Source organism: Cynocephalus volans, chromosome 11, assembly GCF_027409185.1.
Source record: "Cynocephalus volans isolate mCynVol1 chromosome 11, mCynVol1.pri, whole genome shotgun sequence".
Classification (NCBI taxonomy): Eukaryota; Metazoa; Chordata; class Mammalia; order Dermoptera; family Cynocephalidae; genus Cynocephalus; species Cynocephalus volans.
The window spans coordinates 103,237,633-103,295,662 of record NC_084470.1 but is presented as its reverse complement, the minus strand read 5'-3'; the positions used below and the strand labels follow the sequence as shown (position 1 = coordinate 103,295,662).

At 44.8% G+C, this 58,030-nt stretch overlaps 1 protein-coding gene and 3 pseudogenes across 1 annotated transcript; 2 read left to right on the top strand and 2 right to left on the bottom strand.

The window, feature by feature from the left end:
- Positions 1–25,291: 25,291 nt before the first annotated feature.
- On the bottom strand, positions 25,292–25,609 carry LOC134390534 (large ribosomal subunit protein eL36-like; annotated as a pseudogene).
- A 7,199-nt stretch (positions 25,610–32,808) lies between these two features.
- Positions 32,809–40,716, top strand: LOC134390529 (alpha-1,4-N-acetylglucosaminyltransferase-like; annotated as a pseudogene).
- On the bottom strand, positions 37,743–38,234 carry LOC134390874 (placenta growth factor-like). Its single transcript, XM_063114643.1, has one exon. It carries the CDS (start codon positions 38,232–38,234, stop codon positions 37,743–37,745), a length of 492 nt encoding a protein of 163 aa, XP_062970713.1.
- An 8,482-nt stretch (positions 40,717–49,198) lies between the features above and the next one.
- Positions 49,199–52,983, top strand: LOC134390193 (ski oncogene-like; annotated as a pseudogene).
- Positions 52,984–58,030: the final 5,047 nt, after the last annotated feature.

The following is a 58,030-nucleotide window of genomic DNA, read 5'->3' as shown; positions in this document are numbered from 1 at the left end:
GGCAGCAGCCTGGATTTGGCCTGTGGGCCATAGTTCACTGACATCACATTTAGAACAAAACTTGGCACATAATAAGTAATATATAATTATTGACAAATAGAACTAACTAAATAAACTATGTGAAATGGCGGTTTATTTATTTTTTCCTATTTTATTTCTCTTTTTAAAATTTTTATTATTTATTATTATCATATTCATTATTACAAATGAAAGGCCTACTTTTTAAGGTGACAATCACACAAACTTGTACCACAGGTTTGTATCTGAGGCAAACACATGAGATAGACATGCACAGGTGCACACACAGACATGCACATGCTCACACAGCCTCATACACGCCACACCACACATGTTCACGCTCTGCACACATGGCTTCTTCATGTCATGCTTCAGTGGCACTACTCTATTCACTTCTCACTGACTGTCCCTTGCGACCCAGAACACGCTGAAGGGTACTCCCCCGTGATCTGGCTTGGTGTGTGAGGGAAAGGCAAGCTAATTTTAGTGGTACCTGAGCACATATCAAATCACTGCAATAAAAATCATATAATATTCTTAAGGTAAATACTGATGGCATCTTGGTTAAGTACTGCTTTGGTTTAACTACTTTATTCTTTTTTTTACTAATGAGGATAATTGAGATTTGCTTATATATTCATGATCTGTAATTTGTTTAAATGTATAATTAACAAAATGTCTCAAAGTATCTTTCAATGAATGATCACTTTGGTGCTTTATATTGGATGGTACACTTTGGTTTGGTTCCACTTGCCAGCGTGTTTGGGACCCTGCTTTGGACTGGGCAGGTTAGTGCAGCCAGCAAGCAAGAAGGAATAAGTCACAGTATCTCCAGTGCAGGGACTTATGGACTACAGAAGCACATGCTTACACAGTCTTGCACCGTTAATTCCAACACAGGGTGGAAAACTAGACCCAGAAAGGAGCACAGTGGGGACCTGGAGAGGGAGAGATTGCTTCTGTGGTGTTTGTTCTGCACCAGGTCCTGTTCTGTATGCAGGTGGGGGTTTGATTAATTCCTGTGTGTGATGATCATGACCTTAATGATGCTGATGGCACTGATGAATTAGGTTTCCCAGGTGGCAGAATCTCAAACACAGAGAATAGGTTGATTTGGGCCACATGATGAGTTTGGGCCACCTAGGCACCTGAACTTCTGAGTTTCCTGAGCTGCTGGCTGATTCTAGAAGTCCCACCTGCCTAAGGAATATCTTTGCTTTCCAGATTGCAATTCCAGACAGGCCCTGACACAGCTGGAACATTAGCTGATGGTAACCAGTGAGTCAACCAGCTGTTCTTACAGCGAGTCAACTGTTTTTGTGCCCTACTGGTCAAGTCAGACCCGATGTTGAAGAATAAGTAGCTTATTCTTTAATAGCCGAGCTGCCTTTTTTTCCAAATCCAAAGGAGAAATTTAAAAAGTACAACATTTTTGCCAGTTACATTGTGTTTTGAAAAGATGAATCATCCTCATGTTTGAACTCAAAGACATCTAGTTAGGTGGAAGATGATTTGCAGACTAATTTTCTACAGGAATCACCTCTTGACAACAGATCAATATCAGAATTAGTGTGTCCTCTGGTGAGGAGAAAAAAGGCACACATTTTGCTGGTTAGGAGAAAAGTCGAGTTAGTACCTTTCAAATATATTACCATAATGTTTTTACATATGCCAAAGCTCATAAATGAATAAAATTACATTTAAAACACTAGCAAACAAAATCTCTGTTAATGGTTCGAGTAAGTCTCAGAAATATCCTAAAGCAGCTGCTTACTCTCTCTTTAATAAGTTTCAGATTGGGTGAGATTGTAGTTTTAAGGGCATTTAAAACTCCTTACCTCCTGGATTTCTCCTATTCTTTCTTGTACTGGGCAAAGAAGTCTGGAGGCTGGCAAAGCACATGGCAGGGAGCCCAGAAGAATCAGGGCATTGTCAAGGACACACAGCCTTTGAGAAACCTAAGTCATTCACTGATCTATTTAGCTTTGATTGCAAGGGGAGGGTGCTTGACAGAAATTTCTGTACCCAAGAATCATCAATAGCAGCATTTTCAGTGCAAGCTACAGAAAGGGCAGATTGAAGGTAAATTTCATTGAACTTTAGCTAAAAATGGAAGTGAGTAAAATTATTTCTATCCATTTTTATTATGAAGGAGTAAACATTGTTGCCAATTAAAACACTGGATACTTTTTTAGTGAGGGGCCAGAGGTAAAAATGACGACTCAAATTCAAAGAGAATTAATTATGCCCAAGTGTTCTCAACTCTCTCGCCCCTTTGCTTTAGAGCCTTTCTCTGTAAGAAAAGGACCACGTTTTCTCTCAGGCTTCCTCTCATTTGTTAGCCATTCCCACAGATCTGCACGTTCTGTGAACTGGTCTTTTTTATTATACATGTAAAAACATGCTGTCTTATTGTTATTGTTGTCCTCATTATTTTAACCCATCATTCCTGCTTTTATCACTGGTGCCTTGCATCTCTCCCAGTTACCTTTTTGAGTACCACTTTTTTATACGTGGGGAGCTTTTGGAAGCTACTAAGCACTGTGACCTGACTACAGCTGTGTCTAACTAGCGTTAAGCCTATGTTTTTAACTTCAGCCTAAGTGTGTCCTCTGAAGAGCATGAAAAGCCACAGCATTTTCTAAGCTGTCATAAAATGTGACTCAGCCATCCTGAATGCAACCTTACAGGGGTTGAGAATGAACACTGACCCTCAAAAATGATTAGAAATAGAACCAGCAGCAAAGTAAGACCTGTCCCTAGGAGACTTGTGGGTTTTTTTTCTTCTCTTATGCCCTTAGAGCTGTACCTATTTCCAGTGCCTACAATTTGGGGGCTTGTATTTATGATGTCCAACTTGGCATCTCCCAGAGAATATGGGGTATGGGGTCAGTAGCTGATACTTATTCTGAAGGTGAAGCTTACTCAATGCAACAGTCCTTTCCAAGCTCTATTTTATAATTCCATATAGGCCTTACCTATATCCTGAAGACTCCAGAAACTTTCCATGAGGATCGATCAGTTGGCATTTGCCCTGATGCTGAAGCAAAGTTTTCTATCCCTTTTGCCATTTTTTCTTATGAGATCAGTTGGCCCAAGTGGTTGAGTGGATGAGGCTCTGGAAGTCATTTAGATTACATAATGCCCCCCACACAAATGGCACATGCAGGTCCACCACCTCGCCTGACGGAGTTTTGCAGGCTCCAGCTGGAGACTGCTCTGCATTCTCCAAATCACTTCTCTTCTTCCTTAGCAGAGGTAATGGGATTTGGGTGGAGAGCCGTACATGACTGCTTTCCTAGCCTCTTGACCACCTGACTCCTTCCATCATCAAATTAATCATAGTTCACATGCAATTGTTCAAATGGCAGGGAACATTTAGAATCTTGAGCAGAATGCCTGGGAGAAAGGTTGAAATGTGGAGAGAGAATTAAAGATTTCGGATAGCTGGGTCTTCCCAGGTCAGAGTCATTGCATGACTCTTAAGAGACAAGTACTGCTGGACCTGGCCAAAGGGTGCTGAGTGAATGCCAGGTGAAGGCAGAGTCCTCAAGGGCAGTTCCAGGACCAGAAGCAGGTCAGAGCTGCAGCAGCCCCAGAGATATGAATGCAGATGTTTAATCAGTGGTGTCAATTATTTTAAATTGTAAGTTGAATTTATTGTTTTTTTGTTGTTAATGTTGTTTGGCTTTGGTGGTGGCTGTGAGGGTGTGGAGGGCTGGGATTATAAAGACCTAAAGCAACGTTTTTCAAAATTCCTTTCACAGAAAACTAATTCAGTGTGAAATTAATAGGTATTATGAGAGAAAAAAGAGATTGGTTAGTCAAATAATTTCAGGAAACTCTGGCTTAGACAAAGTTAAACACCCAAGTGCTCCTCAAACGTTTAATACTGTATATATTTATGCAATATGAATCCATGAGATTGGTGTATAAAACACAGGGTTTTTCCAATTTATCAGAGCATAAAACTCTTTATATTGGTAATCTCATGCAACTAGTCTTTTGGGGAACCCATTTTGGGGAATGTGTGTCTAGGCATGTCCAATACTGTCTTGAAAGTCAGGCTGGAGAAAGGCATCCAGTTCTGATTTCTAGATATTTTAGCCAGTGCAGAAAGAAGGGCACAAAAATGGGAGTTTATCAACATCAGAATTTTTTCCAAATCTTGGCTCAGCACTGGTACTTAAAAGAAAATACAATAGCCACCAAAACCATAAAATACTTAGGAATTGAGTTAACCAAGGAGCTGAAAAATCTCTATAATGAGAACTACAAACCACTGCTGAGAGAAATTAGAGAGGATACAAGAAGATGGAAAGATATCCCATGCTCTTGGATTGGAAGAATCAACATTGTGAAAATGTCCATACTACCGAAAGTGATATACAAATTCAATGCAATTCCCATCAAAATTCCAATGACATTTTTCTCAGAAATGGAAAGAAATATCCAGACATTTATATGGAATAACAAAAGACCACACATAGCCAAAGCAATGCAGAGCAAATAAATAAATAAATAAATAAAGCTGGAGGCATAACACTACCTGACTTTAAACTATACTACAAAGCTATAATAACCAAAACAGAACAGTACTGGCATAAAAACAGAAACACTGATCAATGGAATAGAATAGGGAATCCAGAAATCCACCCACACACCTACAGCTGTCTAGTCTTTGAAAAAGGCACCAAGACTATACACTGGGGAAGAGACTGCCTGTTCAGCAAATGGTGTTGGGAGAACTGGATATCCATATGCAGAAGAATGAAACTAGACCCATACCTTTCACCATATACTAAAGTCAACTCAAAATGTGTTAAAGAATTAAATATGCACCCGGAAACAATAAATCTTCTTAAAGAAAACATAGGAGAAATACTTCAGGAAGTAGGATTGGACACAGACTTCATGAATATGACCCCAAAAGCACAGGCAACCAAAGGAAAAATAAACAAATGGGATTATATCAAATTAAAAAGCTTCTGCACAGCAAAAGAAACAATTGTAAGAGTTAAAAGACAACCAACACAGTGGGAGAAAATATTTGCAAAATATATATCTGACAAAGGAGTAATATCCAGAATATACAAGGAACTCAAGCAATTTTACAAGAAATAAACAAGCAACCCAATTATAAAATGGGCAAAATAGCTCAATAGGCATTTCTCAAAGCAAGATATATGAATGGCCAACAGACATATGAAGAAATGCTTAACGTTACTCAGCATTCGGGAAATGCAAATCAAAACCACACTTCGATACCATCTCACCCTGGTTAGGATGGCTAAAATCCAAAAGACTCTGACTGATAAATGCTGGTGAGGTTGCGGAGGAAAAGGAAACCTCATACATTGTTGGTGGGCCTGGAAAATAACACAGCCTCTATGGAAAATGGTATGGAGGTTCCTCAAACAATTGCAGATAGATCTACCATATGACCCAGCTATCTCACTGCTGGGAATATCCCCAGAGGAATGGAAATCATCAAGTCGATGAACATTCCCCAATTTTCATCGCAGCACTCTTTACAATAGCCAAGAGTTGGAACCAGCCGAAATGTCCATCATCAAATGAATGGATATGGAAAATGTTGTATATTTACACAATGGAATACTACTCAGCTATAAAAAGGTATGAAATACTGCCATTTGCAACAACATAGATGGACCCATAGAGAATTATATTAAGTGAAACAAGTCAGGCACAGAAAGAGAAATATCACATGTTTTCACTTATTTGTGGGAGCTAAAAATAAATAAATAAACACACACACACAAAATAATGGGGGGGGAGGAAGAGATAAAAATTGCAATTCCTTGAAATTGATATGACAGACAAACAGAAAGGACATTGTTGGGAGGGCGGGGGGAGAGGGAGGAGGGAGGGAGGTTATGGAAATTGGCCACAATTATCAACCACATTGTATATTGAGAAAATAAAATAAAACAAAATATTTTTTTTAAAAAACCACTAAAATTACAAAGAAGAACTTACTGATGCAATATATGAGGGCAGTGGCTGACAGTTCTCTGTGGTCAAGAGAGATTGAATTTTAACTCCAGCATTTAGGAATTCTGGGAGGGTTAGGATTTTGGTCCCCTCGTTTGAAGATTATCTCTTGATTGGTCTCTAGGAGATATTTAGTGGAGGTTATGAGAACTGGATGCATTAGGGTGGAGAGAAGGAGATAGGAAACCTCCGTGTAGGTGCCCTAAGTCTTGAGGGCTCTTCATTTAGCTGAAAATATTATTGGTCCAAGGATTACTTGAGTGAAAGCTGAGGGGTCCCAGTGTGGTGTTTTGAACAGTTTTGATCAGTTTCCTTATATTAGGAGAATATAATTGGCTAGAATAAATGAAAAAATAGGAGAAATTATGGTCAACTGTGTTCACATCTTGAGTTTTGGAAATGCTTACCTATTTTTTTGCGATTTCTACATTTCTCCAGGACTTGGTACTTTTACTAATTGGAACTTTACTGAATTTGTGGAGGGATATTGGATGGTATAGTGAAAAAAACCCAATTTTGGAATGTTAGGGCCAATCTCACTTTTCCCACTGCTTAGGGCTTTGGGGTACCTCAATCTGTTTGAAACTTTGTTTCCTTATTTAATATGGACACAATGACTTTACCTGTTCTATGTCTCTCTTATAGTTAATTCATTAATTCATTCAACAAATAATTTTGGAATCCCTTCTTTGTGCTAGGCACTCTTCTAGGCATGGGGGCAGGAGTGCACCAACTGGACAAAAAAGAATTTAATATTCTTGTAAAGGAGGCAAATGGCAAAGAAATAAACCTATAATATAATGTCAGATAGTGATAAGCATTATGAATAAAAATGAAGCAGCATAATAGATTAGAAAGACAGGAAGGCAGGGGTGGTACTTCTGAGGATGTCACATTTGAGTATAGACCTAAATGAAGTGAGGGATGGAGCCAGTGAATATCTTGGAGAAGAAGTAGCAGGTACAAAGTGGGAGGTGTGAACGTGCTTAGCAAGATAAGGTAACTGCTGTAACAATAATGACAATGGGAAGAACATAACAACAAAACAGAACAAAATAACAACAAAATGCACCATATCCCAATGGCTAAATTCAATTAAAGTTTGTCTTTCATTTATTTATAGCAGAATCTAGTAGGCATCAGTAGCAATGGGAATTCTGCTCCACTTAGTCATTCAAGGATCCAGGTTGGGCATGGGGTGGGGGTTCTTCTACTTTTAATAATGGCTCTCAGAGTTGCTGGGGATCATCTTTTGTCCAGTCTGAAGAGGGTGCAGAGAGTGAGTGCATGTGTTGCAGGAGTGGTTTTGGAGACCAGGTGTGGAGTTGGCGAACATCACTCCCATCAATGACCCAAACTCGCACACGTGGTCTCACTTAATTACAAAGCGCTGGGATTTGTAATCCGTCCGTGTGCCCTGGAATAAGAGGAGCAACAGGGATGTTAGTGGGCACAAGCATTCTCTGCCACAGCCTGTTTGAGTCACTTTAGGAAGGTCAGTTTGGTTGGAACGTGGAACTATTTGTAAGAAATTGTTGTTGAAGGGATCAAGTAAAATGATAGAACCTGGAAAAATGGGAAATACTGCTGTATTTCATCAAACTCAAAATGCTGTTGGCTGTAAGCTACTATATTTCATGTACTGCTAATAAAGAAAATTTTCTTCAAAGCAAAGTTACACTGATTTTTATTATTTAGAATTTTTATTTTAAGCTTATTGAAAGAATTTTTTTAGACATATATAGACATTTAAAAAATATCACTGTCAGGTTACACTAATTGCTACATGACTATGCTAATTCTATGGCTAGGCAATTCATAACTAAAGCCAAAACATTTCATTATTTTAGTTATACTAAGTTTCCATTTGTATTGTCAGGGCCAGGGCTCCGACCCTTCAAACCCATTGTACGACTGGGTCATAGACCCCTCACATGCAGGTCCATCCTAGGTAATAGGGAAAGATCCCAGGAGCCATTGGCAGATGCCATGAGCTCAGTCCTCAGCAGAAGTACCAGTAGCAGCTTACAGTGATCAGAAAAAATTCCACCGAACCCATCTGCAATTGGAATCTAAATAAAGAGAAGGGCGTAAAGTTTTTCTTTTTTATTTTTTGGATATTCTTTTCAGTTTGATATAATTCAGTACTGGAGTGAGGAAAATGAATTATAGACAAATTTCCACAGATGTTAAAAAATGCCAGTCCCCTGGGGCTGGCCTAGCTTGCCCAGGTACAGCTCAGAGGGTGGAGGGGCCAGAGGGGCCTTGCCGCCCAGGGTGTAAGACCCAGTGGTGTCGCTCTGGCCCTGAACTCCCGGGCTCCGCCAGGCCAGCCCCTCTCCCTCTCCCTCTCCCTCCCACATGCCCCACGCCCAGGCTATTGACTTTTGCATATTATATTTTAGCTTTAATTATTAGCAGGAATCAAGTTACACAAATGCTGCCCCTCACGCTGTATGACAGATTATTAGTGTTAAAGCATTTCTGAAGATCCATGTGGAAAAACCTCCATACTGTCTCTGGTTAAAATGCCTGGGACACCTGAGGAGATTGTCACCCTGCACTTTGTATCAGGAGTCATGGAATCTGAAGATTGTTCCAGGATCTCATCAACCCATTACAGTCCAAATCCGGGAGCCAATATAGTAGAATAATGTAGCAGTTGGCTTACATCTTGGCAGGATCTAAGGTTGATAAAGGTCTAGGATTTTGAGGTTTTTATCTTTATTTCCTTCCATTTATGTTTACTCTCTTTTTTGAGTTGAATTTTTAATTCACTTATTTTGATTATCATTATTGACAGAAACTATTTAAAGCTATGAATTTCTCCCTGACTGCTAATTTAATTGAATTCCATAAATTCTGACATTTTTTCCCCCAGAAATTTTTAATAAAGAAAAAGAAAGTGATTAGGTATAAAACAAATATTAGGGTTAATAAATGGTAGTTCTCAAAAGAAAAAAGAAAAGAAACAATTTTCTAGCTTACCTTTCAAGAAAGAAAGGGACAAATAGCCACCAAAACAAGATATTTAAACAAACAAACATAAGATTACTCTCCATAACTTGGTACAAATAAATTTGATAAATGGATGATTAAATTCCTAGGAAAATAGAATTTACTGAAATTCACCCTAGTGAATAGAAAATTAAATTTTCATACAAGAAATAGAGAAATTTACTAAAGAATCACCCATCACAAAAAAAGCATGTGGTCCAGATGGTTTCAGGAGAAAACTATCAAATCTTTTAAATGCCAGATAATGTCTAATGTTGAGTACACTGTTGTAGAATATAGAAAATGAAAGAAAGTTTAGTTTCTTTTTATGAAGCAAGTATAACATCGATGAGTAAATCTGAAAAAGATTTATACAAAGAAGAAAACAAATCCATTGCACATACGAATATTGATGCAGAAGTCCTAAATAAAATATTAGTAAATGATCTATAGTGCCTTTTAAGATGATATGGCATGAGTGATAAAAAGATGGTTCAATATTAGGAAGTCTGTTCATATAATTTACTAATGACAAACATAGCTCCATGGATGATGAAAAGGCTTTTGACAAAATTCACCCAGAAGATTTTTTTTAAAAAATAGCAAAATCTAGCATCTTGCTTAATGAGAAAACACTCAGCATTACCCATCAAAGCCAAGGAACAAGACAATGACACCCACTACCTCCATTACTTTGTAACATTGTATTGGAAAGATCAAAACAGTCAGACAAAAGAACACGATGAGGAGAATCATAACTACAAAGGAAAAGGCATCAATAAACAGGTGACTGATAGTTTAGGTGGAAAACACAAAAGAGCCAAAACTAAAACTAATACAAACACTACCATACCTCAGTAAGGTAGTAAGATATGAAATGAATGCACAGATCGACAGTTTTCACACACACGATTACTAGTGACATGATGTAAGTACCACCAACGAAAAGAAATACTTAGCAAGAAATGTGCAAAACCTATAGTGAGGAAAACCTTAAAATACATCTGAAAAATATAAAAGTAGACTTTATGGAAATACATCTTTTATTCCTGGATAGATAGACAATGTTTTAAAGAATGTCAATTCTTCCCAAGTAAATATATAACATCCTACTCAGAGTACCAATATGTGTGTGTTGGTTTTTTTGTTTTGTTTTTCTAGAGTTACACAAGTTGATTTGAAGGTTCACGTGGAGAAATAAGAACAGACAGGAAGAATGCCAAAAGAGAATAGTGGAGGTATACTAGTCATATCAGATATTAAAACATACTATAAAGCCTCTATAATTAGAACAATGTAGTATTGGTGAATGAATGGGCAAATCAGTGGAACAGAAAAACCAGAAATAGGCCCAATCATATATAAAATTTTAGTGTGTGATTTAAGTGGCATCTCAAATTACTGAGGAAAGAAGACACGTTAAATGAATAGGGTTGGAAAATAAAAAATAGGGTTGGATATCTGGATATCTACTTGGAAAGAAAGAAACTTGGGTTTATACTTTATATACCATAATAAACTCCAAATAGATCAGAGATCTAAATGTGAAGAATGAAACCATATAAATACCAGATGAAAACATGGGTAAATTTCCTTAAAACCTGGAGCTGAGGAAAACCTTTCTAACATACCTCAAAACGCAACCATAGTAAACAAACAAATAAACAAACAAACAAAAAACCCAACATTTCACTATACATAAAAAGAGAAACTTTTGTATGACAAACAAAACAAAACACTTCAAAAAGTTAAAAGATAAATGTCAAACTGGAAGAAAATATTAATATTTTTGCTATATCATGGAAAAAGGGCTCATCTTAACAAAATAGAAACTCTTTATATAGACCTAGTAATTCCACTCCTAGGAATAGATCCTGAAGATACATCTCCACAAATAAGGCATAAGCACAAGATTTTTCTTTGTAATATTATTAGTAATAAGAAAAGATTGGAAATAATCTGTGTTCATTGGGAGAGGACTGGTTGAACAAAAACCCAATGAAGTAATATGATGCCATAAAAAAAAATGTGGGACACAAAAATTTATACATAAATGTTCATAACATTATTCATGATAGCCTCAAACTAGAAATAACCCAAATGTCCATCAATTAATGAATGGGTAAATACAGTGTGGTATATTGATACAATGGAATATTACCCCGCAATAAAAAAGAATGAAGGACTGATACATGCTCCATGGATGAATCATGAAAACATTCTGCTAACTGAAAGAAGCCAGACACAGAAAAGCTACATGTTGTATGATTTCATTTATATGAAATGTTCAAAACAGACAAATCCATTGAGAAAGAAAGTAGATTATTGGTTGCCTAGGGCTGGGGGAAGGGTTCGGGCGATGATGAAGAATGTTTGCTAACGGATACAGTTTTCTTTCTGGGGTGATGAAAATGTTCTAAAATTAGATTATGGTGATGGTTCTACAACTCTGCGAATATATTAAAAACCACTGAACTGTACATTAAAAAAATTTAAAAAAAGAATGTGGGAGATTCCCATGAACTGATAAGGAATGAGTTCTAGGTTATAAGTGAAAAAAGCAAGGTACAGGGCAGTGTATATTTTCTGTATAAGAAAGAAAAGTTTTCCTCCTTGTCTTGGCTATTTTTCTTTTAGTTCTGAATTTGTAAAACATTTACATGTTTTAAAAATCAAAGCTATATAAAAAAGATCTAGTCAGGATGTCTTGCTCCCATTTCAAACCCCTTCATCCTGTTACCCCTTCCCCAGCTTTTTTTGTTTCTTTCTAGTTTATCCTGGTATTTGAAGTGGTCATATCTCACTCAGGTGAACCTTTAAAATAGTGGAAACCCAAAACTTTTCAGTTGTGGTCATTGATTTTTTGGCCTGCAAACCTGCATTCCTCTTTCTGGTAGTAACACCACACAGTATTATTTTTTAACTCACCTCTTCTGCACTGGTGTCCAGCACTCACCTGTCCATGGGCAGTCATGTGACTCAAGTTGTACTAACTGGATGCTCCTTCCTTGGAATATGAATCTTGATCAGGGAACTGAAAAGAATAAAATGGTGGGTGCTCATCAGTTCCAGCCGCAGCACCCTGGCAAAACCATTGAGTAGTTTCTATTATCTATTCTATACCCTCAGAATTGCTCTTAGCCTAGTTTTCCAACTATTCTTTCATCTTCGCATCCCCAACCCTCCATCTCCACATCTCTGTCCACTAAATTTCCCTCTTGTTTAATTTAGCCAGAATGAGTTTTGGTGCTTGCAACCCAAATACACTAACTGATACTTATACTCCTGCATGTTAATGAGCTTGTAGTTGGAGTGGGGGTGGGGGAGAGAACGAAGATGAGAAAAATAAAGCCCTCACCTATTATAATTTCCTTCTTTATCACTGTAGGCCACTCATTTACTCTTCTGAAAAGTATTTATTGAGATAGATAAATATTTATTGAGATAAATATTTCCTAGGAACTAGACCAGGGATACAATGATGAGTAAAAACAGGCATAACTCCTGCCTTCATGGAGATTATATTACAATGAGGGAAATTAATATTATAAAATAATTACACCAACAATTGCAAAATTCCTACTATAGTGTTGTGACAAATGAGAGAAATATAATAGTATAAGAGCAAATCAAAGGGACATTTGATTTACAGGTATTCTTTAATATGATACTTATTGGAGGTCTTGGTCAAAGCTATAAAATAAGAAAAGGAAATAAGAAAACGGTTGAAAACGAAACACCATTATTTGCAGACCATCTTTATGTAGATCATCTATATAGAAAGGACAAGAGCACCATAAGGATTCCTGAAAATAAGCAAGGTCAACAAGGGTTTTAGTCCTTTTAGGCTGCATATAACAAAACACCTGAAACTGGGTGATTTATAAAGAAAAATGACATTTATTGCTTGCAGTTTCTGAGGCTGGGAAGTTTAAAGTCCATCTGGTGCTGGCGACAGTGACCTAGATAGTGGTGGAAGCAGAGAGAACACGAGAGATGTACTTTCTCCTTTTAAAGCCCTCAGAAACACGCCCTGACCACCATTATTAATCCATTCACTAGGGCATGGTCCTACAATCTAATCACCTCTTCAAGGCTCCACCTTTCAATTACCATAATGGGATTTCCCACCCTCTTAACAGTCACAGTGGTGGCTAAGTTTCTAATACATAAAAACTTGGGGGACACAATTCAAGCTTCAGTGAGTTTTGGGGGGATGTAATTTAACCCACTACAACAAGTTTGCCAGTTACAAAAAGAACTTTAAAAATCAGTAGCATTTTCCAACAACAGCAATAATCAGAAAGAAAAAATACATAACAACAACACAGCAACAACAAAAATAATATTTCTGGAACTTAACCGATCAAAAATGTGCAAGACTTAAATAAGGAAAAATTTTAAAGTGTATTAAAGGAAATAATTTAATATTTACATAAATAAGGAGATAGTCCATGATTCTGGATGTAACAGCTTAACACTGTAAAGATGTCAATTCCTGACAAATCAGTGACTACCAATTACCCCAAACCACCTGGGAGAAAGTGTTTACTCTATTTGGGTAATTTAACAAATCTGGAAAGTTAAATTTTAATATAAATTATAGGAGTGGAATAACAAAGAAGATTCAAAATTAGTTCCTGAAAGCATAGAAAAGTATTGGTACAAGAAAGAATACTGCAAAATATTGATATGACCACTACCTTTATTATTGTGGAGAGGAAAGGCTAGGGGAGATTATCAAAGGATTCCAATACATCTCAGTTGCCTTCCTTTGTCCATTTTGGGCTTCTCTACCTATTGAGTTACTGAATTCAAAGTTCTGAAATCTCATCATAAGTCTGCGTTCATCAGTCATTGTTGAGATACTCAATTTTTCTTTAAATTTTATGTTTTTGAATTGCTTATACATTCACAAAATTCAGAGTTCCAATAGTACAATAAAGATATGTACAATAAAAGCCTCTCATCTCTGTCTCCAAGTCACTCAGTTCCTCTCCCAAGAGTCAACCAACATTATCAGTTGAATTTCTTTTTTTCTACTCCCTTTTGAGGAAGATTGCAGCAATCCATACATTCTCTTCTTTTCCTTGCTTTTTCCCACTTAATTATCTTGGAGATGATTTCATGTTCATACATGAAAGTCCCTCTTGTTTTTTTTAATGGATGTGTATTCCATTGTATGCAATTCCTGCAGCCACAACGTTGTGAAACAGCAGTTAAAGCTGCAGGCGGCCACCACGTCGGTTCGGTGTTTAGGATTTACTGCTGGCAGGGCCAACACAGGTCTTCTCTGAGTCTTCAGTTGGTTAACGGGCCGTAGGCCTTTTCCCACTTGCAGCAAAGATACTTCCATGAAAATAACCCATCTGTGGGGGAATCCAAGCAGAAATGACTTGGGGGGAGGTGCGCTGGGCCGGGGCTGGAAAGTTCCAAGAGTGAAATGAGGACAGGTCAGGGCCGAGCACACCAACGGCCCCCCTCAGAGGGACAGGCCCCGGCGGCTGACCAGCCCCTGACAGTCCCCACCTGGCGCCTTCCGCCCAGTTCTAAACACAAGCACCGAAGAGTGGATCTTCCTGGAGGAGAAATACAGCCAGACGGCCAGTTTCACCTTCTTCCAGCCCCGGCCCGGCAGTCATCCAGCCCCGAGACACCGGGTCCTGCCAGGGAGGCCTCTCCCGGCTTGCCTCGTGTCCGCAGCTTCGTCCCCACTCGGCGGCAGAGGCAGAGACAACCAAAGCAAAGGCGCAGTCAGGCGACCACGGCGAGCGCTGCGCGGGGCAGACAAAGCGCAGGGAGAGAAGCGGCCGGACCCACGTGCCCGGCGCCGGCCCGCCCACCGCGGGGCCCTGTGCGCTAGCCCCCGGCCGCCGCCTCTGCAGGCTCCGGGGACCGGCAGAACTGAGCTCTGCGGGAGCCTCCGTGTGCACACGCGTGCTGCTAATAGTCAGGCTTCGGAGGAAGGGTGCAGACGCCTCACAAAGACGAGGGGCTCGTCTCTCGTCTGCAGGGTCCGGATGAGTCGGGGTCCCGCTCGCAGGACAGGACAGCCTCCGGTTCTGGAATTAGTCACCTTGGAAACGAAGGAGGGAGGAGGGTTCGGTGCTCCCAGCTGGTTTTCCTGGGGACACGTGATCAGAAGATGCTAAGGCACTCAGGGAGCCTCCTGCGAGCCCAGCTCGCTGCCGCCGCCCGCCGCCCCGCGGCACCTTCAGGACGCGGCGGGAGCACACCTGGTCCCAGGACGTGGGACGTCTGGTTTCCCACCGTCTGGACTGTGTTCTTGGTGCAGTTCAACACGTTTCTCCGTCCTCTGTATTTCCTGCAAATCGGCTGCTGGAGCCAGAGGCTTTCTTAGACTTAGGTGTCATCTCTTTGAAAAGACCAAAGGCGCGTGGTGTTCTCCCGTCAGGAGGCACTTAATGTCTGGTTTTCTCTTGCTTTGTGATATTAGCAGCTGTTGATGCCCCATGTCTAGATCCATTAATTTATTGGGAGTTACAAGGTACTAATATCCCAATTCAATCATTACTTCTTGTTAGTTGGAATATTTTTACATCCATTTATAAGTTTAAATATTTTTCTAACAATACTTTTTATAGCCAAAAATCAATAGTGCAATTTTAAATAGGAGATATAAGATTAAATTCTTGGTTCTTTCTCTTACCAGTTTTCAAGATAGTGATTTGGATCCCTATCATAATCCAAAATTGGTCGGTTAGTTTAAAAAAAAAATCATTTGAGTCTATGACTTTAAAAATATTCAGAGTTTTGATCAATTGCAATTATTATGTCTTTTAAAGCCAAGCATGCCCTATTTTTTGTTCAGTAGATGCCCTCTCAAGTTAGTTTCTGAATCATGTGACATGACCCTAGTGGCTTTGTTGTTATATGTTGTGAAAATATATTCCAGATTCATCTGTACTTTTCCTGGCTGAGGCCTGGAATAAACCATTTTCCCCACAAAGCTTTTGTTTCTCTTAGACATGGTGTTTCAAGACTGCAATCTGTTTGGGTACAGGAACGGCTAATTGCTACTGGATTGGGCATTGTTTCTAGGCTTCTTCAGTGGATAGAGCTAGGAAATGTGTACACACACACATGACAAAATATTTCAAGTTCATACTGATTCTTCCAACTTCCAATTCGAATTCAGGACTAGGGGATGTTGTACGTAATCTCTCCTATATTACGTTAATATTCTTATATTCCACACTGGAAATCCTGATTTTCAAGGACCTATGATAGAATTAGAATATCCTGTAATCACTGTAATCCTGTTGTGATAGAATTAGAATATCCTGTAATCACTCATTTACTTTAACACACATTCTTCACACAAAAGTCTCAGAATAATACAGTTGCTGAGAACAGTAATTTTTTGCCTGTGAACTCTCATCAGAGTTCACTCTTGGTGTATGTTCTGTGAGTTTGGACAAATATATAATGACATGTATCCATCATTATAGTATCATATAGAGTAGTTTCACCGCCTTAAACATCCTCTGTGCTCTGCCTATATATTTCCTCCTTCTCCCCAACTCCTGTCAACCATTGATCTTTTTACTGTCTCCATAATTTTACCTTTTCTGGAACAGCTGGAATCATAAAGTATGTAGCCTTTTCAGACTGGACACTTTCACTTAATAATATGCATTTAAATCTCTCACACATCTTTTCACTGCTTGAGAGCTCATTTCTTTTTCGTGCTGAATAATATGCCATTGTCTGGATGTACCATGGTTTATTACCCATTCACCTATTGAAGGACAACGCGGCTGCTTCCAAGCTTTGGCATTTATAAATAAAGCTGCTATAAACATCTGTGTTCAGGTTTCTGTGTGGACAGAAGCAATCGGCTCCTTTGGGTAAATACCTAGGGCTGTGATCACTGAATCATATGTTAAGAGTATGTTTAGTTTTGTAAAAAATTGCCAAATTGTCTTCCAAAGTAGCTGTACCGTTTTGCATTCCTACCAGCAAGGAATGAGGGTTTCTGTTGCTCCACATCCTTGTCGATATTTGGTATTGTCCATGTTCTAAAATTTGGCTATTCTATTGGTGTGTGGTATCATCTCACTATTGTTTAACTTTGCACTTCCTTGATGACACATGAGATGTACATTTTTTCATTTGCTTTTTTGCCATCTTCCTGTCTTCTTTGGTGACGTGTCTATTAAGGGCTTGTTTGGCCCGTGTTTTAATTGAGTTGTTTGTGTTCTTATTGTTGAGTTTGAACAGTTCTTTGTAAATTTTGGATAGCAATCCTTTATCACATATGTCTTTTGCAAATATTTTCTTTCAGTCTGTGGCTTCTCTTTTAATTCTCTTGACAGTATCTTTCACAGAGCAGGAATATTTCATGTTAATGAAATCTAGCTTATTAATTCTTTCTTTTTTGGATTTTCCTTTGGTGTTATATCTAAAAAGTCATTGCCAAATGCTAGGTCATCTAGGTTTTCTCCTGTTATTTTCTAGGTGTTTCACCGTTTTGTGTTTTACATTTAACTCTGTTATCCAGTTTGGGTTCATTTCTGTGAAGGGTGTTAATGTCTGTGTCTAAGTTAATTTTTTTTTTTTTTTTGCATGTGGATGTCCAGTTCTAGCACCATTTGTTGAAAAAAGTATGTTTTCTCCATCGTGTTGCCTTTGTTCCTTTGTCAAAAATCAGTTGACCCTATTTATGTGAGTCTATTTCTGGGCTCTCTCTGTTGTCTCATTGATCTATTTGTCTGTTCTTTTGCCAGTACCACACCGTTTTGACTGCTGTGGCTTTGTAGTAAGGCATGAAGTCAGTCTTCTTCCCCTTCAATATTGTGCTGGCTGTTGTAGGTCTTTTGCCTCTCCATGTGATCATTAGGATCAGTTTGCCAATATCTATTAAAAAATTGCCAGGATTTTGATTGATGTTGCACTGAATCTATAGATCAAGTTGGGAGAACTGCTGTCCTGACAATATTCAGTTTTCCTACCCATGAACATGGAATATCTTTCCATTTATTTAATTCTTTGATTTCTTTCATCAGAGTTTTGTAGTTTTCCTCATATAGATCTTGTACATATTCTGTTGGATTTATACCTAAGTATTTAATTTTTTTGGGGGGTGCTAATGTAAATGGTCTTGTATTTTTAATTAAAATTTCACTTGTGTTTATTGCTGGTATCTCTGACTACTCTTAATATTTTTTCTTTACCCCGGATTTGAGCAATTTGATTACAATGTGCCTTAGTATAGTTTAATTCATGTTTTTGGGCTTGGGGTTAATTGAGCTTTTGGATCTGTGGTTTTATAATTTCCATCAAACTTGAAAACATTTTGGGCATTATTTTTTCAACTATTTTTCTCTACTTTCGCTCACTTTCCTCTTCTCTGGGGATGCTAATTACGCATATATGAGTATTAGATGGCTTGACATCCCACAATTCACAGATACTTATTCATTTAAAAAAATTCTCTGTGAAACTAGATCCATACCTCTCACCGTGTACTAAAATCAACTCAAAATGGATTAAGGATTTAAATATACACCCTGAGTCAATAAAACTTCTTAAAGAAAACATAGGAGAAACACTTCAGGAAATAGGACTGGGCACAGACTTCATGAATATGACCCCAAAAGCACAGGCAACCAAAGGAAAAATAAACAAATGGGATTATATCAAACTAAAAAGCTTCTGCACAGCAAAAGAAACAATTAAAAGAGTTAAAAGACAACCAACAGAGTGGGAGAAAATATTTGCAAAATATACATCTGACAAAGGATTAATATCCAGAATATATAAGGAACTCAAACAACTTTACAAGAAGAAAACAAGCAACCCGATTAAAAAATGGGCAAAAGAGCTAAGTAGGCATTTCTCTAAGGAAGATATACAAATGGCCAACAGACATATGAAAAAATGCTCAACATCACTCAGCATCCGGGAAATGCAAATCAAAACCACATTGAGATACCATCTAACCCCAGTTAGGATGGCTAAAATCCAAAAGACTATGAACGATAAATGCTGGCGAGGCTGCGGAGAAAAAGGAACTCTCATACATTGTTGGTGGGACTGCAAAATGGTGCAGCCTCTATGGAAAATGGTATGGAGGTTCCTTAAACAATTGCAAATAGATCTACCATACGACCCAGCCATCCCACTGTTGGGAATCTACCCAGAGGAATGGAAATCATCAAGTCGAAGGTATACCTGTTCCCCAATGTTCATCGCAGCACTCTTTACAATAGCCAAGAGTTGGAACCAGCACAAATGCCCATCATCAGATGAGTGGATACGGAAAATGTGGTACATCTACACAATGGAATACTACTCAGCTATAAAAACGAATGAAATACTGCCATTTGCAACAACATGGATGGACCTTGAGAGAATTATATTAAGTGAAACAAGTCAGGCACAGAAAGAGAAATACCACATGTTCTCACTTATTGGAGGGAGCTAAAAATTAATATATAAATTCACACACACACATACACACACACACACACACAAACCGGGGGGGGGAAGAAGATATAACAACCACAATTATTTGAAGTTGATACGACAAGCAAACAGAAAGGACATTGTTGGGGGGGAGGGGGGGAGGGAGAAGGGAGGGAGGTTTTGGTGATGGGGAGCAATAATCAGCTACAATGTATATCGACAAAATAAAATAAAAAAAATTCTCTGTGTTTTATTTTTGGATAGTTTCTATTATTATGCTTCGAGTTCACTATTCTTTTCTTCTGCAATGTGAGATCTGCCTTCAATCCCATCCAGAGTATTTTTCATCTCTAGAAGTTTGATTTGGGTCTTTTTTATATCTTCCATGTCTCTCAACTTTTTTGAACAAATAGAATACTTTCATAATAACTGTTTTAATGTCTTTGACAATTCTACTGTATGTGTCAGTTCTAGGTTGGTTTCAATTGATTGAGTTTTCTCTTCATTATGTGTTTTCCTACTTCTTTGCATGCTTGGCAATTTTTGATTAAATGTGAAGTATCAAAATTTTTACTTTGTTCTGTGCTACATGTATTTGTTTTCCTATAAATGTGCTTGAGGTTTATTCTGGGACCCAGTTGAGTTATTTGATCCTTTGGGGTCTTGCTTAAATTTCTTAGGCAGTGTCAGAGGTGTTTGTAGTGTAAGGCTAATTTTTCCCAAGTACAGAGACAAGAGCCTTCTGAGGTCTTTACCCAATACGCCATGAATTATGAAGTTTTCCAGCCTGACTGGTGGGAACAGGCACTATTCCCAGCCCTGTGTGAGTGTCAGATGCTCTTCTCTCTCATCCCTTCTGGTTCTTTCCTCATGCTGATTACTACTCTGCTGAATTTTAAGAGTGACTCTCTGTATATCTCCCAGGTTTTTACTGTGTGAAGCTCTCTCCTCTCTGCTACTCTGCTGCCTCAATCTTCTTGGATGCTCAGCTCTGTCTTTTAATGCAAGGAGTCCATGGGCTCTGCCTGGGTTCCTCTTCCCTGCACTGTAACCTGGAACTTCTCTTGAGGCAGTAACCTGGGACAATCATAGGACTCACCTTGTTTGTTTCTCATATTTCAGGGATTACTGCCCTTCATTGCCTGATGTTCAGCATCTTAAAAACCATTTCTTTGTACATTTTGTCTATTTTTAGTTTGTTTCAGGTGAAAGAGTAAACCTAGTCCCTGTACTCCATCTTTCTGCAAGTGGAATCCCCTATCTTGCACGGTTCTGATTCCTGTCGGTTTCTCCTCAGTGTGGGGGTCTGTGCTGGAAGGAGGACTGGCTGTTCAGTTTTCAGAGTTCACAGACGTTCAGGCTATTCTGTCCCTTCAGGGTTTACTGTGGGCTCCTTGTCCTCCTCCACTACTATGCTGAACAAAACCTCTCCCAGTTTCAGAGTTGTTCTCACGTTATCTTGCCACACTTTCTAATGAATACCTGTTGGATACTTTGAATTTCTCCTGCTTTCAGGTCTGATTGTCTCTCTCTGCTTTTTCCAGCACAGAGCTGATAGAAAATGGGATTCTTGGGGCTGTTGGTGGTTTGTCATTTTGCACTTGTTTTGGGTATTTATGGGGATACCTTGTCACCTAGTTTTGTTGTAAATGTTGCCTGTGGGATTCTGGTTTTACAGTTTGGTTGTTCTGCCTGTTTTTATATGGGGATTTGGAGAGATTTAAAAATTATGCTGCTGATGTTGTCATTTTTCCCAAATCCCGATGAGAGCTCTTGGGATAAAATTTATGCTCATATCACATCATGCATTTATTTTGGACTGTCATTTTACTAAAAGTTTGTGGTTTTTCCTCCTAAATAATTCCAAAATTTTCAAATTCTTCACCTCCAAAAGCTGTCATTGCTGCTGACGCTTGTCTCTTTTTCTCTTTCTCTTCCTCCTCCCCCTCCTCTTCTTCCTTTTTCTTTTTCTTGGTTTCCTCCAAGAATGTGTTCCATCCAGTCACAATTTTTATTTATTTATTTTTACCTGTTTCTTAATGCTTTATTCATTTCTATCAATTTGTTCTGCCTTCTGCAGCCATTTCATCCTGCTGATGCAGCTGCTTTGAGGGTATGTGGAGAAACCAGAAAAGGATGCAGTCCCTCAATATTTGCCATGGATTAAGACATACTAAAAAATCCACTGGGATTTAAAAAGTACAGGTGTAGGAACAGAACAATAGATCACTGGAACAAAAGAAAAAACTCAGAGACAACTGGACCTATGGGGACATACACATGGAGACTTGCTATGTGATAGCATTGGCATCACAACCCAGTGGAGAAAGCATGAACTGTTTTGTAGATGATGTTGGGAAACTGGTTCTCCATAGGGAGAAAAAGAAAAATCAATCTTAATGTATTATCATGTGCAAAAATGGACTCCAGATGGATAAATGTACTACAAAATTATGAAGAAAAAAATGAAAAAATGTAGGTCAATATTTTTGTGACTTAGGAATGAGGAAGGTCTTCTTCAAAAAGATCCCCAAAGCACAAATTAATCAACGAAATAACTCCTGTATTTATCACATCAAAATAAGAATATCTGTTAAATAGAGGACACCAAATACAAATTAAACCAGATGACATACTGGGAAAAGATAGTTGCGATGTTTAAAACCAACACCAGACTAATATCTCGATTCTATAAGGAAGTTGTAGATTTACAATAAAAAGGGAGAGAACCCAAAAGAAAGATGACCAAAGCATATGAAATGGCAATTTATAGAAGAAGAAACCAAACAGCTACATTTCATGTTAAGAGATGCTTAAACTCATGAGTTATCAGAGAAATGTAAATTAAAACTACAGTGAGACACCTCACAGGAGCACTGGGGTACTGTTGACGATCTAGCAGTGGTTACCACTTCAGAACTTGCACGATGGGCACATGAATGGAATGGCTGTCAAGGCAGAGATGGAGGCCATGTATTGGCCCAGCAGCATAGTCTCCCACTTACCAAGACTGATCTAACTACTTCTGCCTCTGAATGTCCAACTTATCAGCAACGGAGATCAAGACTAAGTCTTCAATATGGCATGATTTCTTGAGGAGACCAATTGGCCACTTGGTGCCAAGTTGATTGACTACATCAGCTCCTTTCCATTTATGTATTAGTCAGCATTCTCCAGAGAAACAGAACCAATGGGATATATATATATGTGGATATATATATATATATGGATACATATATGGATATATATATATGGAGATATATATATGGATATATATATATAAATATATGAGAATATTTATCATGGGAATTGGCTCACACAATTATGGAAGCCAAGAAGTCCCATGATCTGCCATCTGCAAGTTGAAGAGCCAGAAAAAACAGTGGTGTAATTCAGTCCAAGTCCTAAGACATGAGAACTGTGGCTGGGGAGTTGGTGGGAGCTGGAGTAAGTCCTGTAATCTGAAGGCTCAAGAACTAGGTGCTCTGATGTCCAGAGGCAGGAGAAGATGGATTTCCCAGCTCATGAAGACATATAGATGATAGATAGATAGATAGATAGGTAGATAGATAGATAGATAGATAGATAGATAGATAGATAGATAGATAGATAGATAGATAGATAGATAGATAGATAGAGATACAGATGAGAGAGAGAGAGAGAGAATTCACTCTTCTTCAGCCTTTTTGTTCTATCCAGGCCTTTAACAAATTGAATGGTGCCCACCCAGTTTGGTAAGGGCACAAAACTTTTTTCTGTACTCAGTCTACTGATTTAAATGCTAATTTCTTTCAGAAGTGCTTTCACAGATACACCCAGAAATAATGTTTTACCAGCTATCTGGGCATCCCTTAGCCCAGTCAAGTTGCCACATAAATTTAAACATCATACATTAGAAGAGATAATGGCTTATCCCCACAGGAATGAAAATTCCAGGTATGAGGTTTTATTTTCTGCCTATGAAGCCTCAGGGATAGCATATTTGGGGGTTATGGAATGCCTGACCCACAGGCACGGAATTTCATGTAGCACAACATTCAAGCACTACTTTACAGTGATGGAGGTGCAGGAGTGGACCCATGCCCATGGGATTTACTGGTTGTGTCATATATCACACCATTCAGAGGCAGCTTTCTGGAATGGCTTTAGAAAGGTGCAGCTGAAGTGCTAGCTTGGAAGAAACATTCTAGAAGAGTGTGGTGCCATCCTTTAGGACACAATATGTGTATGTCAATTTTAGAGACCTGTATGTGATGCTCTGTTCCCAATAGGAAGGATTCATGGATCCAGGAATCAAGGGGGTGTAAACAGGAGTGGCCCCACTGACCATCACTTCTTAATGACCTAATAGGGGATTTTGTGCTTCTTATCCCTGCAACTCTGAGCTCTTCAGCATTGGAGGTTCTGGTCCCAAATGAAGAAGATTCTTGCCAGGGGGCACTGCAAGGGACCCACTGAATTACAAACTACTGCAGGATGTGTTGAACTCATTGTGCTCCGGACCAGCAAGGAAAAAGACCAGTTACACTGGTAGAAGTTATTAACCCTGATCAGCAGGAGCAGGTAAGGCTGCTTTCACACAATAGCAGCAGGGAAGAATATGTACAGAACCTGGGAGAGCGCTCTGGTACCTCCTGGTACTCACTTCCCATTGTGACTGTGAACAGACATGTGCAGCAACCCTGAACTGAGACGGGTGTAAGTATCAAGCATTCGGGCAGTCTAGGGAGGCAAGTTGCACAACCTGCTAAGCTGCCAACACCCGATGATGTTACCTCTGAAGGTGAAGGTACTTTTCAATGGATATTGGAGGAAGGATGGGATGAGTTGCATCCCTGAGATCAACTCAAGTGACAAGCTGTAGTTCATCTTACTAACCTATTCTTTCTATTTTTCCGTCAGGAAGGAAGGCCTTTGGGAACCAACCTCTGTGGAGAGGTAGATCTGCGCAGCTCAAGGGGTGCACTGTGGTGGTTATGAGGTAGGCCCCCATGAAAGGGGCATAACTGATAAGGGCCCCAGCTGCTGCACTATGAAATACATCCCTGAGTTTCTGCCCAGACCACTCATCCCACAGGTTGCTTCCAGCCAATGACTGCATGTAGCAAGAATACTGAGATATAACAATACTGTATTGTGCACTAACGAAGAAAAAGAGAAATAAAAGAATACTGAGGAAGACCCATTGCTGGGAGACACAGGACTCCTATAATAACTGACTTTGGCTTGAGGACTCCCTGATGACTTTGCTGAACCTTCCTTACATAAGGACAGCCTTAGACAGGGCAGCCTAGGACGCTTTCCCTCAAGCTTCTCTCGGACTTGCACTGTGATCTGATAGATGTCCTGGTCTTACACAGCTCCCTTCCAATTTTTTTCTCACAAAGGCATTTCTCCTCAAAAATCCTGGTCATCTTGGTGTCTGCTTCTTGGAGGACCTGAACTTACATAGTTTTTATGCAAGGGGTAAGGAGACAGAAGACTGAGGAATGACTATCTGGTTTCTGACTTGGGTAACTGGGTGCACGGTGACTATCAGGCACTGAGATAAGGGAGATCAGGTATCTTCATTTAAAGAGAAGACATAACCAGAGGATGTGTGTGTGTGTGTGTGTGTGTGTGTGTGTGTGTGTGTGTGTGTGTGTGTGTGTGTGTGTGTGTGTGTAACAAATAAAGGAAGGGAAGGCAGCGTCCAGGTAAGGAAGACAGTTCTACCTGTTGTGGATTTCTGTTGCAGATGAAGTTGCCCCTTCCCCACTGAGGTCTAGCTTCAATTCTCCAAATCTTTTGTTTTTCTATAACAGTTTTTCTGCACAGAGGGAAGGAGGGCTCAGTCCTTCTTGGCAGCTGCTTTCCTCATGGTGGCCAGGATGTTGCTCAGTTCCTCTCGTTTACTCTTGCCATGGAAGTATGTCCCCACCCTTTTCTTGTTGAACTTGAGGGCCCGTTTGTCCTTGGAGACCTTGAGCAGCTCCATGGTGTGGCGCTCCCATGGGGCAAAGCCACATGCCTCTCGGATCAGGTCCTACAGGAACTTTGTGTGCTTGGCGAGGTGCCCACAGCAGTGGCTGAGCCTCAGCTTACTCAAGATCTTGGTCACCTTATGGCCCTTGTTGGAGCCCATGGACATAGAGTAGCACAGAGCCATGGCTGCTGCTCCTCAGTGGCTGCTGTGGACCAATTCTCCAAATCCTAAGAGCCCCTCACCCATGGCTCAAGAACAGAGTCCCATGAAAACATGTGTAAGGGTATCAGAGAGAAGCTGCTTATCGTGGGGTTTCTGACTTAGTTATCTTAGGCTGCTATAACAAAATACCACAGATTGATTTTCTTAAACAACAGACATTTATTTCTCACAGTTTTGGAGGCTGGAAGTCCAAGGTCAAGGCCCCGGCAGGTTTGGGCTTTGGTGAGGGCTCTCTTCCTGCCTTGTAGACAGCCACCTTCTCACTGTGTGCTCACATAGCCTTTCTTTGGTTTGGACATGTGGACACAGAAAAATCTCTGTGTCTTCCTCTTCTTATAATAGATCTAATCTAAACTTAATTATCTCCAAAGTCCCCTCCTTTGAATCCATCACATTGGGGGTTAGGGCTTCAACATATGAATTTGGGGGAAACACAAACATTTTGCTCATTACAGTTTCTTCCAGCCATATTGGGAAGCACTTATTCCAACAGACACACAGTCTTTATAAACATCTTGTGCTATGTGGACACTTAGCATAGGTGTCCCTAAGATGTTCCCAATTCCTTACAGGGAGAACGAACTACACCCTGGCTCATAGAACTTAACAGCAAAATTCCTTCAAACGGCTCTTCACTCTCAGAAAGATGTCACTGTTTTCTGTAGGTTTCTTATAGACCCTGCTTTTCAGCCTTAGAAAGTGGTCTCTGAGACACAACTGGTTCCCTGAGAACAGTATTTCTCCTACCTGCCTGCCCTTATCCCTACCTCCTCTTTTATCTGCAAGTAAATTTTTTTTAAAAAGGGGGAGAGGGAATGACGAGTGTGAATACAGTAATTTCCAGAACAAACCCAGAAGCATATTCTTGATAGTTGTATAAGGTTTTGTGCACAGGGGCATGTTTGACTGGCATGGCTGAGTGGATAGCAGAAGCATTATTGCTAGAAACTCAAGGCTAGATCATTTTCTAGGAAACGCAGAACTATTAAAATATTGCTATAGGACAAGGGATTTTACTCTGGCACTAGCTCACTGATTTTTAGTAAAAAAATATTTTTTTCAGGATTTAATATTGATAATGTCACTCTTCAATGTTTATCAGTTCTTTTATTATTCCTCCATGGGTTCCCATTTTATGCTATGGGCTTTTTCTCACTCTGCAGTGAAATGCCTCTGTCCAGTTATCTCCTTCCCATTCATGGAAACCCAACACTCCAGTCTTTGTTCCAGCTTCAGAGCAGTGGTGAAAAGAATTTGCAATGTTGGTAAGACATTGCTCTGTGTATTGGTTTTGCCCTGTTAATAGCTGAATTCTTTAACAAGATTATCAATCCCACTTGCTTAACAAATATGTTAAAAACTGGAACTGTGGTTCCAAAGGCTCCAAAGTAAATAGGACAAGTATTGCTGGCTTGAACATTTCCTTTTGCAACAGATCTGAGTTCAAAGAATCTACAGGATTAAGAGGTGTGCTTTTCACGTGCAATTCAATTTAACAAACATTTATTGTTAAAAATTCCTTTAACTTCCCCTTCTTGATACAGCGGGTCCTTTATAAGAGCGGGAGTTTAGCCCCAAACATTGAACTATTTCCAATTGAGGTTATCAGAGGTTATCCATAGGGCTGAAGAGTTGGTGAAATCTCTGCTCCAGTTCCGTGGTTTTTCTCCTTGGCCTGTCTTTTCTTTACACTAGCTCCAAACATCCAAAGAGCAGCACTGTAAAATAGAAAGAACACTGGACTCAGAGGTTTTTTTCTATCCTGTTCATTTGTTTGGGGCTAAACCAGTCCACATTTTCTAAGGTCTCATCAGTCTGTAGCAGTTACGCAGGCTCCACAGTCTGTTGGATTGACCAGGTCTGGCTTAGGTTATAGTGGAGGAAGTAAGAAGTCTCACATGAGGTAGAAATTCCTGGGAAAGTAGCCAGCACTTGGATGCATAGGGATTGTCACCAGTGTATTCAGAGACATCCATTGCTCAAAGACCAGTAGATGGGTCTTTATACATCTCCACTTGTACATCTACATTAGGGCTCTTAGGGGTTGCTTGGTTGGTTGGAGAAGGCCTGAGTGTGTAGTGAAGAAATCTTGTGAAATTTTGAGCAGAGTTAATGTCATGGAGGGTCAAAGAGCAGTGACATTCCTCAGGGAAGGTGTTATGTAGGAGGGGCTGTGGGTAATTGGCATCCAGGGTTAAGGTACTGACACAGGTGTGGCCCCAGGTTTCAGGGTTTCCTTGCAACCTCTAGGGATCTGTGGAGTCCAGATTAAGAGCTGGAGCAGTGTCATCTGCCTGAACAGAGGAAAGTGAGCGTGGTACAGCCAGGCAAGGCAGAACGGAGAGCAGAAGGAGAGCTCTTCACACCAAAGCAAAGGCTGAAGGATGGATTTGGCAGCCCTGGGAATTTCTGGGTAGAGTGGCTCAGATGACAGCAGGCCTTCTCAGAAAGAGGCCCCAAGTACCAGTGACCTGGCTTCTGCACTCATCTCATCACCTCTCACAGAGAGTTGACGATTTCCTTCTTAAAGGTAATAGAAGTAGATTTCATTCATCTGAAAAAACAAAACAGTTTAATGTTTGTTATCAGGAAGTCCAAATAACATCTACGTTATTCGTATTCTATTACTTTTCTCCTCTTTTCCTTGGGGGAAGGTGAGAGTTGCTTCTTTGGTTTACAGAGCCCTTTCTCCTCACAATGAGCCTGAAGTCAGTTATTTTCTGCACTTTACAAGGGAACTGAGGTTCTGGACAGTTTAAGGACTTGTCTGGTGTCCTCAGCTGTGGTGGCTAGAGGTGCAACTCCAAGCTCAGTGCTGTTTCCATCAGACCCTCACTTGGTCCTTGTTCAGACAGATCCTGCTTTTTGTGCTTAGGATTTCACCACATCACTGATGCCCACATCTCTCCCTTGCCTGACAAAGACCATTAACTACTTCACTGCTCTTTGCGTTGATTGCTTGGTCAATGGTTTTGGCCACTGGGCAAGCATTTGGAAGGCTCTGAGAGGTGTGGCCTACCTGAGACTCAGGCACTAGGAATGCCTCATTCCCAGGAATGGAGCCCTCTAGTTACCCAAGAGTGGGGAGCAGGAGCACTAATCTCCTCCCACTCCACTTTGTGGGAAGGACAACCAATCTATCCAGTGCCAGAGAACTTTGGAAAGATGCCAAGGCACCTCTGAGTCCAGAATTGATGAAGTCCAGAGAAGAAATTCAGCTCCAAATGGAAGAGGTGTGTGTAGACCCAAGAGCTATTTCTGGGGATCCTCAGGCACATAGAAAGCCAGAAGCCATCAACAAGTATGACAGTTTTAACTCCCTTGATGCAGGACCTGCTACGTCAGGATCCAAAGTGTGCAAGAGGGGATTTCCCTGTTCACATCAGAGCACCTAGGGGAAACTGGATACCTGTTTGTAGCCAAGGGGAGGCTCTAGGCTGAAGACAGGTGACCCTCTGAGCAGATGATAGCTTTGAAAAGGATTGCTAAGTGCTCATTTCAGGGGCGATGGGAAATAGACCACAGGAGAGTGCAAATATTTTGGGAGATGTAGAACTTGCCATATCAGTGAAAGGCGATGAAGTTCATGAGACCAGGGGGAGTCTCATACCCCATAAGGGGGACCTCAGGGCAAAAGGATCCCTCCAATAGCCACTGTAACTGACACTGGGGAATTAATTCTCATTCCAGATCACTGGGACTTTGGACTACTGGGGTTTGTCCATTGTTTATTTATGGCGATGGGATTTCTTTACTTTTAATCACGATTTGTGTTTCCAAAGGGTGCGTTTGGACCAACTTACAGGATTGTCTGGTGAAAAAGCTTTCCTGAGTCTCTGTCCATGATTTTGATTCAAGATAAGCTGATCATATGCAGGATCTGTTGGCCCCAGGGCTATGCTACAATATAATTTTCTCCAGGTGAAATGGTCCCCCAATAGCCCTGGTGATAGGTCCATGAACAGGCAGGATTAGTGCGTGAGTCACCTGAAAAATCTTGTTAACCTCCTATTGTCCCCAAATGTCTATGTTTGGGGGAACTTAGGAATGGGAGGAGTTTCCTGGGAACTTCTTGTAATCTTCTGCCAATGATTTACTTACCCTGCGGTGTTGAATTGGAAGATTGGGTGGTGATTTATCAGGAAGTATATAGCAGGAAAAACTTGTCATTTCTAAGACCTCATATACTAGCTAATTGCAAGTTTCTGGCTAGAAGGTAAGCTCTGGTTTATTGGTTTTGTATTTTCTAAAAGAGTTTTATGGAATGCAAAAACAGACCTCCAAAGAATTGAGATCTCAGCTCTCCTGGAGTTAGCTAGAGTTAGAGCTAACATTTATGGGGAGGGAAGCACTGCAGGTAACGGTTCAGAGCCTGGGCTTTCATAGCATGTAGACCCAAGTTAGAGTCAGGGCTCTGCTACTTGCTAACTGTGTGATCATGGTAACTGATTTAACTCTTTAACCTTCAGTTTGCTTCCTTGGTTAATTTTCTTCTTAGTTCCATTAGTCTTTCAGTAAACTGTCTTGGATTTTCTAGGTAGGCAATAGTATTTTCTGAAACTAGTGATATTTTTGCCTGTTTTAATACTTTTTAAATTGAATCATAATTGATTATACAAATTTTGGAGGTTCAATATTGATGTATGTTGATCAAATCAATATTATTAGCATATGCATTATTACAAATTGTACTTATCCTTTATGCCCCTTATCCAATCTCTCCCCATCCCCCTCTCCCTCCCCCCGACCTCTGATAACCCGAGACTACTTCTCTCCTTCTGAAAGAGTAATGGTTACTCTGTTGATTTGTTGCCTAGATTCAGTGCTGAGAGAGGTGTGTTCAGGTCCCCCACTATGGTCGTAGAGTAGATGCTGCTTCTATCAATCTGGAATGGGCTTTGTGGAGAGACATCGTCTTCTCTTCTTTGGTCTCCGCTGTGACTCTCCTTGTGTCAATGCACTCAAGTGGCTGGTGAGCCATCTGCCAGGTGGTTGTGGCATTTAGCTGATTTTGTGACAGCCACGGCTATTGTGTTGGCTATGGTAGGCCACATGGAAGTGGTGTTTTTGGTGTGCTCCTTACCTGGTTGTGGGAGGAGGGGTCAGGCCCCAGCTCCATCTGTTTTTACATTGTAAGATGTTGTTACATAGCAGTTGGGTGAGAGGTAGACAGGGAAAGGGGGAAGGAAGTAGGGTGGGAGAAGGAGGGGGTGTGTTTAAGGCCTGTGGTACTCCCCTCATTCCTGCAGGGGAGACCAGGGGGCTTCCAGTGGTGGCTTGGTCATTGACGGGCTAAATGCAGATGCCGGGGGGTCGTGTAAGAAGCCCTTGGCCCACTACTGCCCCAGCCCCGGAACCCAGGGTACTTCCTGTGATGGCTTGGTGGTTGTTGCTGGACTGGTTGCAGGTGTCAGGGGTCACGGCTGAGGCCCCTGACCCTACCCACTTCCTGGCTTGGGGGCCCAGGGGGCTTCTGGTCCTTCTAGGTTTTATAGGTGTTCTTAGGTGAAGTGAGATTTTTACTAGTTAATATCAAAATTTGTCTCTGGTCTCTGGGTATTTTGTTTTTCCTTTCAGTTCTGTGTTGGATTATTCTCTGTTCCCACCACTTAAACTCTGCACTGGAACTAATATGTTGCCCTTGCTTACTTCTAAAATGGGGGAACTTCCTGTGGGGACACGCACTTGAACTCTGTGGTTGAGCTAAATTGTTGCTTTGCTGCTGATTCCCTGGGGAAGCCTTTTTGTGCAGCTCAGATTTTAATGGATGAATTTGTAGGTACTTCTGGGTCTTATGAAGAGGTCCAATACACCGGGGTTGTGTAGATACTCTGGTCTGGGCCTGAGGCTTTTCAGCAAACTGCTCCCCGTGCAGTTCTATATTCCTGACCAGTCTCCACTGAGTGGGCCTATGCTGATTGGGGGGCAGATCAGCTGTCCTTGCTATGTCCCAGTGTTCCCCTGGTGTGCCCATCTCACCACTGCCCACATTCTAAACACTTCCCTTGGGACAGGCCGTGCTGCTGGTCCCTTGCAATGACTCACTGGCCTCTGAGTGGCTCCTTTTTTCACTTGTTATGGCTCTTCACCCCTATGTGGGTCCACGAGAACCCTGTTAGTGGTCTTGCTGTCCTGGGGGCCACCAAGGCCCTCTTCTCCCCTGCTGACTCCAAGCAACTTCATAGGAAGGGCACAGCTGTGGCTTTTGCTGGCTCCTGCTTTGTGTGCTCACCAGCTCCAACCTTGAATAAGCTGTGGCTCAAAATGGTAGGAACGGTTCTTTTTTTTCTCTCATCATGGCTTCTCTCGCCTTCATGCACTCAGTAGGTCTCTTCTCCTCTTCCCCTGAGATCTAGTAGCCCCTGCTTGACTGTTGTTGCTTTTTAATAGTTGTAAATTGGTTGATTTGTGAGAGAGAGTGACGCTGAGAACCATCTATTCCGCCATCTTGACCACCTGTTCTAATATTCATAGTAGAGATTCCTTTCTCCTGTTTCATTGTACTGGTTACAGTGATCAGAATGGTTTTGCATAGTATCAGTGATGATGGACATCCATATCATATTCCTAAACTTAATGGGATGCTTCAAATGTTTCATGTGATGTTCTTCAATCACAGGATGATTGTTATATGTTCTGGCAGATACAGTTTATCAGCTTAAAAAAGTACTTTTTTAAAAAGTACTTTTTAAAAATCATGAGTGGATGTCAAATTCTGTCACATTTTGGCATCTATTGAGCCAAAATGATCTCACGGCTTTTCTTCTGTAGTCTAAGATAATGCATTTCATCGATAGTTTTCCTATTAACTAATCATTTCCTGAGTAACCATTCTTAAATCTAAGATAAAACTTACTTTATGATGCACTTTTTAAAAAATCACTGCTGGACTGGATTTGATCATATTTTGTTTAGGATATTTTTCATCTAAGTTTTTAAGTAACATTCAGGTGTCATTTTCTATTTTTTTTTTTTTGGAAGCTGGCCAGTATGGGGATCCAGCCCTTGACCTTGGTGTTACAAGGATGTGCTCTAACCAACTGAACTAACCAGGCAGCCCCAGGTGTCATTTTCTTGTGTGCTATCTTTATCAGGTCTTGTGAATGATTTTAAATTAATTGTGTTGATTTAAAGGAGCGGGCTGGGAGAGAGGAGTAGACATGCTGAAGGAGGCCCAGTTCTCCCTGCTGGTTATCCTGCTGCTTGCCTGTGGCTTCCTCTACCAGCTCACCCTGAAGTCCAGCTGCCTCTTCTCCTGCCTGCATCCCTTCAGGTCTCGGCAGGGGCCAGAAGCCCTCCTGAGCCACAGACACAGCATTGTGTTTATAGAGACCTCGGAGAGAATGGAGCCGCCCCCGATGGTCTCCTGTGCAGTGGAGTCTGCTGCCAAGACTTATCCCGAACAGCCTGTTGCATTCTTTATGAAGGGTCTCAACAGTTCCTCACATCTGCCCTCAAACTCCACTTACTCAGCCTTTTCCCTCCTCTCAGCAATAGACAGCGTTTTCTTTGTCCCTTTGGATATGAAAAGGCTGTTTGAAGACACACCATTGTTTTCATGGTACATTCAAGTAAGTATTTAGGAAACTTAGCATATCTGTGTTGGGAGAGACCACAGAAATGAGTCCAACCTACTCATGTATAGATGGGTAAACTGAGGGAAAGAACTCAGTGTCAGAGATGGGACTAGAACCCAGATTTTTCGACTCTTGCCTTCCCCTCTTTCTACCACATTGAGACCTGATACAAGTAAAAAAGGAGAGATTTAAGTTAGGATTATCTTCAGCCTGGTGTCTTTTGCTTCTAGCCTTATTTCTTTCGGGATCTAGGTTACTTTTCAGACTATTCTTAATTGAATGAGTTTTTATATCTTTTCTAGCTGCACAGAACACTTATTTTTTACTACACTTTTAAAACCCATCTATGTTAAACTTTCCTTGTGTCTGAGGTGGAAACCAGGAAATATTTAACATGGAAATAATATAAGTAGAAAATTCATGAACAATCCGTGGAGTGCTGCTATATTAGGATATGACTGGGAGGGCCGGCCCCGTGGCTCACTCAGGAGAGTGTGGCGCTGGTAGGGCCGAGGGTTGCGATCCCCCTACCGGTCAAAAAAAAAAAAAAAAAAAAAAAAAAAGAAGATATGACTGAGAAATCCTGGAGCTCTTAGGAATTTTGTAATCCTTATTTTAACAGCATAGCATAGTAAGGAAATGTACTTCAATTTAATATTTCTCTCATAGAGAACCCACATTCAGGCAGTACTTGAGAAAATTGTAGTACAACCACTCAATGATTTCATTATGTAGGCTTTAACTATGATAGTCTTAAAAACTGACATCTTATGAAGACTATAACACAAAATGAAATTAAAAATCCCCCCTTGATAATGTAATTATAACAATTATAATGATTTCTGTTATGCAAAAACCCACATTCATCTACTGGAAAAAAAAGACCTGAAAAAACTATACAACACAATAAAACTAGTAGAAGTTGTTTTATTATGATTGCATTAGGAGTGAATTTAGTAATGAGAATGTGTTAATTTCATTAATAAAATTATTTAAGTAAACAAAAAGTAATTTAAAAATTGATATCAAAATAATACTATTTGCTTGCCACGTAAAGTCCTGTTTAAATTCTAATCATAATCTGGACAAATATCAATAAACTTTATTTCAGGCTTTTCGGGCCAAGTGGCAAATTGAGGATTATTATCTAGGTACTTGTGTTAGTTTCCTATGGCTACTGTAATCAATTACCACAAACGAGGTCACCTGAAATAACAGAGATTTATTCTCTCACAGTTCTAGAGGCCAGACGTCCCAAGTTCGTTTCACTGGACTGATATCAAGGTGCTAGTGGGGCCGAATTCCCTCTGGAGGTCCTAGGGAAGAATTGTTCTTGCCTCTTACCAGCTTCTGGGGGCTGCCGGCATTCCTCGGCCTGTTGCCCATCACTGCAATCTCTGCCTCCATCTGCAAATCCCCTTTTCCTCTGTGTGTGTAAAATCTCCCTCTACTTCTCTCCTTAATGGTAACTTGTGGTTGCATTGAGGGCCCATCAGGAGAATCCAGGATAATCTCTTCATCGCAAGGTCCTTCACTTAATCACATCTGCAAAGATTCTTTTCTCATATGAGGTAACAGGTTCCAGGAATCAGGACCTGATATCTTTGAGTGGCCATTATTTAGCCTGCTACAGTATTTACATAGAAAGAGAGAAAACTCCTGTCCTGGCCTGCATCGTTAGCCTGGGGATGGGGTGGACTGTCTTGGGTGGTAGTCATGCTTGCACCAAGTTGCTGTCGGGTGGAGACATTTTCTGGACTAAGTGACAGGCTTTAGGGGGAGGGTCTGGTGGGACAGGCAGGTAGCGGTTGGGGCCGGGGACAACTCCTGGGGTCAGTTTCACACTTGGCCTTAGTGACTTCTAGATCCCACAGTGCCCATCTCCCTTCTGGAAGAGCCAGAAGTCTCAAATTGGGACCTGTCAGGAGGAGGTGGAACTGCTCAATGGACTGAGTTTCTACCTGCTAGGTCCTGGCAGTTGCCAACAGGTTCCTGACAAGTAGTTGGCTCTGCACCAGCCAGTAACAGGGTAGGTGGCTGGGGCCAGGGAAGCAGGTGCTGGGAGTGGAGAGCACGTGCAGTCTGGTCCCCGAAGCTCTCAGTACTAGCCTGCTAGTGGGTGCTCCAGGGCCACACAAGTTTCCATACTGGGCTAGACTGAAACTAGTTATACTATTAGTATAATTATTCTATCATTATACTACATATTGCAGTATATAATATTATATATATTATAATTATATTAATAATATTTGTATCCAGGACCATACAGGTTTCCATACTGGGCTAGACTACTACTAATGGTACTATTGGGCTCTATGGAAAAAGAAATCTCAAGTCAAATTATTTTGGGAGTTGTTGCCTATTACATCCTTTTCTCACAGATGAATCATGCACATAAGGATATTAAAGCCTCTTTCAATTCTGAACTAAGGAAATTTTAATTTGATTCGGTCCATGACTGCCTAAACTTATTTGAGCATGGAATCCTCTTTCAGTGTGACACATAAATAATCTCTTGGGACTCATGTTCATGGAGCACAGTTTGGGTTGCTCTGAGCTGCACCTTAATTTTACTATGTTGGATCTTAGGAGCAAGGTGGGCCCTGGGATGCAGAGCCTTTAAGTTTCTGCTCCATCTGAGACTGCAAGGTACTACACTGGTCTGTGCATCTATAGGTATCATACCACGATACTGTTGGGGTGCTGGGCTGTGGCATGATCTGCCCCAGATAGGCCATGCAGGACAGCTGGCGACCACCTGTTTGGGAGGACTGAATGTGCCATAACTTGCTGGTGACCACTGGGCTTGCTGCACTGGTCTGGGCAATTGTACCCCTTTTAGATGCTCAGGGATGAATACTGTGGGTGTAGGGTGGGGTTGGGCATCTATTCTTTGAGCATCCAGAACCCCAAACCTCCTTCTGGTACTTGCCCCTGTTGGAGCTCTGGTGTTTTAGGTTGGCGTTAGTGTAATACCCACATCAAGGCAGGCTTCCTCCTCCTCTGGTTCTGCGTGGCTTTTGATATCCTATGTCTCTGGTGATGTCCAGTAACAATTGCCAATTTACTAAATAATCATATTTACTTATTTTTACCAAAACCTTGTTTGCTTTGAATGAATGGATATCTGAAGCCAGACTGCTTCGGCTCAAATCCAACCTCTGCCTCTTTTATCTTGGACAAATGACTGAGCTTCGGTTCCTTCTAATTTTTCACTTGAAAAATAAGGATAATAGTACCTGTCTTTGAGTATTTGTGTATGTGTAGATTACAAAAAACTTGGCGCAATTATTTATAAATGTTAGCTATTATTATTACTTATGAGGTTTTCAGCGAGTGTGTACAATATGATGATCTTTAATAGCTTGTGCAGATTCCTGCAACATTTTATTTGACTTGCTTTCATTTGATTTTATACTAGAATTTTTTTTTTTTTGGGTGACATCCAGTCCCATTTATTTATTTATGTGGGCATGGTTTCTCAACCTTTTCATCTATAAAAAATAATAAACAGGAATGGAATTAATGCTGGATCCTGTCTCAGTGTGGCAGGAAGTAACATTCATTAACGGAATAATTAACTAATTGAAAAGAGGTAGCTACATCCAGCTCATTGAGAAGCATTCCAATAAGGTTGATTGTACTTCTGTGTTTAACATTTATTAACATATGATGTATTTGTGCTGTTGTTATCAAGTGCAAATAATTATTCTGGTAATTTATTCCAGGAGAAAATTTAGTTTTATGCTCACAGGAAATTTAAAATAATCCAAACTCGTATGCCATTTTTGTGGCAGATAAATACAAAGTGATAAATAAAAAACTTTTGAAACATTAAAAATAATATTACATTGGGCTCAGATTCTGTGGGGGAAGTTAAATGGAAGTACAATTTCAAGGAAAAAAGAAGGAACATAAATAGGTAACTATTAACAGAGGGTTCTCACGTATTTTTTTTGCTGTTTGTTTTTTTAAAAGTGGGTGCCAGTGAGTATTAAATCAGGATGGCATATTCCATAGGAAACACCTGAAGAGTGAATATATAATTTTTAAATATAAGAGGCTTATATTTAAAAATTAATATTTATAATATGCCAGAAATTATATCCTATGAAATTATTTATAATTATATTGAAATTTCAATGTCAACTTGAAAATGAGCAAGGGAGCACACAGACTTCTGGAATTCTTTCAGGAGGTTCCTGAATGAGCTGTTTGAGGACTGCTGCCCTGGGAAATGAACTGATGGATACTTTCGATCTGGGGCTGCGGGGCTGCAGCTGGGGCCCTGAAATGACCTCACTGCCAGCTCCTTCCCCAAATCACTGAGTGGGCCCAGGGGAGAAATGAGGGCCAGAAGACTTAGGGGAAGGAACATCCCCAGAATCCCTGTCTTCACTGAGTGGGATGGAAATCTCCACTCAGGGAGGAGTGGGCTCCTGCGGTAGGAGTTGGGTCAGGTCCGTCCCCATATCATGAAAAGATTTCCTGGAGTCTTGGAGCTGCAAGTAGACTTAGGCCAGGTGGCAGTCTGTGGGTCTCTGCTTGACTCTCTTCCTCTTCCCCCTGCCCTTGGGTCTCCTCCTTTCTGGCTTCATCTTCTCCCGCAGAGGTCTGCACTCGCAGCGTGCGTGCTGAGAGAATGTCAGCTCCACATAGGACGGCCAGTCCCCAGAGCGAATCTTCAGGAGCTGCATGGTGACATTGACCGTCTCCACCGGCACACAGTGCAGGTTCTCATCACCACAGCAGCCGGTGCAGCGCAGCAGGGACACACAGGATGGGCTGAACATGTGCTCCACCTCACTGGGGTACTCAGTCACGATGTCCACCAGCCTCTCCAGTGCCCGGCAGTAGCTGCGGCCCCACACTTCCTGGAAGGGCACCACTTTCACCTCTGATGAGCTGTTCCCAGGAGACAAAGCCCACTGCTCTGGGGGCACCGTGGGCAGAGCCAGCCCAGCCAGGAGCTGCAGGAAGCAAGTGGCCAGCCTCAAGGGAAGCATCTTCTCAGACGTCCCGAGCCAGGGGGCTCCAAGGGAAAAGCACCATGCTCGTCCCCCTGGGGGAGCCCCTGGCACAGGAGAGGAAGAGCTGAGCGAGGGGCTGGATGCCCCGTTTACTGCTGCCCCGAAGCCCCAGCCGGTGGCCTGGGCATCCTCTGAAAGCCCGGAGGATTCGGGAGCCCGCAGGTAAGCCTGTGGCTGGGGGACCTGCTGGGGAGCGACCCGGCAGGGCAGGACAGGGCGGGGCGGGACAGGCGGGTCCCTGGGAGGGTCGGCCGGACGCGCAGTGCCACCCCGGGTCCTCTCGCGGCTGGGCAGTGGTCTGAAGGTGCAGTTTCCTCCTCAGCCAGCGGCTCCCTTCTGGGGTATACTAGAATTTTTAAAAAAATGTTATTTTGTCAAAAGCCAAAGATGGTTGTTTCTTTTTTCTTTTTTTCTTTCTTTTTTTATTATTTAACCTTTTAATTAACTATTTAAATTCAGAAAAATATATTTTGTTTTCTGTATTCAAAATCATAGCATTCCATATGGAACATTGCCATTTATACTGATTTATTTTTATTCTTTTTTTAAAAAAAAGTCATTTTCTGTTTTGCTCACACTTTTAGCCTTTGCAATCATCACGACTCCTTTCTCTCCCATCCCACGTCCGATCCAGCTTACCTTCAACATGTACCCAGAATCTGACCACTTCTCTCATCCCCGCTGTTATCTCCCTGGTCCAAGCCACCATCATCTCTTGCCTGGATTATGCCAAAGCCTTCTAACTTGCCTCCTGTCTTCTGCTCTTGCCATCTCCTAACCCCCACCCTAGACTGTTTTCCACACAGCAGCCAGAGTGACCCTTTGAAGTCTAATTCGTATCACATCACTCCTTTATTCCAAACTTTGCAAATAATTTGAAAGTCTTGACCGCAGCCTACACAGTCTACCCTCCCTTCCCACTGCTGTCCCTCTCTGATCTCATTGCCTAACCCCTCCCTTCTCTATGCTGCTTCAGCCACACTGCCTCCTTCCTGTTCCTGCACATAGAAAGCGTGCTCCTGTCTCAGGGCCCTTGCATTTGCTGTTCCCTCTACCTAGAACCCTCTTCTCCCAGATATGGGCATGGTTCCCCCACCCATTCAAGTTCCTGCTGAAACCTAATATAATATAGTGTTCCACCCTGCCACTTTCATAGCCAACCCTCCACCCCGCTTTTTTTTTCTTTGTAGTCCTTATCAACGCCCAATGCAGTTTATATTTACTTGTCTATCTCCTCCCAGGAGGGATTTTTGTCTGTTCACTGCTGTATCCTATGCAGCTGTAACAGAGCTTGGCACATATTAAGTAGGCCTTCAATTAATATTATTAATAGAATTAATAAGTGAACAAAGGCATGCATGCATGCATTATAAGATTCTTTTACTAATTTCTCAAATAGCATACATATTGATTTTTTCTAGTTTCCTAGTTTATTTTTTCTTCATCAGTTTTTAGCATTTTTAGGACTCTTTTTGATTCTTCCTTCACAGTTGCATATTTGTGGTTAATGTACATTCCTGTTGGAGAATGATTCATACAGTTCATTGTGAAATCCCTTCTGGGTTTCTTTTTTATCTTTCCACTGCCTACATTAAAAAAAAGAAACAATTTCCTGAAATCTTTAAAAGCTGCTAAACTCTTCCCATAGATATTGTTTGCTGTAAACTTTTTACTCAAAGAAAAATTTTGGGGGTGGAGGTAAGTTTGGTAAATTTGCAAAATTGGGCGTGTGGCAAATTTATTTTTGGGAAGCTGGCTTGCTCCCCAGCTACTCTGGGCCTGGCCTCCTGCTGTGACACTCTCCCTCTTTCTGGCTACTTGGGGCTGATTTGCACCTATTCTTGCAGATCAACTGTAGAGAAAAACTGGCTCCATGTCAGCTCAGATGCGTCCCGCCTGGCCATCATCTAGAAATAAGGTGGCATCTACATGGACACCGATGTCATCTCCATCAGGCCCATCCCAGAGGAGAACTTTTTGGCTGCACAAGCTTCTCAGTACTCTAGTAATGGGGTGTTTGGGTTCCGCCCCCGTCATCCCTTCTTGTGGGGGTGCATGGAAAACTTTGTTGAACACTACAGTTCAGACACTTGGGGCCACCAGGGTCCTGATTTGATGACAACGATGTTGAGGGTGTGGTGCAAACTCAGAGACTTCCAGGAGCTGAGTGACCTCAGGTGTCTGAACATGTCCTTCCTACACCCCCAGAGATTTTACCCCATCTCCTATCCAGAGTAGAAATGTTACTATGAAGTCTGGGACAGAGACCCGAGCTTCAATGACTCTTATGCCCTGCATTTGTGGAACTACATGAACCAGGAGGGGGAGAGCAGTGGTTAGAGGAAGCAACACACTGTTGGAAAATCTCTACTGCAAGCACTGTCCCAGGACTTACATGGACCTGATTCAAGGACCAGAGGGGCCAGTGACTGGGGAGCTGGGTCCAGTTAACAAATAGAGCCAATGTGGGGTTGCTGCTACTGCAGGGTGGAACCAGACACCTTCTGGAGTTCCACGCTCTCACTTAATCTCCACTGTCTCCACAGAGGTGGGGCTTCCCCACACACCAGTTAAGATTAGCTGTCTCTGTCTATGATAGAACAATCCCGAAGAACAGTGGTTATAAAACATAGAAGTTTATTTCTCTCTCATGTAACAGAAGTCTGGAGGTGGGGGACCCAGGGCATGTATGGTAACAGCAGTCATCAGGGACCCAGGCTTTTTGCATCTTTCTGCTTTTGGTCCTTAGTGTTCACAGCTCATGGTCCATGTGGCTGCTGACCTCCAGCCCATCACATCTGCATTTCAGACAGCAGAATGAAGGGAGGAGGAAAGGTGTACCCCCTTTATTTTATTAAGACTTCTTGCAAGTACCATATAATGCTTTTGCTTACAGCTCACTGCCTAGAGCATAGCCGCAAGAGAGGCTGGGAAACTGAAGGAGGAAGAGGAAAGGGGTGTTGGGATAGGCAGCTAGCAGTCTTGCTACATGTTCTATTTAATATTGTAAGATTAGTTCCAGGACCTGTTAGAGCATTGTCTGGAGAAAAGAGAGACTTGATTTCTAGTCCTGATTTTGACACTTATTAATGCATTTAGTTGATAAATATTGAGCCCTTTCTGTGTGCCAAGCACTGATTTAGGTGCTGAGGATATAGCTGGATCAAGCAGAAAAGTTCCCCAGCACTTGTATCCTATCTCTGGCCACATGCCCCTGACATAGTCTGCTCCCATCCCCAGGGTGTCTGCTATTTCCTGCCCTACCCCTTTCTAATATATACATTTACCCTGCCCCAATTGGCTCATAAAAGCCAACTCAGATTATTTAAAACTGCTGCTCTTTTTAGATTCACATAAACACTTATCTCTCCCATTTCAAAACATCATGTTGTACACCATAAATATATACAATTTTTATATGTCAATTAAAAAATTTAAAAATTATCTCTTCTTTTCAGGAGGTATGAGAATTAACATTTCTTCTGCAAATACATTTCTTCAGCCAAGATTTTCTAGAACTTTCCTTTTGATACTTTGCTTTATGGGAAAAACGTTAACAGTTTTCTGCAAATATAAAATTAAGATGCCTTTTTGAAGTCCATCCATCCATCCCCTTTCATTCTAATATTTCCCTCTTTGAGAATCACAACTTGGACAGTCTCATTAACAAATGTGCACAAGTTATGTCTCTTGCCCAGCTTCAATTATTCCCAGCTACTTGCTCTGGACTCTTAGATATCTGATACCATAGCCAGGCTACGAGGGCTGCCTAGTCCCCCAACTCCCCACACCCATGGCTGTCCTCTGGGTTGTGTCCCTGGACCCCTGCTGGTTTTCAGCTCTTCTGACAATCTCCACAGGAAAGAATGTATGACAACTGGTTCTTCAACTACCATTCCTGACTTCCAGGGTTTTGAGAGGTTTAATTAAGAATATTTTCAATATTTAAAAAATATATGAATTGTCTTCTGATGAGACCAAATAGGTCAACCTGAAATGTCACATTTCCTTATTTTAGGCTGTGATTATATAAATTCACTGTGGCAATAATGATAATTTGATTTTTATAGTGAGTTTTACCTGCCAGTAAAATATGTTTTTCATTAATAAAATATGGGAAATCAGGTATTACTTAATAAATGCAGTTTGTTTAGTAAAAAAAAGTATTTCAAAACATGGTGGTGGTGGTGATGGGGAAGATCGAGCAAAGTAATAAGAGTAGTGAGTGGTAAGAAATGAGGGGTTCCGGGGACCCCAGATAAGTTTGGATTCCTTCTGGCCTTCTACTAGTCTCTGCCATGTATTTATGTCATACTACACTTTGATACAGGGTAAAACTGGTATTTTCCCCATATTAATATTTCTTTTTCAAATCCTACACACATTCTTAGAATTGCAAACAACAGACTGTGTGGAGCAAAAAGTGAAAATGCCTCTTGTACCATTGTCAAGTGTGGTGTGTCTTTCACTTTTTCTCTGCATATATGCTTATGCTTATTGGTAAGAAGTCTTGGCCACAAGCTATTGGAGTACCTTGCACTATCACCTTGTCTGCCCTAGCTCTCTCCCCAGGACTCCCAAAATCCAGCAGCTAAAGGGTTAAGAGAGGCCCCAGAGGCCTGTCTAGTTTCCTGCTCTAGGGCTAAGGCCGGCATGCATCGTGCTGACTGGTTGTTGCCTGTGCCAGATTAGTTGTTAAATATTTTGAATATCAATCCTGAATTTCTCATATGTTTAGTTTCTTAAAAACATAAATGCAATCATATGATACATATTATTATGCAAGTTCTTTTTCATTTAAACAATACATATGTCTTGGGCATCTTTTCTTATTAGCACACCAAGATATACTTTACTTTTCATAATGGCTGCATAGTGTTTTATTGTAGGATATATTATGATCTATTTAATCAATACCCAATTGGTGGACCCTTAAGTTGATTCTAATTTCAGTAGTACCTGTAATGCTACAGCAAAAATCCTGATGTCCACATTTTTGAGGACTTTAAATTTTAACATATGCTGCTAAATTGTTTTTCAAAAGGGTGGTTTGAAACTACCCATTTCCTCATCTCAAACCAACACAAAAAAATCTACTTAATTTTGTCCATTAGGATAGTTTTTAAAATATACCACATTTTCATGTTAATTTTGGTGAGACTGAATGTTTCACATGTTTAATTGGCAACATATTTTTTTGTTCTATGAATTGTCATATCTTTTGTCCACTTTTTTATTGGGTTGTTTTTCTATTTCTTATTGATTTGTAACTACTCTTTATATATTAAGGATACAACACTTTATAATTATGTGCAGTTTTTAAAGTCTGTCTTTTGTTTTTTAACCTCATTTATTATGTTTTCACCATATATTTTTAAAAATTTTATGTAATACAACCTGTCATCTTTTAGTAATGTCTTTCGGGTTTCATGCCATGCTTCCATATCCTTCTACCACCTTGCTCCCCTTCAAGAAATAAAGATTCAGCTTTCCTATCCAGGGGAATTATTAGGGCCCTAAGGTCTCAGGTGAACCTTCTATGCTAAGTAGCAAGGTTAATGTGCTTTCTTTGGTGATATTGAGGCAGGAATTCTTAACTTGGGGGTCTGTGAATAGATTTTGAGGCATCTCTGAATTTACATCTTTATTTTTACTGTTAATTAAAATTTATCATTTCTTCTAATATCATTTCCACAGGTATTTTCATATCATATTCAATTTATCATTTCCTTCACTTATGAATGAAGGTCACAAACCACACTAGTATTAGGAGTACCTGTTACTTTGTTGTTAAACATCACAGATATTTTCATATCCCATTAAGGTTGTTGCAGATATCTTGAAATATTATTTACACTCTCACTAATTTTAAATCAGATGCTAAATCTTGCTATTACATGCATTAATGAACAAAAATACTATCATATCACAAATTTATTTTCTAATGTTTTCATAGCTCTATTTTGGTGTCCTCTGTACTCTTATATATTTTATATATATATCATATATATATAACATATTTTATTATATTTTATGCTTTTATAAACATTCTGAAAAAGAGTCCTAGGCCTGATCAAACTGCCAAAGGGGAATCCTGCCCAAAAAAGGCAAGAGCAGGAAGTTGTGGGGGCAGCTCGTTCCAGATCCTGCCCCTGTTATTGCCAGCCAGTGAGTGGCCAGGTCACCACCAGGTGCCATGCCTTAGGTTTGTTTCCAGAGTGGATCCTGGTTTGCCTTACTCTGGCCCTACATTTTCATTTTTGCAGAAGAGAGCTTTTTCCTGAGGAAGGAAGTCTCTTCTGCACATGCACACACTTCCTGCAGTGAGTACGTTCTGCCTAACCAAGAGATTCCTCCTCAGCTCCAGCCAGTTCTGGACATGTGAGAGTGCAGGCCTTTGTTGCCAGATCCTCAGATTTTTCAAGAGAAATCAGCAAACCAGATTTTTATGTAAAATCCCTCTTTGTATGCCTGTCTATCTATACATCAACACTGTGAAAATCCAATGACACACCTTTGACCTCAAATCACATCAGGGATTGTTAGCGGCCTGCACCCCTGCTTTGGGAGACCTGTCTCATACACCTCAGAGGCTCTGCATTTCCCTTCAGAAGAATGAGATCCTGAGCCAGCCTCGATCTGCCAGTGCCTTGATCTTGGACTTCCCTGCCTCCAGGACTGTGAGAAAAACATGTTTTCTGTTGTCTACAAGCTACCCTGTATGGTATGTTGTTATAGCAGCCTGACTGGACTAAGGCAGTTTTCAAGGTTTATTCGTGTTGTAGCATATGTCTGAATTTCCTTCCTTTTTAGCACTGAATAATATTCCATTGTATGTATATACTGTGTTTTTTATATCCATTCATCTGTGGACAGACACTTTGGTTTTTCTTACTGTTTGGCTATTGTGAATAATGCTGTCATGAGCAGGAGTGTACAGATACCTATTTGAGTCCCTGCTTTCAATACTTCTGGGTACATATCTAGAAGTGGAATGCTGGATGGCATGGCAATTTTATGTTTAATATTTTGAGGAACCACCATTCTGTTTTCCACAGTGGCTGTGCCATTTTGCATTTGCACCAGCAAGCCCAGGGGTTCCAGTTTCTCCCCATGTCCTTGCCAACACATGTTCCCATACACCATTCCTTTGGTTGCCCCAAGATGCAGAGCTTGGCACATTGAAGCTCGGTGGGAGGAAGGCCTTAAAAAACAAAACTTCTCACAAATGTGAGTCTCAGTGAAGCTATTTCTGGCTACGGGAAGGGATCAGTATGAATATCAGTCTTTAGTGTCTCAGCTGAGATCTCCAGGGCAAGGCAAAAGGTTAGGGGGTGGAGGGAAGGTGGCTGCAGTCTGACCAGACCTGGGCACACTCAGAGGACTCTCCCAGCGTGGGGCCCAGTCAGAAACCAGGAAGGTTCCTTTAGTGCAGGGTGGGTAGGCAGGGTTGTCTGTCTGTTGGGAGGCTGCAGCTGCACAGGTCACAGCAGCCAGCGTTGGGCCCTGAGGCAGTGTGTAGGGACACGGGAGGGTGTCCAGCCTGTCAGCAAGGCCAGGAAGTCATTCACTGGATCCTGGATTTTCCTAACAGATTAAACGTGGCATTCCCTCCTTCCCGCGGAGGCCCCAAAGTCCCCGGGTCAGGAGCTGCGGGTTCTGTCCCCCGCCGCAGATGGCGCTGAGCTCCCGGTGGCGGGACCTTGAACGGCAGCGCCCTGGACGCCCGCGGCTCCGTGCGCCGCTACGGCTGCGAGTCCAGCTCTGCCTGTGGCCGCGCCGCCTCTGCCCCAGCCCCGCCGGGCGGCTCCGGACCCAGGTGCCCAGCAGGGGAAGGCTCGTGGGCGATGGAGGCGGGGAGCGGGACGACGGGTCCCCAGGACTCGGCTCCGCTGCAGCACTGCTTTGGGGTTTTATGCCGTGAGCCATCCTGCTATAGGGAACGGCATGGGAGCCTGAGTGTTACCCCTTGCTCTGCAGGCTGCAAGGAGTTCCATGTGTGTGGTGCGGCTCCATGGAAGTTCTTGTTCACCTCTGGTTGCTTGATGAGGCTTCCCAGAATTAAACAGCCTAACCTTTTGGCTTAGTATGGCTTTGGGAAATTCCCTGGAGTTTCTCAAAGGACATGTTAAAATACATCAAAATTAACTGTTTTATTTAAAGGGCATTGTCAGGGGCCGGCCCCTGGCTCACTCGGGAGAGTGCGGCGCTGGGAGCACAGCAGCGATCCCACCGCGGGTTCAGATCCTATATAGGGATGGCCGGTTCCCTCACTGGCTGAGCGCGGTGCAGACGACACCAAGCCAAGGGTTGCGATCCCATTACGGGTCACAAAAAAGGGGGGAAAAAAAAGGGCATTGTCAGTACTAAAGTTATTTCTGAGGCATATTCCCAGTATGGGTTGGCTCCATTTAATTTTGTCATTAATCTTCCTTGTTAGTGATGTGCACATGGACCCATTGTGGCTGTGGTCATGCTCTTGTACGTGTGGAATGAAGCTATTATGTTGGATTTCTATCCACATCCCCCAGGGAGACGGTGGGTCCGAGTGCAGTGGTGCTTACAACTAATTGATCACAACCAGTTACAGATTTCTTTGTTTCTCCCCACTCCCGCAGTTTCATTTGATTTACCAAGAACATGTTCTTTCTTTAGTAATAATAATGATATGGTGTGCTTTTGTTAGTTTGAGTAGGATCATTTAACCTTTCACTTTGTCCCCTGTGCTGTTCCCGGAGTCTATTGGCAGGGAAATAAAAGGTACAAATCCAGATGGAAGGAAATGACTCCTTCAGGTGCAATCTTACCTTTTTCTGGGTTCCAAAATGTGGGCCAATAAGACCATCTCTAGGAAATCAAATAAGTCCTTTTTCTTTGTTTTTTAAGCATTTGTTTTAAGGTAATACTCTTCTTGGCCTGTCTTCTTACGTGGGAACAAATACAGACGCTCCTGGTGGGGGCTGCCGATGGTGGGGGCCAGCAAGTGAAAGGAAGAGTGGGCGGACAGCAGGGGCTGTGATCACAAGGAGGGACAACCCCCCCAGGGCACTGGCCAGTAGGGACCAGGGAGAGGGCTCACGTGTCTATGGCGGGAGCAATCATGTTTTCAAACAGTCTGAACCCCAAGTCCTTTCTGGGGTGGTCGCTGCCGCTCGACATCTGCCCCTGTCTCGGGGGCGACCCGAGGCCTGCACAGACTGGCTCCCCAGGGCAGGAGCTGTGCACAAGGGGTGCTGGTTTGGGGCCGGTTCCAGCCTCCACTGGGGAAGAAAGGAACAGAAGGTCGCGAGATGAAGGTCACCCAGGACAGCTTCAACAACCCTGTCCTGTGAGTGCCATGCCCAGCTCGCTGGACTGTCCACCTGCATCAGGTTGAGCCAGCTGGGGCTGTGTCCCCCATTCGAGTCCCCACTCCCTGGGCGACTGCTGAGTGCTGCTTTTCTCTGGGGGCCCCTGGTCTTCTCCCTCCCGGCCCTTCCTGGCGCGTGTCTCACCCACAACACAGCCAGTGTCCGAGGGACAGACACTGGCCTCTCAGTCCGGCCACGAGCCCGGCAGACGTGCAAGCGGCTCCCGGCCCTGGAGACTGCGAGGTGAGGGCACGCGAGCCGCTCCCCGGGCTCGCAGGCCTTCCAGCGAGCGGGCGGGTGGGCGGCTCAGAGAGGCGGGGCCGTCAACCCAAGGCCGGAGCCCCCAGCCCGGGCAGCGGGGAGGGTCACGCCGCGAACGGGCCGCGGGGTCACGGTGTGGTCAGTGCTGCCGGCCAGCAGTGCTCGGGCTGGGGGCTGCGCCTCGCTGCGTCCTGTGGGGGTGTCCCAGGTCACCTGCCTGATGTCTGTCTCCTAACGTGTGGAATCCCCCCGCCGTGTGCGGGGCGCCCCTCCCCGGGGACCCGGAGCTGTGGGGCGGAGGCTGCGCTGACCGCCCCGCCCGCCGCTCCGCTGGTCTGCGGTTGTGGCGGGGCCCCATGGGTTTCTGGCCTGGGCGGCGGTGGCGGGACAGGCGCCTTCCCAGCCTCGCAGCAAGCGGCCCCCGTCGGAAGGTGGGCCCTGGTCGCCGCCGCCGCAGCTGCCGCCTCCGCCAAGCGGCCTTCGGGCGGGCGGGGCCGAGCCCGGGCGGGGGAGCGCGCGCTGCTGGAAGAGCGTGGCCGGGAGCCGGACACTTTCTTGGCCGGCGCTTGGCTGAGGCCGACGGGCGGCAACAAACAGCGCAGGGACCGGGCGGCGGCGGCGTGAGCTCAGCGCCGGGCGCTCAGTCCGAGCCGGAGCGAGCCGCCGGGAGGATGTACGCCGAGCGCACCGAGCTCCGCGCCGCAGCCGAGCTCTGACGGCCGCGGGCCAGAGGCGCCTCCGCCGCCCCGGTAGCCGTGAGGGCGGGCGGGCGCGGAGCTGGCGGGCGCGACGCGGGCCGGCCAGAGCCGCCGGGAAGAGCCGGGCGGGCACGGCGCGGTGGGAGGAGCGGGACGGCGGCGGCGGCCCCGTGCCCGCGCCCTCGCTCCTCCCGGGGCGCTTGGCCTCGGCCGCCGCGGCGATTCGCGCCTCGCGGCGCCGGCACCTGCGCACTCTCACCCCGCCCCCGCGACCCCAGGTCCGCGACCGTTGGCGTTGGCGTTGGCCGTTGGCGGCCGTGCGCAGGGTCAGGCTCCGCGTCTAGAGCGCGGGCGGGGGGGGGGGGGGACGCGCGCGCGCGCGGGGTCCGGGCGGCGGCGGCGGCGGCGGGCTCGGCGAGGGGCGTGTGGATGTGGGGCCGGCTCTGGCGGCGGCGGGCTCCAGCGGCGGGACCCTTTCGCCCCACCCGCCTTCCCCTTCGCGCCCCGGGCAAGGCTGAGGGCACGACCGTGATCGGCCGGGAGCCGGCGGCGGGAGGCGGCCGGGGTAGCGGGCGCCGCCGGGTGCCCAGGCGAGCGGGAGCAGGAGCGGCCCCGGGAACTGGAGCGCACCATGGAGGCGGCGGGCGGCCGCGGCAGCTTCCCACCGCACCCGGGGCTGCAGAAGACGGTGGAGCAGCTCCTCCTAAGCTCCATGAGCTCGCTGGGCGGTCCGGCGGCCTTCACGGCGCGCTGAGCCCAGGAGGCCTACAAGAAGGAGAGCGCCAAGGAGGCGGGCGCGGCCCCGACCGCGGAGCCCTCGGCCGCCGAGCCGCCGCCTGTGTTGCACCTGCCCGCCATCCAGCCGCCGCCGCCCGTGCTGCCCAGGCCCTTCTTCATGCCGTCCTACCTCTCCAGCGAGCGCTGCGAGACCATGCTGGAGGGCGAGACCATCTCGTGCTTTGTGGTGGGCGGCGAGAAGCGCCTGTGCCTGCCGCAGATGCTCAACTCTGTGCTGCGCGACTTCTCATTGCAGACCAACTCGGTGTGCAATGAGCTGCACATGTACTGCTCGCGCTGCACGGCTGACCAGCTGGAGATCCTCAAAGTCATGGGCATCCTGCTCTTCTCGGCGCCCTCGTGCGGGCTCATCACCAAGACGGAGATGAGTGCCTGTGCAAGGCGCTGCTCTACATTGGCGCCTACCCGCTGCCCTGCAAGAAGGAGCTGGCCGCCGGCCTGGCGCTGGGCCTGGAGCTCAGCGAGCGCAGCGTCCGCGTGTACCACGAGTGCTTTGGAAAGTGCAAGGGGCTGCTGGTGCCCGAGCTCTACAGCAGCCCAAGCGCCGCCTGAATTCAGTGCCTCGACTGCCGCCTCGTGTACCCACCGCACAAGTTCGTGGTGCACTCGCACAAGGACCAGGAGAACCGGACCTGCCACTGGGGCTTCGACTCAGCCAAGTGGAGGACCTACATCCTGCTGAGCCAGGACTATACGGGGAAGGAGGAGCAGGCTCGTCTGGGCCGCTGCCGGGACGATGTGAAGGAGAAGTTCGACTATGGCAACAAGTACAAGCGGCGGGTGCCCCGGGTGAGTGTTCCCAGGCCTGGGAGCTGGGCAGGCCACACCCGGTGTGGGGGGCCTTCCTGGGCCAGGGGCTCCAATCTCCCAAGGCTGGCACCTGTGTTACTGCCTTACCCCACGTCTTAGGGTTTTGTTTTGTTTTAAGGAGATTCAGGGCAGCACCAGTGTCCCCATCAACAGGGCCAGATGGCCTGGTTGGAATGCCCTCTTGCCTGACTGCCATGACAAGCCTGCGTAGGGGCTGGAGGCCTGGCCTGGTGGGTGGAAAAGCCCCCCTGAGGCCCACAGCCATTGCTTGGATAGGCCGGGAGGGCGCTCGAGAGAGAAGCCTGCCCCATAGTCGGCAAATTCGATCCGGCTGGACCCAGGCCTCGAGCCACAGCCCAGGCCTTCTTTGGGGTGTCCAGATGGGTTGGGGTGAAGGTTGCACCCGCACCATAGAAGCCTCCCAGATTGCAGACAGAGGGGTGCCTGCCCTTGGTCCCCAGGAGACAGTTTTGGCAAGGCGGGGCCTGGTCTTGTTTCCCTGCTTGTGCCTTGAAGTCTTGGGACACAGACACAGAAATGAAGCCAGGTGTCCAGGCTGCAGGGGCAGGGGGCCAAGACTTGGTGACTCCAGCCCTGGGCCTGCCAGGGATCAAGTCCCAGAGTCCCTGGGCGGGGTCGAGGGCGAGGGCCACTGGGCTCCCAGTTTGGGGCCTGATCAGCGGGCAGTGTTGGAGTTACTGGCACCTGCGATTTGTTTTAGACTTGCCTGTTTCCTTCTCTGCCTTTCTGAAATGCAAAAGGGCGCCGAGTGGAAGGGTCCTGGCCGTGGCTCTGTTGTTTGCCAGGTGGAGGATCTGTGGGATCTGGCTTGGACAGCTTGTGGCCCACTAGATGCTGAAACTGGTCACTGGGGGTCCTCAGGGACTTTCCGTTGCACGCCCCCCCAAAAGTATTTGTAACTTTTCTTTTACATGTCCAGGTTTATTAAATTGCACACACACAGTGCTGTATTGGCTCAGCTATTTTTTGGAGGCCTAATTAATTCAGCTATTGCATCAAACTTTTTTTTCTAAATCTGTGAATAGATGCTCCAGCCTGGTTTTTTCTGGGCGCCCCTCCAGCGGAGTGTCAGAGTTGTGGGAGGAGGGGCTGTGGAAGCGAGGGACTGTCGCCTCTGCTTGGAGGGGGCCGCATGCATGTGTGCATCTGTGTGTGTGCAGTGTTGTTTCTGTCCCGGGCTAGGCCAGTGCCCCAGTGACCACTGTGTGCAGACCCATGGGGGATGGGTGAGGATGCTGGTGGCCATTTCTTTCAGGTGGGGAGGTGGTTGTGGGTGGACACGATGGGTGCTCCCAGTGAGCCGAGGGCCTTTCTGTTTGGGGTGCCCACACCCTCGCCAACTCCTGTGGCCTGGGGAAGCCAGTGTGTTCCCCAGGGACTGTGGTGAGGAGCCCGGGCGGACCGTGGCGCTGGTCGTTGGCAAGGCCCGAGCTGCTGGGAAACATTCATGTTACCGATCTCCAGCGTGTTGAACAGGGGATCTTGTCTGAGCAGGGTGTGTCTTGTTTTTGTCCGAGTCTGGGTCATGTGTGTGTTTGTGGTCTTTTTGTCTTCCTGGGCTTTGCAGGGGCCCGGTGGAGTGGCCAGCAGGGCCTTTTTGTCATAGCTGCTGTAGAGTGGAGCCCAGGACTGGCCTCTCCCTCCCTTGCAGCAGGCCCTGTGGTTCTGGGTGAGGGGTCCTGAGGCTCAGGGCAGGCCTGGCCAGAGCTTGCGGCCCGGGTGCCCCTTGAGGGGAAGGCAGGACGTCCCCAAGCTGTGGTCCTAGAGACAGGCCAGGCCTCCACTTGGGTCACCTTGGCAGATGGTTTGGAGAGGACTTTCTCTCTCAGTGCTTTCTCTAGTACGGCTCTGAAGTCCAGTTTACTGATTAAAAAGACATTCCCTGAGTGGTGAGTGTGAGTGACTGGGGTGTCCATGCCTGAGTGGCAGTCTCAGCCGTGCCCTCACAATGGTGGCGTGGACTGGGTCCCTGCACATTTGCCAGGTCCTGCATGCTTTCCTGAGGAGGGACCAGACGGCCACTGTCCCCTCCTTGTGGGGCGCTTGGGCTCCCAGCCTCGCCTCTCTTTAAGTTCTCGATGGTCCAACGGCTGGGCTCTCCTTGCTCAGTGACCAGGCCATTGGGAGTTCTGAGCTGCGTGGTCCCCTTTAAATCTCCCTTGACAGCAGTGTGCTTGTCTGTGTACACACCAGGGGCACCACGTGAGAAGGGGGTGGCTCTCTCAAGGTGGGCGTGGACCCATGGCTGCCCAGACCCCACTGGTCCTAGGAGGAGTGGCCTGGGAGGACCCCCCGAACCCCACCCATAGCCCCACTGCTGATCTCCTTTGGGCCCTCCCCGTTGCCTCTTGACAGCTTGATGGGATATGTTTTGATTTCTTCACTTCTTTTGTAGCTTATTTTAACATTTTTGATCTACGGAGGATGAGGGCAGAAGGAACAAAAAATGTACTGGAACTCTCTTTGCAGGGGACGCTGCTTCCAGCAGGCCTTTGGGCTCTGCTGAGTGGGAGTGAGCCTTCTGGTTGTTTGTGTGAGGCGAGTTGTGGGCCGGGTCTCCTGCTAGGGTGGACTCGGTGATTTTCCCAGTTTCTCTGGAACCCTGATTACCTCTGTCCACCCTGCTTTGCGGGCAGGCCTGGTTGTGGTGCAGTCATGGTTCCTGTGGTCATCACAGTGTGGAACTGGGTGGGAGGCAGGGCTCCAGCTTTGAGCCCTGGGGAGGCCCTGTGCAGGCAGGAGGCTGTGCCCGAGGCCTGGCATATCAGTGGTGCTGTGACAGTGTGAGGGTTTGGCAGTCTTCCTTGGTCGTGTCTCCCTAATGTCATAGGGGGCTCAGGGGAAGTGTTCACTGATGTCCCGGCTTCCTGCTGGTGTAGCTTGGATGACCATGTGCACTACCTGGGAGTGCTGCAAGTCACCTCTTAGGGATTCCTATGGCTGTTGTCATTGGGGGCTATCTGCAGTGAGCCAGCCCAGCTCTGGAACCTAGGGGATTGGTCTCACATCTCCACTCTGTCCCTTGCTGTGTGACCTTGAGCAAGTTGCCTAGGTTCTCTGTGTTTCAGTTTCCTCATGTGGAAACTGGGGACTAATGTTTTATTGATCTTGGGTGTTTAACGTGTTGAGTATCACAGGTGGGGTCTGTACGTGTCATTGCTAATTGGAACACATGGCAAAGAGAAAGGAGCCTTTACCTCTCCATCCTTCCCTTTTCTTTGGCCTGGTCAACTCTGTCCCTTTCTCTTGGGTTGTCTGATGGCCGTTGCATGAAATTGGACTAAATCTTTTCATTGGCATAGATTGCTGTCAGTCAGAAAAGTAGACAAACAGTGGCAGTTTGAGCTGCCGCTTGGCCCGCTGCCTGGGACACGGCTTCTTGTCCCACAGAGCATCTCGCTGGGTAGCCAAGCACTTCCTTTCAAGCTGACGACAAGGTGGCACGGTGCCTCTCTCGGCCAGAGCAGTGTCCACCGCTTCTGTGTTTGAGAAACAGGCTCCTAACTACTGTGTGTGGTTTTGAATATCCTTGTGAGTGAAGAATTTCTGTTGTTACATTATTTCACCTCTGTCTCCAGACGCCTGAGGTCTTCGAGGGGTCTTTGTTAGAATTGTTCGTGTGTGTGACCAATGTCAGTCCGTGGTGCATGGAGTCGTGCGCGGCAGGCATGGCGGTGTGGATTGTCTGAGTTCCTGACAATTGGTAACTTTTTCTGGCCAGCCTCAGTGAGCATTGAGTTTTGAAGAGCCATTGAATGACTGAATCTTTTAGGTACAGAGGCCAGGAAAGGGTTCTGGATGCAGGAGCCCACTCTGAGTAAGTTGTATTTTGCTCTTTTAAGCTGAAATTCCTACAGGAAGGGGTGGTACTGGGAACTGGGAATGCTGGAAATGGCCTGCTTCTTTCAGGACCCCTCTTTGGTGCTGTGGCAGACGTCCTCAGGTCTGGGGGGTGCTTCAGAGGGTGGGCTGTCCCTTTGCCTCTGGCCTCCTTTTGGAGAAGTGTATTTACTGTGAGGGTGTTTTGCTGCAGGTTTTCGTGGGGTGCAGCGCTGATTTCCCAGCTCCCGATGCTTGGCTCAGAGGGCAGGCTGCCTTCTCGGCGATGCTCTGCAGTCTGGCTCCTCGACGAGCCCCCGCCCGTGCACAAGGATGGGGTCCGCGGGTCTGGTCTGATCACCAGGGCAAGGGCTGCAGCACGAAGGCTGGTAGGGTCTTTCCAGATGGGGTAAACGGCGGCCTGAGAGCCAGCTCTAGCTTCTTCCTGCGGCCAGAGCCAGTCCTGCAGTGAGGGGAGCTGGGGGCCCTGCCTGCCCCACCTGTGCCCTTGGCTGGCCTCTGCTGGGTGCAGAGCCTCACACAGCTCGTTCTCTGGGCACGGTCCATTGCCCCATCCATCTGTCTGTCCTGCTGGTTTCCAGGATCCCCTGGGAGCTGGGCTGGGTGCCTTTCCTTCTGGGGTCAGCAAGATCACTGAGTAGCTCCCCTGCTGCTCCTTGGGTGCCACAGTCAGCATGGGGCTTTGGAGAGTAAGGTCGCTGACTGTGCGGCATCTGTTTCTCCACCTCCCTGAAGCCAGTTTGTGTAATGTCTCTCTGAAACGTCGGTGAGACAGACAGGATATGGTGCGTGAGGAAGTTTGGGTGAATTGTGAGCCGAGCTCCACCCTGGAGCCGGGCGTGGGGGGCAGCCCCAGCCCAGGTTGAGCCCTTGGGGGAGGTGGCAGCAGGTCCGGGGCCTGCACCCTGGCCATCTGGAAGGAGGTGTCCGCAGCCTGGCAGCTGGGCTTTCTGCAGCAATGTGTCTCTTCCTAAGGATTGTGAAAGTTTAGGGAGGATTTCTCCACTAGAAGGATTATGCAAGTTTCAAGTGAAATGTTTTTTAAAAGTTTCTTTGTTTTGAGTCAAAATACAGAGGCTGAGTTATTTCCTTAAGATCTGGGACAGCTGAGAAAGAAGAATGGCCCGCTCTTCCTCATCCTCTCATCACTAGGGCTCGTGGAGCTGGGGACCGACCGGAGACAGGCCTAGGTTTTCACCTTCACACCTCCCTCCCAACTGCTGCTGGGGGTAGTTGTCGGGTGGGGGCTCCTTCCCACCCTGGCCATCACCTGTCATGTCCCTGGGGACACTTTATTGCCTGTGTAAGCCTGGCCGAGGTCTACCCCTATCTTTGCACCTGGCCTCAGGGAAGCTTGGTTCCTCGTCTGGTGACTGGGTGCTGCTCTGGCCACCTTTCTCCTTGCTCTCTGTTGTGGGTAACTCAGGTCATCCTCAGGAAGCACTTGGCACATCCTGGGGGCAGGGGCGTAGTAAGGGATAGCTCTTAGTGCTGCTTTTTTGTGCTTACGGAGACAGTTCCTGAAGAGCTCTGCTTTCCAGAGCCTGTTTGTTTGTTGCACTGTACGGTACTTGATGCTTTTCCAGGAGGCCTCGCTGGGGGACGGGGTCTTGGGGTCCCCCAGCTCCAGGCTCACCACCACTTGCATCTGCTTACTTATTGAAATGAAGGACCAAGACTTGGATGTGAATTTTCGGTGAGACTTGTGGGTGACAGTAGTAAAACCTAGGAGAAGGCCCAGGGTGGACGCAGCCCCCATGCCGTTCACACCCTCAGGGGACTTGGTGGCACCCGGCACCTGTAAAGTGCAGCATGTCCTACCCTGCCTTGTTCCTTGTCTGTGGGGTGGCCTTGCTGCCCCAGGTGTGCTGCGGTCCATGGCTGATGGGAGAGCAGAAATGAGCCTGTGTGCAAGCCTGCTGCCTCTCCTTGGGTTAGGACTTGATGTTTGGAGAAATCTTCAGATGTATGGTAATGTTGTGAGAATCAAGCAGCGTGGCGGCCCTGTTCACTGAGATGCGCCATCACCGATGCTTGCCATGTTGGCTTCCTGTCTCCGTGTGAGAGGTCTTATAGTTTTTTGCTGGTCCTTCACGATGCTGGCACATTTGAAGGGCACTTGGGGTCCGTCGTGTGGAGCACCTCCAGCCTGGCTGTGCCCAGTGGTCCATGGTTGGAGGCACAGGAAACATTTTGCGTAGGAGCCTGGCATCCATGCTGTGTCCTCAGGAGCCTTTTCCCTCAGTAATTAATGAGTAATCCACAGGAAGACTTTAGAACCTGTAACTTCTCTGGCCCCATGAACTTTCTCCCCGTGGGTTTGGGGTCCTCTGGTGAGTCTGCTGGGCTCGGCCTTGGAGACTGTGGAGTTTCCCTCCTTGGCTGTAGAGCGCTTCCTCTTCTCTCCTGCCTCTTGTTGGTTGGTATCCCTGTGGACCCTGCTTTTTAAAGCATCACCAGTACGATCTGTTCTTGTCATTATTTTGATGCCCAAATTGTCATTTTGGCTGTTTGCTGGTGTCAGTCCTCGCTGGTGTCTTTTTTGAGAGCGAGCAGAGCTTTCCCTGCAGTCCCTCGGGTGCCCTCACGTCTCGTGGCAGTGCCGTGTGGCTTGTTGTTCCTGACCCGCAGGACCTGGTATGTAGATTTGTGGACACCCTTCAGCCAGAGCTGTGTGATGACCAGATGCCCACCTGCAAGTGGATGGCATGTGTGTCTCTGGTGCCAGGCAGCTGAGGTGCCACATGTCACTGGCAAAGCCCAGTTTATCTGACAGATTCTCAAGTCTGAATCACAAAGTTGTGTTTGCACAAGATGGCTTTTCTAGAAAAATGAGCAGCAAGGCATTTTTCTGCACATGAACATTGGCCATTTTTCCAGGCCTCATTGTCATTGATCATTTACAACCGAACACCTTCCTCTCTTTGCTGGACTCCCTCTCTGCTCCTTGGCTGTGGGCACAGCATGGCGAGTGCAGCTTATCTGGCCCTGTCTCCGGAGGCCTCCCTGCTGTTGTGCCCCATTGACATTTCACTGTCCCTGGCAGTGTCTGTGCCCAGACAGGCCGAGGCACGCGGGGACTCATGCTCCTCTTGCTGTGCTTTGCGCACCTGACTGTGAGGCCTCCCGAGGTCCTCCCCCGGGATTGCGTGGCCCCATCTGGGTGAATGGGGTCGGAGGGAGAAAAGCGGACTGGGGTGGATGGTGGCTCCTTCAGATACTGAGGACTGAAAACTGTCCTTTCTTGTCCAGTTTTAAAACAAACCTTATCCCACCTTTAATTTTTGGAAGTCCTATGAGGTAATGACTAGCTCAGTTCATTTCCAGCTGCTCTAGGAAAAGCAGGAAAGTCTTGACTGGAGTGGCTGTTGTTGTACGATGGGGCTCAACTTTGGCAAAGCTGATGGGTCCTTTAGGCCCCACAGGGCTCCTGAGCTGGTGCCTGTGGCAGCTGGGGGGCTGCCCCATGTCCCGGAGGTCCTGGTGCTGGGCTGCACTCCCCTTTCTGGGAGCATCCTGGGCCCGTGGTCCTATCTGGCATTCCCTGAAGGGTCCCCACATGGTTCTGTGTTTTCTCCCTACTGTGGGCTTTTGTCTGCTGGAGCTGCTGACCTCAAAGCAAAGCCATGACTTTAAACCTCAAGTGACTCAGTGATCAGGGCCAAAGAGAGGATGGAGCTTGGAGAAGTGAATGGCTGTCTAATGTGGTCCTCCAGAGGGTCAGGCCGGCATCCCCACAGACGCTCCTGAGCTCGGGTGTGGGCTCTTCCTTTAGACCAGCGCCAGGCTGGTGCTCAGCTTGTTTGGAAGAGCCTCCAGGGGTTCCAGTTCATCAACAGAAGGCTGGAAATTTTGAGCGTTACACGAAGGAAGTGAGGATTATTGATCTGGAATCCATATTTTGTGATGTGAGTCACGCCTTGTGAATATAGCACTCCACACACTGCCTCCGTGACCTGAATCCAAAACACCCAGACTTGGGCTGGAACCACCA

What these genes read in the sequence shown, in the direction of transcription:
- LOC134390874 (XM_063114643.1), bottom strand. Translation starts at nt 38,234, where the DNA reads ATGCTTCCCTTGAGGCTGGCCACTTGCTTCCTGCAGCTCCTGGCTGGG.